Source organism: Aristolochia californica, unplaced genomic scaffold (assembly GCF_029961685.1).
Source record: "Aristolochia californica isolate CCGP_79_NKW_82.1479 unplaced genomic scaffold, dmAriCali1.0.hap1 SCAF_14, whole genome shotgun sequence".
Lineage (NCBI taxonomy): Eukaryota > Viridiplantae > Streptophyta > Magnoliopsida > Piperales > Aristolochiaceae > Aristolochia > Aristolochia californica.
The window spans coordinates 2,010,130-2,062,393 of NW_027181815.1; the positions used below are offsets into that span (position 1 = coordinate 2,010,130).

Genomic DNA, 52,264 nt, shown 5'->3' on the forward strand with positions numbered 1-52,264 from the left:
TATCATATTCAAATTTTATTTTTTATCATAATCAATAAATAGTATTTCTTTAAAATTGTGACTCATATATAAGAAAAATATCTCCCTTAATCAACCCATTTTTAGTTTATCCTTTGTAAACCAGAATAATTGATTCGAAGATTGAATTATCAAAATAAAAAAAAAGTATGCAATCATAAGATGTGATATCTATCATGTGATTTTAGCTTGAAATGCACAGTTTTGAAGGGAAATTCTAGAGTAAAGTTGTATTTGGTATCAACTCAAAAATAAATATATCATGTAGCGATAATGAAAGAAGTTTGGTCACAATAGTCGACTTGAGCATATGTACTAAAGGCCCATGTTGCCTCAGCATCTGTCCTTGTGAAAAACATTTGGCCACAAATTTTTGTAAAGAATTATTTATAATCGAAACAAAGGTTTAACTCAATCATTTTATTTATTCTTAGTGAATCTTATACAACTTATGAGTTAGACAAATTGTGACTCTAAAGAGGTTGCAACATTCGTGACAATGGGACCCAAAAAAGGAGATATTGTGCTATAAAAATGATATATGTCGTGTAACTTTACCTTGAAATGCACAATTTTAAAGGAAAAATTCTATTGTGAATTTGTATTTGCTTTCAACTCAAAAAGGATTCTATCTTGCAATGATAATGAAAGAAGTTAGGTCACAATAATGTTGACATGAGCATATGTACTATCGTCCAATGTTGCCTAAGCATCTATCTTTGTGAAACATATTTGGCCACAGATTATTATAAAGAATTATTCGTAATCGGAATAAAGGTTTAAGTCAATCTTTTTATTTATTCTTAGCGAATCTTATACAACTGGCGAGTAATACAAATCGTGATTGTTAAGAGATTGCAACATTGGCGACAATGGAACTCAAAAAAAGGAAGTCGGTGTTGATTACTACAACTAGGTTAGTTGATAAAGCATTACTAGCACTATTCTTTTTGTTTGTTCAAATTCTTTTGAAGCAATTAGGTCTTTTTTGCTCTAAACTTTTCTTCCTTCCCATCGAAAAAAATACTACCTAGGGCTAATTCAATTAACTTTTCATTTTCTCATTAGTTTTTCATTTTTTTAAATCATAATCCTTGCAGAGTACTCTTTTTATCAAAATATGTAGGTCAAATCTCTATTTTTTTATCAAAAGTCTCTCTTGATCAATGCTCTTGACGTTCATTCTTTAATAACACTAATAATCAAATTAATAATCAAATTCAAGCTTGAATTTGTTGTTTAAAATTTTAAGTCTTCAACTGATTTATTAATTGCTCATCTTTTTTATCATGAATTTTTGTTTACTCTTTTTTTCCCTTCTATATTTCTTAATCTCCTTCTAAAAGAAAAGGGACAAAAATGAAATGAAAAGAAGTAAATTGCCTTCCAACATTTTCTGAAGGAAATGATACCCTAGAATTGATGAACCATACTTGATCTTATGAGAAGAGAGGAAAAGAGAGAGAAAGGAGGTAGCAAGTATGAGTGGAATTTGCAATTTATGACCCTGAGCATGTCAAATTTCCCACAATCTGTGTTCAACCACACTGTGTCATTGCAACTGTGATTCCTCTCTACCCACGTACTGGCTTGATTATATCCTCTAAACGTAATAACTGAGTTCACAAAGATCAGGCAGCAATCCAAGAAGAACAAAAGCCAAGCTAGATAGAAAAGACCAGTATTCCAGTATTAATATGTCTGGTTATCCTTAACCAGAAAGAAAAATAAGCCTACTACAAGCAACAGAACCTCCATTTTAACCGTATATCATCAGCTCCAGCAACTTAAAAGAAAACTTGTAGCAGCAATCCGACGGTAACTTGCACAAGGATGATGACGGAGGGCGATAACGGAAGTCTGAGAGACGCACCATTGCCTTTGCTTTTCGGCCGGACGAGACCCGGTCCACCCCCTCGTGATCCTCCTCTTGCACCATCATGTCTTGCAGCTCTCACATTCTCTAACTCTCTCAGTTGTCTTTCACGTAAACCTGCAAATCTCTCATTAAAAAGTCGTATCATCCCGCCGTTTCAGCTCCTAATAAAATCACCAAAGAAAAACGACGTAAAATGGTTATGTAAAGGTGGGTGATTACTAGGAAACAAAGATCTCACCTTGAAGGGGTTTGCTTGGTTGATCGATCAGTCGGACGTCACAGGCCGCTTCTCGTTTTGGTGCAAGTATACCCACGTAGGCCGAAACCTGAAGCAGCTGAAGGCTTGAAATCAGGAGAAACAATATCAGCGGAATCTTCTCCATTTGAGTGGTGGGTTAGGGTTTGGGACGAAGGAATACCAAGGAGAGGGAGATGAGGTGACTGAGAACAAATTAAGCTGAGAAAAGATCTGAGACCTCACGTTACATTTATAGCCAGGAAAAAAGGAACTGACGCTAGTGGAGGGGAGCCTCAAAAATTTTAATATTTACACAAAGTGAAGACCAAATGCAATTGCCATTACTGCTTCTCCATATCCAGAACATATTCATTGCTTCCTGTAAGAGGGACCGCGAATATGACATGAAATGGGTCCCTATTACGCGCAAGCCCTAATATCTGATGAAGATGCTTTGCCACAGAATTCGTCTGACTGGTTTTGCAGTTCAGTTACTGCAACTTCAGCTAAAAATATGCCAGCCAACCTGGAATCCGATTGTTAACTGGCTCACAGAGAGCATCACAGTGGTTCTTTCCAAAAGAGAGACGAAGCTGAACTACAGAGGGAAAGGTATATTTTGACAGAGTGAAATATGCTCGATTTTTGAGAGTCGGCAAAGAAAGAAAAAGATCATCATGGTTTTTGAAAGAGAAAGATAAAGTGAAAGCGGAGGCTGACCAGCCCTTTTATCCAGAATTTAGCAAAAGAAGAAGAAGGGGGGCTTTGAAGGTGGGCTGGCCGATTGACACCTGAACTCGTGTTCTTGTTGAGCCAAAGCAGAATATTCTTATATTTGCATAAAGGCAATTCCCAACTGGAGACGCTGTGCTTTTCAAACTGGTTTCGCTTTTCAAGTATCGCATACAGACCATATTTTCAGCCCATTTCTTTAGTTCATTCGTGCAATTACTTTCTCTGCTAGCTTTTGAAACTTTTAAGAAATTTGAAGGCCTCCCAGCTGTTGGAAAATACTAATTAATTGTTGTGCGCAGAATGGATGATCCTATGCGTGCATCTCTTTATCAGAAAATTTCTGCGGCGCGGGGATTTGACCAATACCATCTCCCTGTTGCAGTAGCACTTCCGTGATAGTTTCTGTAGCCCGTTGGTAACGAGATTCCTCACCCTTGCAATCTAACAGATGTAATAATGTTGGAAAATATAAGAGACTGAACTGAACAACGTTTTTGTATTGATTTTAAGAGTGGTATTTATATACAATTTACAACAGAACTCTCCTAAACTGAAGGGTCACAGAAAATGTGAAAAAAAAACCAAAGAAAAAACAATAGCATACCTCTTTTGAAGACAACACCTTCAGGCTTCGATAGTGTTTACCTTCAGCTTTTTGTCAACTCATCGCAGATCTCAACTTTTTATGTCCCAACAGAGAAGGCATTGTTGAATCGTTGCAGTGAGTATGAGGCGCTGAGGTAGCAGATTTATTTTGTTCTTTCAGTTGAATCCTTTCTCTTTCAGCTCGTCTGTTTCTGTTTTATCTCCATTTCTAATATTGCTCTTATTTGTCTTTGTAGTTGTGTCTTACTGTCTTGGATGCATCTGCTGGCTTTCTCCCCTTCCCCAACTTGTTCAAGGTACAAGCTACGATAATTCTTCTTTTTTTCCTTCTGCAACAACACCCATCCGTGTAAGAGTTCGTAAAAGCAAGCTGTCTGCAGATATAACAATTCTATAAGACGCTAACAGCAGAGTTGGTTGACCAACATATGAGATTCACTTGAAAGCCTGCGAATGAGATGTTGGATATAGAATTGAGTATCTGACCCTGAACTATCTGGTACTGAAATACAGGTAGGAGAAAAGATACTTCAAAATGTAAAAGTTGGCCAATTTAAGCAAACTAAAGAAACATATTTTAGAAAAAAAAAATTGTAATATTGAATGCTCAAAAGACTTACTAATCAGCATTTGAAGATGAAATTGGTTTAAATAACTCGAGATTTTGTAAGGTAGAGAGATATTGTAATAAAAACCATTGCATCAAATTTTCCAACTCAAATGAAAATCAAAGACATTCTCAATGTTTATGTTGTAAGAGTTATTACCATCACAGGAAACAATAAAATCAGTTAATATGAAGAACAATAAATGAGTGAAGAGGAAATGGATATAGATATATCTGTCATGAACCAAGGGATCTTTTTCCACCTATGAAAAGCACAATCAACCACTTAACTAATGGAAATGACATTTACTACTGGAATGTGAATGAAAAAAGAAAAAAAATATTTGTCCATAAGAAGGCAAGACTTGACTTCAGAGAAAATTGCTCTCTCTCTCTCTCATTTTCACCATTTAACTCTGAAAGTATAATGAATAATTATATGTTAAACAATGTCAGACCTGTTTCAGCCCAAAATTAAGTGAAGCATTAACTGCTCTACACATTTTGAGGACTCAGAAAATGAGAAATTTGGATGATTTTAACCTCTAGAATAAGGTAAACCACATTCAAATTCTATCATCTTAAGTATCTCTGAGGATCATTTTTTGCATGACAACATGACAAGGCAATGTATCGTTCCTACAAGTCACCAAGTTAACATTTAATTATACTATTAACAGTATTTGTCTGAAAGTAAATTTTCTTACATAGTTTCACAGGTTTCCAAAATATCGTGCTTTCTTTCATCTGTACAACTTTTTATTCTTTTGACATAACATAACGAGCAAAGAAAACCATGGGTACAAAACAGAAAAGCTGGAAACTCAAGATTATCAGTCTAGTATAAACTGGAGACAAATATAGTAGTTCTAAATTACAAGAAATTATCAAAATTAGAAAACAACAAAAGAGGCGAATTCAATGGCACATAACCAGTGCCACTCATCGCTGCATTCCGTTGACAAATTGACTGGAAATATTATTCTAATTTAATAAAATACTTTAATAGGCAAAAGGTTTTGAAGAACTGGCCCGCATAAGGCAGCAAAGCAATGATACGAGAGAGATTAAACGTTTACGAGAAAAGTTTTAGCCATAACGGAAATTTAGTCCAAATGATCTACCCGAAGAAAAGAGGAATTGCATCCAAATTCCAAACTACATGTTAGAATGTCCAAAAACGTGGACAATGAGAGAAGCTAGAATAGTGTTTATAATTTACACTGGGAGTTCCTCCTCTTCTCTGAGTATCCCGCTTCCCCGCTAACAAGCTCAGCCAAACCTTCTCTTCTCATCTGTCTTTAAGAAGAAATTTCCCTATACAATTATAAGAAAAGGAGTTGGGCAGATCTCATAAGGCATTTCACTGTCAGACCACCAGACAACTCAAAAAACAACTAAGCAGAAGACTAAAGATACACGTGACAATTGACAAACCAACATCCTAGGAATCATGCAGATCAATAGAGACTTGCGAAATTAATTTCAATCTTCTTGCAGATGCACTGGACAGAAGACAAATTATCATCCCAGGGATCATGTAGCACAACAGAAACTAGTGAAATTGTTTCAATTTCTTTCCTTGTATCCTTCTCTCCAATCGACAAGAACATTGCATAACCCCTCGAAATATACACTCATTAAATTTTACCAGTGTTTGCAGTTCCACTTGAAACAAATTGTAACATAACGTTGCTCACCTCAAGAAAGGGGGAAAAAGAGGGAACCATAGAGGAAACATAACAAATTTAAAAAAAAAAAAAAAAAAAAACTAATAATTGTACCCCTAGTTATAAGAACATGAAGGGACCAACTGACTGGCCAAACCCAGCTTACATGGGCTAAAAATTCACGTTGACTTTCCAGATAGCAGGTCCTCACACGCCTCCACTTCGTTCCTCTGTGATGCCATTATTTCTGGACCTGAAGGACTCGAATTCACACTTCCCATGGCGGCATTAAAAATGGCCCCCTGGAATTTGGGATCATCCACTTTCTTTAGAACCTCCTTCACTGCCTTGAAATTCAGTCCCCCAGCCAGAACCAAACCACCGATCACTTCACCAAAGTTGCTGGGTGCTTTAGGAATATCAATACCAACATCATCCAGGGTTGATGCATAAAGAAGGCATCCAGTTTCAATATCACGGGCAGAGACAACTTTTTTGACAAACAAGAACTCCAGGAGCTTCACTAGTGGTTCTACATGAGGAGGGCTCTTCTCAAGTGCAAGACCAACTGCTTCTTTCACAAACTCTGGATAATATTCTGGGGATTTGAGCTCCTCCACGCATTGCAAGGCTTCATTGAGAATACGAACACTGAAGTACTCCTCAAGAAGGGATATTGTTTTCCTCCATAACTCTGCAGTATTTGTTCTTGGAGCTGGAGAAGTTGACACAACAGCTGTAGGGGGACCATAAGATTTCACAGGGGCTGCATTCTGAGGGACACTATCAACCCCCGGAACCAAATTAGAACGGGGCGGTGGTGGGCCACTGCCTTGTAGCAATGCACTCGTTTTACCAGTTATCAGACCGCCGCTGCCCTGAGGTAACAGCTTCGAGTTAAAAGGACCAGGCTTGCTAACCAATGGAGCCTGGAAACGAGGCATTTGCCCCTCACTTTTGGGCATGGACCTGCTCGGAGGGACCTCCCAGTTGTCACTATCTATTCCCGGCATGCCAGGCATCTTTCTAGACCCAGGCATTCCAGGCATCATACCACCAGGACCTGGGCGATTCATGGGAAAGCCCCCGGGACCAATTCCTCCTAAAGCAGCAGCAGTGGCTCCACGTCCATTTCTAATACTTGCAGCTGCTCCAGGCCGCAGACCAAGATTCTTTTCAGCCTCAGAATGAATTTCATTGATAGTCTTTGCTTTTATCTGCATTGTTTAAACATGACATAAGTGACAAACCAAAGATACATATTTTTCAACTAAGGTTAAACTTTTATAGACAAATATTAGATTTTTAATCATACATCCTTCATTTGAAAAAGGGAAGGCAGGCAAGCAAATCAAAGTTAACAAGCTATATCCTTTAAAATAGGCCATTTAAACAATCAGATATAACTTTACCTCTTCACGACGTGGGACCCAATTGTTAGCACGCAGATCCAAAACATTTCGGACCATAAATTTTAATCTCGGTGCCAACTGACGGTTTGTTGTCAGATCCTTCAGACGATTGAAATAGACATCGTTCACACGCTTCGATTTAGGGCTCTCATCCAGTTGCTTCCCAATAGTATTGAAAAATTGACAAATCGCCTCCACATTTTCCTCATCTGGACAGATCTTAGGATCATGTCCCAACAGTTCCTGTTTTTACAACAGCAAACAATCTGGCGATATCAAAATATATAGAAACCATTTTTTTGCGCAAAAATAAAAGATTGCAAATGGCAAACGTGTATAAGCACAAAATCAATCCCTTAAACTACACCGAAAGCAGTAAAATAGATTTAGTAGGCATTGATTATATGCACCCTCATTTTACATTCAACTTTAGCAACTTGAAAACATAGATATGTAATATACCTTAACAATGTGATGTACAATTTTCTCTGGAACCATTTTCTGTTTTAACAGCTCCCCAATAAGTTTAATATTTCCCAGGGTCCGGAACTTCACTACTCTTTCTTTATCTCGCCGTTCTATCACCTGCTCCGGAGCCGTCATTTGTCTGATTTCAGCCCTTAGGTTGTCTGCACCTTCAAAGGCCTCCTGGCAGTTATTTAAGAGGATTCGCTTGAATGTAATTTCTTTTCCACCTGCTTCTTCAGAAGGAAATGGGGGGAGTTTCTCGTTCAAATCAGAACAAAGGAGGGCATACATAGGACAAAATGTGGGTTCTAGAACTGCTTTATCAAATATCAAATTGATAACACCCTGCATTGAAGTGAATCACATGATTAGATTAAGAAAGGAAATAAGAGAACCATCAAATGCACTTTGTTTGTCTCACACAAAAGCTACCTTCAGAATATCAGGTGTTGTGATTCCAGCATCAATCAGTTGCCCCTTCAGAACATCAAATTTATCTGGTGTCAGCTTGTTCAGTATACTGCAAAAGGAATCAACAAGAAAATACGTCACTAAAGAAAATACACTCTTGGATCAACAAAAGGCTAGCAGATTGAGCACGGTGTAGTTAAGGAAGCATTCTATCCAACATTCCAGGAAACACAGAACAATAATATTTTCCCACATACTTACAGAAACCTAAGCTTTTTTTTTTTGGAGAAATCAAAGTTTATGACTCTACCCTTTCACTGTTTTCAGAACACGTTCTTTCTCAGAAAGATTGCCTCTTTGTACAGACCATGGCACATCAGCCTTGACAAGAGCAGGTGGAGGTCCTCCCTGGATCAAGAAATAATAAAACTGGTAAGTGCAAGACTGAAACTAGGTAAACCCAAAAAGATTATTATCAATATTTTATGTTAGATGCATCAAATAGAGAACCATATTTTAAGGAATGGGATCATATACATGCAATATATAATTTACAGATGGAAAAAGAGAGAGAAAGAAAGAAATGGAGAGATCAATGAGTCTCTTGGAATTCTCAACTGATGCCTTAAAACAAGACCAAAAATATTGTTTTCTCCATTCTGAAACATAAAGCTATAGTTATACGATCATTGAACACCATAAATTTTATGGTCAGCATAATCAAGGTTTGCATCAGTATCAGATGCATTAAAATTCACATGCATTAGCTGTATTCACCTATAAGAATAGTTCTATTGGTCTATAACAGACAATATACCCAATAATCATTTGAATCACAAGGTGTAGTACATACTCTCTAACGTGTCAAAACCACTCCTACAGTAAATTATAGTAACCAACAAAGCAAATATCTCAGGAGATATCAGGTTCCCACTTACATGACAAATAAATCCTGCATATCATTATCAACTATATGTAAGAGTGTAGTTACTCTAACGTGTCAAAACCACTCCTACAGTAAATTATAGTAACCAACAAAGCAAATATCTCAGGAGATATCAGGTTCCCACTTACATGACAAATAAGTCATGCATATCATTATCACCTATATGTAAGTGTAGTTACAAAATTTAAAAAAAAAAAAGAGATAATTACAAACTAACACAAAAACTCATAACAAAGTGCAACACTTCTAGATCCTAAGGGAGAAAACAAGCCAATAAACAAAGTATAAGAGGCAAAACATTTCAAAAAAAAGTAAAACCAATAAAAGGTAGGCATAGAAAAATGTCATTCAATTAAGGACTTGCTGAGCAACAAAGAAAAGGAAAAATAAAACAAAACAAAACGAAAGTAATGGATTTCCTGTTCTACACTCATTACCCCTTGAGAAGAAGCAATCTGGGCTCTGGAAGAGAACTGGGCGCTCAATTGCTCCTGCCGATTGTACAGATTAGTTTCTTGTTGCCTTGAATTTGGCCCAAATGGTTCAGATCGACCAGAATGTTCTCTACTGTCACGAAGTGTCTCCCAAGACCTCTCATCAGCAGAAGCAGCAGATTGTCCAGACCGACCACGCCAATCCCGGTTTTCTGGTTCTGCATAACGACCCTGGGATTGAACTTGCAGCTGGATTCAGAGGAGAAAGAGTCAAATACACCACATCCAGATAGAAGCACAGAAGGTTCTTAACACATAAATCAGAGAACTCTTAAGCAAAACACACATAATATAGAAATGAAATTAAGATTCCCAAAAATCCCTGAAGAACTGGAATTGAAATTAAAATGGATGCTAATCCATGCATTTTAAACAGGAAGCTTGCAAACTCTCAATTAGATAAACAGGGAACTTACATTTGAATCACTACGACCCCAGGTCTGATCATCACCAAAAAACTCAGCCTCAACTTCCTTTTTGATTTTCAGAATATCTTCGGGTACATCAACAACCTACAAAAGATCATGATAAGAGAAAATTAGGTAAACATGGAACCACAAGATGCACTATGTACATTTATATATAGTTAATCATACACTGCAAAAAAGAGAAATAGATAATATTCTTACACCATAATTTTTCTTAAACATTTTCACGAGAATAAAATTGAGACCATTAGAGGCAAAAAGAAGTGAAAAGAATGCAAGAAAACAAACAAAAATATGACAAAAAAAAAAAGCTTTCAACGACCAGAAATACAATACAATTCAAACTCCTGCCATTTTTCCATAAAAAAAATTTCTGGATGATTCTGCCACATTTTTTCTACATTATATATCCCAGTCACCTAGAATTATGGTATAGATCCTTGGAAATTACAGTAGGAAAAATATTATCAAGTTCTTGAAGCTACAATAAGTAGCACAGTCATCCCAAAACAGGAAACAATTAATATATAGAATCACAAAGTAGAAACGGTAGAAATAAAATCCATCACAATGGATAAAAAAATTACCTCACGCAGCTGCAAAAGCTGATCCTTTGTGTACCTTAAATGATCACTACCTTCAAAACGCGAGTCTCCAGACTGTAACAGCAAAAATAAAGAGATCAGAGAAGAAGTACAGACAGAGTAGTTACACAGCCAACCACCTCTAATCCCAGATGATGTGCGTGTTCAGCTACCAAATAACATACCGCCATATCAGCATTTTAAATGCATATGATTAATGCATAATAATTAGAAACTGCTTTGAAAATTAATTTACATGCATTTGATTTGTCTTTGATTCTCAGTAAAAGCGCTTCAGAGGTTGCTAACATACATAGCCCACAAACTTTGAAGATCAAATCAATTTGTCAAAACTTTAAATAAAATATGAAAACTGGTTCTTGGCAGAATAGCTTTAAAACCAGGGAAGAGGATTGTGACAGATCAATGCTACTGAAAAAATCTTACCTTCCACAACATAATATCTCCCAAAATGATGATTTTAGAAAGTTGCATACACAAACAAGTAAAGACAGGGTAAATAAAGTTCCAACAGATCTCCTAAATAGATACTAAAAGAGTACGGATTCACCAGGTAATTTCTTCTTCACATGATTATTCTATAAATCTTCACAAATAAAAACATCATATGCAAAAAGACGAAGCTACTCCAAGACAGCACTTCTTTACCTTCCAACATAAATTTGCCTCAAGTAATATATCTGTTCAAAAAATTATTTTCAAACTACCAAGCCACATCATGACCATAAGAAGCCAGAGCGTTAAATATACATCAGAATCTTAAATCACCAAGAAGTTGGAAAACGTTCACTCAGGATTTCTTTGGTCACAAGCAATACTAAGGTTACCACCTAAAAGGTACATCTCAATAGGGAAAGTTGCAATTCCAAGACCATACCCATGCTCTGTTAGAGGCCAGATGAAAAAGAACCATACTCAGTTCCATGCATCCAAATTTTTCTGATTATTCAAAATTCAAAACATCCACATCAACTATGCTGAAACATAACTAGCGGACAATAAAGATTCCCTATCAGACCAGTTAGTTTTGGATCCTAGTAAAATAGAAACATGCACGTCTGCCCACCTCTGGTAAACAAAATGTAATGAAAACGTGTGCACCAAATTTCCCAGGAAATCCATATTTCATCCACAAGGATTCTATCAGACTCAGAATCCAGCACAAAGGCCCAGCCTCTCCACATTGATTTATAAAAATTTATTGAACTAGTACCCTAGATCCCAACAGACATGGGGGGCTCGACTTCCATAAATGTAGCACCAGAATCATGTAAGATAATTATCAAACCAAAATTAATTAAATCCAAGAATCCAACAACAGGAGAAGTAGAAAGAAGAGGATTTGAACGTCACACAAACAAGACGATTTGATTGTATAACGAAAAGATGTGACTTAACCAAAGTAGATAAGATTCCAGAAAGTAAAATCCAGACCAAACGGAACTTTATAAAAAGTATAAAAAATCCGGTCAGCAAGCCACAGAACTCAACTCCAAAATTAATTAAACGGGCCAAGAAGTATTCTTTACGCTTTAATCAATCTCATCCATGCCCTAGCTCAAGACACCCACACCAAATCAGCAAAAGAAAAAAACTTATTTAAGCAGATGTAATAAACCCTAATCAGACATCACACTGGAGCAAAAGAATTGTAGAATCACCCAAAACAAACAAAACAAGGACAAAAGGGACAAGAAAACACAAAAAAAAAAAAAAAAAAAAAAAATCCTAGATCCATCTTCGATTACTCGATAACTTAGGGTTTACATCCTGACCTTGAAAGTACTAGAGTGAGGCCCGCCATGAGGTCGCAGAACAGGGAGATCGGATGAGACTAAGGACGACCCACCACCGATGCCTGAACTTCCAAAAGCTGAGTCAAGGCGAGGGCCAAGGAATCGGATGCCTCGGTTGCCTCCACCACCAGGACGTAAGCTCAGAACCGTCTGATCTGCCTGCATACCTTTCTCCAGCTCGCAATCTGTGATGTCTCAGCCGTCCGACTAAAGAAATCGGCGATTACAACCGCACCGTCAAAGAAGAAAAGGATGGGAAGGTAAAGAGATAGATTCGATAAGAAAGACAGACACGGAGTAGAGAGAGATGAAGAATTTATATAGGTATAGAGGATGATGAAGACGACAACGGAGAGGAGGAGCCTAATGTGAAAGACTCTCTCTCACCCCTCTCTGGCCGCTGCAAAAGGGGGAAAAGGGAAAGAAGGGAGAGATTAAGGCCGGGGAAGAGTCCCTTTTATGTTCGTCTTGATAGTGCCCTTCGTTGGTTCTCTCTTGCCTGAATCTAATTTTATTTTCAGGTCCAAATATTATATCGTATAAAACTCTTTATTTTCGCTACTTTAGTATGCTTCTGTTTTAAAAGAGTTTTTCTTTTATTTCACGAAATTGTCCTTGTACTTTAACCCTAATACCTACTTTATAGACTTCTTTTATATCATTTACAATATATTTTTAATTACCAAAAATAACTAATAATATAATTTGTCCATTTTAATTATATGTTATTTTCTCTCTCTTCTATCTTGATTCTAATATTTTCTTATTCATAAATAATAAATGGATCCAAGTAAGAAGATCTTCTCGTGCAGTGTGCAGGGGGGTACGATCGTACTTTCCTACTCTCCTCTGCAATTGTCGTCTCGGAACGCAATAATGGAGGCTTTCGAGCTCGGTGGATGATACGACCACCCACCTCCAAACGCAATCCGCAGCGTCGGCGTAGTCGAATTTTCTCGGAATTTATTTAGAAAAAAAGAAAGAGTTTTAGAGTTGATAGATACTTCCCTGCCGAAAAGAAGAGCGAGGAAAGATTGCTAGACGTGACACGTGGATACTAGTGGGCCGTCAGGGGCTCCTATCGTCCCTGATTGGTTGGTCGGCAGGCAGGCAGGCAGGCACGGTGGAGCCGCTTCTATTTCCGGAGTCTTTTTCAGTCCTCACCCCTTTTTAGGGTTTCCAAATCCACAGAACAAAAAGTGAATTTCGGCGGGAAAGAACGGACGGATCTCATTAGGTGCTTTTCTGGATTTAAACAAAACGATTCGTGCGTTGATGCGGCTGGGCTCAACGTTTCCAGTTTCCACCGATTTATGATTTTTGCTGGAAGTAAAAAGTAAACGACAAGACGAAGGAGAAATTCATCTCATGCATCATCTACCCGTCACTTCGTTTGGACGGCCCCGCCCACTGTAAAATTGTTATATCACGCCTAGAAGCACAAAACAGTCGGCCTTGTTGAAATTCCGGTGGGCGAGAACGGTGATAGAACTCACGATGGAACTTATTTTGAAAAAAATCCATCTTTTACCGGTCCATTGTATATCGTACCTCTGAAAGCAATTGATACCGTACGGTAGTGATGCTCCACTGTCATTCCTTACGGACTTTTTACCAAATTATTTATTTTTAAAAACTTATTTCTATAAAATGGCTCCACTTTGAACTTATTCTTACGGACTTTTTTTCAAATTATTTATTTTTAAAAACTTATTTCTATAAAATAACTTCACTTTGAAATTATTTTGAAAAAAATCCAATTTTAACAATCTATTGTATATGTGTAAAGTCAAAGGTGACAAGTAAGTTTTAACTAATTATGTGTCACCACTTCATTGTCAGCAGAGGGTTAGTCAACAAAATGAAAATTTGAAGTTTATCTTCGTCTTCTAGTTCAAATTTATTTTATTCATCTACATGAACTTTATCTTTGCACTTGATGTTAGTATAAATGACTTCATGTGCATTAGAATACAGTTTCCAGTGTTAGTGCCCCAATATGAGAAAAATATAAAAACAAAAGAATCCCTAAACCCTTATAGTACACTTAATTAAAGCATAATCCTTAAACCCAAAATAAGGTAAAACATGCATTGTTACTATACGAATAAGTAATTTAATGTATAATTAAAATATATTAATATATTCATTAATTGAATTAAATATTATATTATCTAATGATTGCATTATATTGTACATTAATACAGTAATTAGGTGAGCTAATGAAATACGCACATGATTAATTATTTAATGATTGCTTTTTATTGTGCATTAATATAGTAATTATGTGAGCCAATGAAATAAGCACATGATTAATTGTAAGTAATAAATAAATAATGTTATAAATAAAGAAAAAAATGTAATAAGTTTAGTTATTAATTTATTAATAACATATGATATACTTTAACCTAAAAATGACTAATTTAAGAGGAAAAATTGATCTAATCATAACTTTAACACATTATATTTGAACATAATATTAATTAATAATAAATTTCCGTTTAAGTTGTATATTAAATTTGAAATCCTTGATTTTATTAAATAAAAATGGGTTAATTAAACCAAAAAAATTGATCAAATGCTTGATTTAACAATATCTTAATTACCACTATTAAATCACTAATATAATACAATAATTAAAAAATAAATATAATGAGTAAATAAAGAATTATTTTATTAATAACAGAAGATGGCTTTTTTATGTGGTATTAATTAATAATATATTTTCAAAAAATTAAAAATAATTAATTGATCAAATGCATATTGTAACTATATTTTATTTACCAGACATAAATATCTAGTTTAATATAGTAATAAATTTTAATAAAAATAATATATAAATAAATATACAACTTTATTAATAATGTAAGAATGATTATTCTAATAACCATTTCGTCACATTTGTATTAAAATCATCAAATTATAAGTTCAGTACATAAGAACAACACATGTTCAAAAATAATTAGACACAATCATCAGTTATCATTCCACATGCAAGTCACTATGTCATCTTGAAATTATGCGACTCTTGTGGATTATAATGCACGTTGCCTCCAAAAGTTTGTTAATTCGGTATCTTCTTCCATAAGACTATCGCTATCATCGTTGTTTGTATCATCCGTTGCATCTAATTGGACCCCATCACCTACTCCAACGAACTCGTTATCTGAATTATCATCTTAAAAACACCATAAACAGGACTAAACACTATAAACTCTAAACCCAAATCGAGAACCTTAAAAAAAGCCTAATGAACCCTAAACCCTAAACCCCTGTACCCCATACCCCATAACCCTAAACCCTAATTCCAGAACTTAAACAAAAACCCCTAGACCTTAAAAACCCTAAACCCACCTTGTACCCCAGACCCCATAACCCTAAACCCTAATTCCAGAACTTAAACAAAAACCCCTAGACCTTAAAAACCCTAAAAGTCCCAAACCCTAAACCCTATCACCCAATAAACCTAAGCTGAAAAAACAATTTAAAAAAACACCTAAAAAAAAACTTAAACCCTAATTCCAGAACCTAAATCTTTGACCCTAAACACTTAACCCTTATATACAGAGCACCAAACCCTAAAAATACTAAACCCTAACCCTAATCAAGAATTTAGACCCTAAACCGTAACCCTAAATCCCACAATTAAGCACAAATAACCCCAAATTAGACACTTAAACTAAAATTAAATCAAATACAACACTAATTTAATCAGATAAAAAATTAAGGCTTGGTCATATCTTCTGAAATTTGGGGAAAACCAAAGTCGAAGGGTGACATTGAAGCCTAATGGGGAAATCAATGCCAAATCGAAGTGGAAATTAAGAAATCGAAGCCCAACTGTCAAAATCAAAACCGAAATAGGGGAAATCGAACGAAATCGGAAGGTATTTTGGGGGAAAAGAGAATGGCAAAAGGGAGCAGGGAGTGAGAGGCTGAAAGGGAGAAGAAAGAGAGAAGAGAGAGAGAGAGAAGAGAGGGAGGCTGAGAGGGATAAGAGAGTGGAAGAAGCAAGTGGGAGGTTTAGAGGGAGAGCGAGTACGAGATGGAGAGAAGGACGCCAAAAGGACGTTCGCAACGAGAGATGGAGGCCGTAGAGAGACTAAGACCGGAGAGAGACGGTGGAGAAGAGAGAGGGAGCAGAGAGCTCGAGGGCCGTAGGGAAACGAGTGAAGGGGTGCAGGAGATAGGGCAAAAAAAACAAAATGAAGAGAGCGAGAGAGGGGGGGCGAGAGAGGGTTTGAACCTTGGTGATCGCTTCATCCGGATGAAGGGCAAATATGGGTGAAAACCACATTCCGTCGCTTATGCTGAGGAGATGATTTTTGAAATCATCTATGTCATCTAGATGAGTTGAATTCTGGTACTCAGGAGATTAACTGAGTAATATAATCGAAGTTCATCTCCTGTATCAAGTTGACAAACCCTAGAGACATATCGAAACCCATGTCACCATTCGTCAGCAACCAAATAAGATGCCACATCAGTAAATGACAAAAAAATTGAATAAAATTTTTTTATTTTAAAAATCAAATTTATGAATACACTTTTTATTACCTCATATTTAAAATAATAATTATAAAAATATAATAAATAATTAAAAAATTAGCTCTTACCTATTTAACACCATTTAATACTTATTAATAAAAAATATATGGAAATTCTATATTACAATTCAAAGATAATATTTATCGTCACACTTTAAATTACTTTAAATTTAAAAAAATAAAAAATAAAATAAGTATACTACTTAATTAAAAATCTTACAAAAATATTATCTATTTAAAATATTTATAAATAGAAAAAAATTTACTCTTACCATTTATTATCGATTTAAAATATTTATAAATTAAAAAAAATCTTACTCTTACCCATTTATTATAGATTTAAAATATTTTTAAAATAAAAAAATTATACAAAACAGTTATTTTAGAGTTTTAAAATACATTTTTTTTGTACACATGTTATCACCTTATTTATAAAACGATAAATTATTAAAAATAAATTAATTATTTAAAAATATTAAAACACCTTTTATTATTGATTTAAAATATTTATTAACTGAAAATATATGAAAATTTTATTTTAGAGTTTAAAAAAGAAATGTATTGGTACACTTTTCATTACCTTATATTTAAAATAATAAGTTATTAAAAAATCTTACTCTTACCTATTTAACACCTTTTTATTATCTATTTAAAATATTTTTTAATTACAAAATTTTGAAAATTTTAGTTTTGAGTTTAGAAATCAAATTTATCAGAACATTTTTTTCAAATTTATCGATAGACTTTTTATTACCTTATTTTTAAAATAATTTAAATAAATTAAATATACTAATTAATAAAAAATCTTGCTCTTACTTATTTAACACATTTTATTTTAAATTTAAAAAAAAAATAATTAAAAATTTTTACGTTAGACTTTTTAAATCAAATTTGTCGATACACATTTTGTTACTTTATATTTACAATAATAGAATATAAAATTAGTATATTAATTAATTAAAAATCTTACTCTTACCTATTTAATATTTTTTATTATCAATTTAAAATATTTAATAATTGAATAAATGTTTTATTAATTAAAAAATATTTTTGAATTTAAAAATCAAATTTATCAGTACACATTTTATTAGCTTATATTTAAAATAATAAGCAAGCATGGATGTAAAAGGAAGTCATATATTAATAAATTATTTTACATCAAAATGTCAAAGAATATAAAAATTCATGTTTTGTGCCTTTTCCTTCCGACAAGGACTTTGTAGTCAATAACTATACTTACTGGTTTGGTATCTAGTTTCTATATCATGACCTGAATTGGTGTTCTCTCGCTGCTTAGTCTAAAATCCTCATGAATTACTAAACGACCATCAGAATTTATCTCTAGATCATTATCCACATCCAATTTTCGCTTGAGTTGATGACCTAAGGGTTGCTCTTGTCTTTTGTCGGTCTAGGAGGTCAAGTGAGTCATTTTCTAATTGATCGAAAATGTCCTCTGCCAAACTCTTATCTACTGGACAAGTTCTACAAACGAATCTGGATGACCCATCTGAGCTTTTGATTGATTATTTCTAGATGGTGAGATCAAATTTTGAACCTATGTGTAAGGAGGAAAAACAAACTTTAATGCATTTAACTAAGTACTTCATATGTTGAAATGAAACAAAAAATACAGAGGAAACGATATTGGCAAGAGACATAAATAAATGATCAAACTTGTTTGTTGTAGAGATCAAATGCAATGATATAAAAATAAAATCGCGAAGTGGAAGTGCTATCTGAGTTTGACAAATCAAATAAATCCTCAAAACTCCGTACATATAATCATCGGCCATGGCTAGAGCTTTCCTGAAGACCCTGGTACGAATCGTACCTCGTCAGTGATGGGGGTTGGGTTTCGTTGGCTCATGGAGGCTCCTGTAGGTGACTAAGCCTAGTTTGAACTAGACACAACCCACCCTCCATTACCAAACCTACTCTTAATCAAACTCTCTACCCATCCATAGGGACACATGGAAACTCAACAAAACATAGATAAAAAAAATACCATGTGGTGCATATTTATAACACCCGAATCTCCTCACCACACGGCAAAATCATTTTATAGCAGTTCAAAATTATTTAACAACATTTAAAATTTAATCAAACTAATTCTATAGCAAATGACTAGTCCTAACAATGCAAAAACACACCTAAGTCAAAATTCACCGAACATCCCTGGTATAGCCCCATATGACTTCACAGTCACTACAAACTGTACCTCGTCAATGATGGGGGTCGGGTTTCATTGGCTAATGGACACCCTTGTTGGCAATTCAACTTAGTTTTAATTGGACACAACTCACCCTCCATTACCCAACCTACTCCTAATCAGACTCTCCACCCATCCCTAGGGACACATAGAAACTCAATAAAACATAGAAAAAAATACCATGTGATAGTTATTTATAATACCCGAATCTCCTCACCACATGGCAAAATCATTCCATAACACTTCAAAATTATTCAACAATATTCTACAATATTTAAAAATTAATCGAACTAATTCTATAGCAGATGACTAATCCTAGCAATGCAAAAACACACGTAAGTCCAAATTCACCGAACACCTCTGGTAGATCCTCATATGACTTCGCAGTCACTACGAACCGTATCTCGTCAGTGATGGGGGTCAGGTTTCGTTGGCTAATGGACGCTTCTGCAGGCGACTCAACCTAGTTTGAACTGGACTCAACTTACTCTCCATTACCCAACGTACTCTTAATCACACTTTGTACTCATCCTAGTAACTGGAGCAAACATAAGAAAACATAAAAAAACAAAAAAAAACTATGTGGTGGATATTTATAACACCCAAATCTCCTACATTTCAAATTTATATAACAACAACTAGGAACTAAAAATCCTACAAATTTTATCTCAATAAAGTAAACTGCAACTTCACAAATTAGAAAATTAAACTAAATTAAACTAAAATTAAACCAACAATTTCATAAAATACAACATTCAATGGCATTGGAATCCATAAACTAAAATACAGAAAATTAATAAATACGGAGAGGGAAATTCAATCAAGTTTCAATTAAACCTTACAATAATTTTAATTTATCTGTAATTGACAGAAATTTCATTAACATAAAATCAGAAATTAAACAATAAATCACAAAAAAATTAATACAATAATTAAACACCTAAATTCAAATCAATATTATAATTAAACACAATAATTAGATTCAATTAACAAAAGCCCTAAAAAATCACCCTAAAATTCAAATTCGGGTTTGGAGGGTGAGTAGGACTTAGTTTTGAGAGAAGGAGTGGTGAGAGAGTGAAATAATAGGGTATTATGAGAAGGGGCATTGAGAAGAAATTATGGGGATCGATTTTGAGAGGAAGGGGGGGGGCGAGGAGATGAAATGATAGGTTTCGATTTTTAGAAAGGGGCGGCGAGAGGATGAGAGGGGAACGGAGAAGAAGAGTGAGAGATGTGGCTGAGAGGAAGAGAGGGCGATTGAGAGGGGGGCTGCGCGGTGGCAATAGGGGATGGTGACGTGGCAGAATATATTCCCACGGTACTGATGACGTGGAACACATAATCAGTCAAAATTTACATTTACAATTGATCGGTTGAATATTTTTCAAAATAAATTCTCGCCATTTATCAAAATAAAGTTTTTTAAAATAGGTAATTTGGTAAAAAAAAACCCTTCTTTATCGGCCTTCGATGAAGGGGACCAGGGAAATCGTGAATCTGGTTTGAAGAACACGGACTGGTTGGAGTAGATTGATTTATGGCAGAAAAATAGAACTGAGACAAAGATTTGTATTTGATACTCGAATACTTCTTATATTCAGATTTTTATTAACTGAACTTCACATTTCTAATTAGTCATACATCGATTGTATCTCTATTCTTTTTCACTCCTGAACCCTCTCTGCGTAGAACAGAAGAAAGAAGAAAGAAGTACCAGAAAACAGAACAATATCACTCAGGAACCGAGGAAAGCAGCGATTAGGGGTCTCATTCTAACAAGGAGTGAGGCTTTTGATGGTTTAATCAACCTCTTCAATCTTGGGCCCTGCTCCGGAGCCACCATCACTCGCACCATGCCCGGCTCCGCCACCCATTCCGCCCATGCCTGCATCCGCACCGCCACCCTGATACATCTTTGCTATTATTGGATTGCAGATCGCTTCCAATTCCTTTAATTTATCTTCAAATTCTTCAACCTCCGCCAGTTGGTTACGATCTAGCCACTCAATCGCCCCATCAATGGCCTTCTCAATCTTCTCCTTATCCGCAGCAGCCAATTTCCCTGCAAATTTATCGTCCCTCACCGTATTCCTCATGTTATAGGCGTAGTTCTCAAGGGAATTTCTCGCCTCCACTTTCTTTTTCACTTCTTCGTCCTCCGCCTTGTACCGCTCCGCTTCCTGGACCATCTTCTCGATTTCATCCCTGCTCAATCTTCCTTTATCGTTGGTGATTGTAATCTTGTTCTTAACCCCTGCGGTCTTGTCCTCGGCGGACACATTCAAGATCCCGTTCGCGTCGATGTCGAAGCAAACGTTGATTTGGGGAGCCCCACGAGGCGCCGGAGGAATGCCCGTCAGCTCGAACTTGCCCAACAAATTGTTGTCTTTGGTACGAGCTCGCTCACCCTCGTACACCTGGATCAGTACGCCGGGTTGATTATCCGAATAAGTCGAGAAGATCTGTTCCTTCTTAGTTGGAATTGTCGTGTTACGGGGAATCAAGACCGTCATCACTCCACCGGCAGTCTCAATACCCAGACTAAGCGGAGTCACATCCAGAAGCAGCAGGTCTTGGACCTTCTCGTTGCCTTCGCCGCTCAGAATTGCGGCCTGTACAGCGGCACCATAAGCCACGGCTTCATCTGGATTGATACTCTTGCAGAGCTCCTTCCCGTTGAAGAAGTCCTGTAATAGTTGCTGAACTTTCGGGATTCGAGTGGAACCCCCAACCAGCACGATCTCATGCACCTGCCCCTTGTCGATCTTCGAGTCTCTCAGGCATTTCTCCACAGGCTCCATGCATTTCCGGAACAGGTCCATGTTCAACTCCTCGAACCGGGCCCTTGTGATTGTCGCATAGAAATCAATTCCCTCGTAGAGTGAATCGATTTCGATGGTCGTTTGGGCGGTGGAAGAAAGAGTCCTCTTTGCCCTCTCGCAGGCGGTTCTCAGGCGGCGCAGGGCTCGGGCATTGCTGCTAATGTCTTTCTTGTGCTTCCTCTTGAACTCCTGAACGAAGTGGCTGACGAGCCTGTTGTCGAAATCTTCGCCGCCCAAATGCGTATCACCGGCGGTGGCTTTCACTTCGAAAATCCCCTCCTCGATTGTCAGAAGCGAAACATCGAATGTCCCGCCCCCAAGATCAAAGATGAGGATGTTCCGCTCGCCGCTCCGGGAACCCTTCTTGTCGAGACCGTAAGCAATTGCCGCCGCGGTGGGTTCGTTGATGATGCGCAAGACATTGAGGCCGGCAATTGCCCCTGCATCTTTCGTGGCTTGCCTTTGAGAATCATTGAAGTAGGCTGGCACAGTAACCACCGCGTTCTTCACCGTCGAACCGAGGTAAGCCTCTGCAATCTCTTTCATCTTGATCAAGACCATGGAGGAGATCTCCTCCGCAGCGAACTGCTTCTCCTCGCCCTTGTACTGGACGACAATCATGGGCTTATCTCCAGGACCCGCCACAACCTTGAAAGGCCAGTGCTTCATATCCGCTTGGACGGTGGGGTCGGAGAACCGTCGGCCGATCAGACGCTTGGCGTCAAAGACTGTATTCGTCGGGTTCATGGCGACTTGGTTCTTGGCCGCATCGCCAATGAGACGCTCGGTGTCTGTGAAGGCAACGTAGGAGGGCGTAGTGCGGTTACCTTGATCATTGGCTATGATCTCGACTCTGTCATTCTGCCACACGCCCACGCAGCTGTAGGTGGTGCCGAGGTCGATGCCCACGGCCTTCCCTTCGGTTTTCGCTGCCATCGATGACTACGCAATATGGCTGACCGTAAAAAGAGAATGGAACTTTTCTTGATTTTCAGTTGGCGAATTAAAAACTCGCTTGCGATTTGCTGTGGCAATTTGATGAGGAAAGGGGCGGAGATACGGTTTGAATTTATAGTCGAGAGATAAAGGAGATGAAACAGAGAGAAGGGTGAAGAAACTGCGGGAATGTTCGGGACTCGACTGGATATTTGAAAAAGAGAGGAGGAGACTCTGTTTCGCGGGTAGAGGCTTCAAGGAGCTTCTAGCAGCTTGACTTTGGCAAATTACGACGACTAGGGATCACCATAAGTGGACCCGACCAGAAATTTCCTCAACTCGACTCGCTTATTTGATCTTATTTGAACTCTGTAATTGATTCCATGCCACTCAATAGTCATCTACGAAATCGAAACTAAAATTTAAAGAGACATTGCTATTTGATTCTGCTTCGTTTCTGGGCTCTTTTTTTTCATGAATTTTCAAGAGAGATCGAACTCGACCTGAGAAAGGAAGAGTCCAACTCGGTCGCCGGTGGTGGTGGAGAAGAGGAAAGACGGAACAGAAGGGGAAAGAGGAGTTTTTTGGCGCCTGGTGGACGGATTTAGCTGACGTTGCAAGTTGAACGATCCATTGTGGATTTCGTTTGAGAAATAAGTTTTGAAATTGGATATTTTGGTAAATAAAATTTTAGAATCCGGTAGTTTGGTAAATATCCCTTTAATTAATGATTTTTTTAAAAAAAGTATAGAGTTTAGAGAGAGGAAAAGAAAGACAAATTAGAGATAATTTTTTATAGACAATAAATATTACTGAAATCTCCTCGCGCTGGCAAATGAGCTGACGTAAACTCTTCCTTAAATATGACACGTGGCATATTATCAGATACTTTCCTAATTGACACTCCTTCTCCTGCTGGTTTTCTCGTTAACAGGAGGACCCTCGAGGGCATTCATTGCCGATAAATTTTCTGGAATCCTCCAGCTCCCTCTATGCCCCCGCTCTTTTTCTTTCCATCCCATTCCCGAGTCTTCCCCTGTTTTCTCTCTCATATTATAAATTGCCTTTTTCCTCCCATCACCATTAGCTCAGAAAAAAGTGAAATTTCAGTGTTCTTGCAAATTCTGTACGGTGTTATCTTGTTTGTGCAGCAGAGAAGGAGTTAATCGTAGTAATTCAGCGGTGAATTAATCGTCGTCGATCATGGCAGCAAAAATAGAAGGGAAGGTCGTGGGTATCGACCTCGGCACCACCTATAGCTGTGTTGGAGTTTGGCTGAACGACCGTGTGGAGATTATACCCAATGACCAAGGTAACCGGACTACCCCTTCGTACGTTGCTTTCACCGATACGGAGCGGCTGATCGGTGACGCGGCCAAGAACCAGGTCGCCATGAACCCCACCAACACCGTCTTTGATGCCAAGCGCCTCATCGGCCGGCGGTTCTCCGACCCCTCTGTCCAGTCCGATATGAAGCACTGGCCCTTCAAGGTGGTTGCTGGTCCGGGTGACAAGCCCATGATCATCGTGCAGTACAAGGGCGAGGAGAAGAGGTTCTCACCCGAGGAGATTTCCTCTATGGTCTTGACCAAGATGAAGGAGACTGCGGAGGCTTTCTTGGGGACGGTGGTGAAGAACGCCGTGATTACCGTTCCGGCCTACTTTAATGACTCGCAGAGGCAGGCAACCAAGGACGCCGGAGCAATTGCCGGACTCAACGTGATGAGGATGATCAACGAGCCTACTGCAGCCGCCATAGCGTACGGGCTCGACAAGAAGGGTTCTCGCACCGGCGAGCGAAATATTCTCATATTTGATCTTGGTGGTGGGACGTTCGATGTGTCTCTCCTCACAATCGAGGAGGGTATCTTCGAGGTGAAAGCCACCGCCGGAGACACGCACTTGGGTGGGGAAGATTTCGACAACAGGCTAGTCAATCATTTCGTGCAGGAGTTTAAGCGGAAGCACAAGAAAGATATCAGCGGCAACGCGAGGGCACTTCGCCGGTTGAGAACGGCCTGTGAAAGAGCGAAGAGGACTCTGTCTTCCACTACTCAGACGACGATCGAGATCGATTCGCTCTATGAAGGAATAGATTTCTATGCTACAATCACCAGGGCCAGGTTCGAGGAGCTGAACATGGACCTATTCAGGCGGTGCATGGAGCCGGTGGAGAAGTGTCTCAGAGACGCGAAAATCGATAAGGGGCAGGTCCATGAGATCGTTCTTGTTGGGGGCTCCATTCGAATTCCCAAAGTTCAGCAACTTCTGCAGGACTTCTTCAACGGGAAGGAGCTCTGCAAGAGTATCAACCCCGACGAGGCCGTGGCTTACGGAGCAGCAGTGCAGGCCGCAATTCTCAGCGGCGAAGGGGACGAGAAGGTCCAGGACTTGCTACTTCTGGATGTCACTCCTCTCAGTCTCGGTCTGGAAACCGCCGGGGGCGTTATGACGGTTTTGATTCCGCGGAACACAACCATTCCGACCAAGAAAGAGCAGATATTCTCGACTTACTCTGACAATCAGCCCGGAGTTTTAATCCAGGTGTACGAGGGTGAGCGTGCTCGGACCAAAGACAACAACCTGCTGGGCAAGTTCGAGCTTACGGGTATCCCGCCGGCTCCTCGTGGAGTGCCCCAGATCAACGTCTGCTTCGATATTGATGCCAACGGCATCCTGAACGTGTCGGCGGAGGATAAGACGGCTGGAGTGAAGAACAAGATAACGATCACCAACGACAAGGGCAGATTGACCAAAGAAGAAATCGAGAAGATGGTGAAGGACGCTGAGAACTACAAGGCAGAGGACGAAGAAGTGAAGAGGAAAGTGGAGGCGAAGAATTCTCTTGAGAATTATGCCTATAACATGAGGAATACAGTGAGAGACGAGAAATTCGCCGGGAAACTGGGGCCGGCGGACAAGGAAAGGATTGAGAAGGCCGTGGACGACGCAATCCAGTGGCTGGACCAGAACCAGTTGGCAGAGGTGGAGGAATTGGAGGACAAGTTGAAGGAATTGGAGGGTATCTGCAATCCGATAATAGCGAAGATGTACCAGGGAGGCGGCGCAGATGCCGGCATGGGTGGTGAAGATATGCCAGGTGGATACAGTGCTAACCAGGGTGGTTCCGGCGCGGGGCCAAAGATAGAAGAAGTTGATTAAAAGGAGTTGAAGAAGGGATGTGTACGAGCACTCTATTCCTACTGTTAAAGAGTTTCAGAAGAATTTTCGAGTCTGTAAGAGCAGAGGAAGGGTGGTTAGTCTTCTAGGAAGCATTCTAGGAAAAAACGTGAGTGAGTGATTAATTAGATAAACTGTTAAAAATTGATTGTGCAGTATCGATTGAGGTCATGTCCCTTTTTATGTAATTGATGAACTGTAAGAGCTTTTGTTACTCTTATCCTTGCAATAGTCTCATTATCATCTAACACTGGCTCCATTGCTTCGTCAAGCTCAACTAGATCTTCGAACATAGTGGGATGTGCATAGGAGATCATCAGAAGGATTCTCACTTGGTAGATCCTCATAAAAATTGACATCAAGTCATCTATAAGATTTGGGTTTTGTAATGCTATTCACAGAAGGATCCTCCAGGTTAATGTCCAATTGAAAATCATGGGCTTCTTCATCAACCTCAGGCAGTAAAGTTTCAGCAATGACCAAAAAAAAAAAAGGGGGCTAGTCAGATAATGAGAACTGAGAATTAAAAAGACTTTGATGATTTTTCTTTGACTTTGATCTGCAACAAGTAGATGCAATTTTTAATCTTAAAGTGGACACTAGTACAAACTTACCAAATCCTCTGTTTATCTAGAATGTTGACTTAAACAAAAATATTGAAAATAAAAAAAACACAGCAGGCATCTTTACACAAAATTCTATAAGAAGCAAATTTTGAGAATGTCCCACTTTTTCTTCACACGCTCAAATATCCCAATGACCCCTTTAACTATGGCCATTGAGCTTCAGGCTCAACCCACAAGCACTCTTACTATAGAAAATATGCAAACTCAAACGCCCTCAGGCTGAAATATCTATATATATAGATAACACAGATTCTTAACCAAAATCTTGAACAATTGAAGATTTGCATAATACAGCCAAATCCAGACCATGATACCTGTTGGCAGTCAACAGCCCAAGGGGAATTCTTCTTGACTGAATTTGTCAAATGGTGAACAGGGAACAACCCAGGACTTTCAGCTCTATTGATTAAGCAGGAGTTGAATGTGCAAACTGCAGCCCGGAGCACAAAACCTGCTGCTGGCAAGGTCAGAACCAAGCCAAACACATCCGACTCTTTATCCTTTCAGATTTGGAAAAATGCATTGGTTTGAAACCTTTCGTCATATAACCTCCAATGCCCATACCTCTCCATATTGAACAGAGGTCTTGGAATATAGAAATTGGGCTTCACAAGCGTAGCCAATTTCTTCAACTTGGTAGATGCCTGTTCCATGGCCCTGCCAGTCAAATTAGCACACCCAAAAAGGTCAAAGTATTCAAGATTTACGCATCCTTCAGCAATCAAAGTGAGCCCATTGGCAGACATTTTAGAAAACCTAAGTTCGAGATGCTCAAGGTTCTTCATGGACAATGCAATCATTGAAGCTTCTCTGTCTCCATCTTGAGGGAGAGCATTCAGGTATTCACTTGGAACAATACCCAGATGTTGAGATGGGTCCAACCAGTTCATGTGATTTCTTTTCAAGACTTTGAGATTCGGGCATTTCTGCCCAATCAGCTCCAAAGACTTGTAAGAAATTTCATAGCAGTAACTGATGTCTAGCTCTCTGAGCAAGGAGCATGAGAATGCAATCTTTGAGAGAGACACATCAGTTACATTCGGACAGCTTCTGATTGAAAGGACTTGGACGTTAGGGCACCTGCCAAACAATGCTTCATCAGCTCAATTGGTTGTGAGAGGAAGAAGTTAGTCAACATAGACAAAGGTCATTTCTTCCAATCAGCATTTAATAATCAAGTGACGTTTAATATTACAGTAATTTTCTTCGCTGAGAAGTGATTCAATCCAAAAAAATCACATTCTGATTCGATTTGTAATCCAAACAATGAACTTAGTGATGCAACAAAAAGAATTTTGACTTGGCTTACAAGATGTGAGCCACGAGTCAGAACACCAAGTCAAAGTACATCAAAATCAACCTGGATATTGTAGCGACTTCACTATTGACGGTGGAAACCAGAACAGATAAATGAGAGAACACGAACCAGTGGAAGAATGAATTCCTCTGACCATGTTTTATATTGGTTAATCTTCACGATATTATATGGAAAACAAACCCACCCACGTTACATAATATGAAGACTTATAAATGAAAAAGGAACTTCTGGAACCCTCACAAACACCATCAGAATTTATTATTATTTCTTTGGGAACGCCCATAAACACTGTCAAATTTTGTTTCCAATTTCAACTTGTACACGCGGTACTTTTAGCCTCTATCAGGTTTAACCGGATCTAATTATCGTCTTCTCCTTTCAAGGAAATAGTTCAAACTGAAGCAACGTGAAACAGAAAAAAAGTAGTTCCATGCCACATCCAAAATTTTCCAATTGATGTTTATAAAGACGAACAACAAGGAAAAGAACCGAATATCCCGAAATCATCAACGGGGATAAGCCAACAGCCCAAATCACATACCTGTCGGCAACAACAGAAAGTGCATGATCAGAGCAGTGCCTTACAAGAAGCTCCAGCAGAAGCCCATCACTCCATTCGGCCACCGATCGAACCATCCGGTCAATTCTCTTCTCAAACTCCGGCTCCCACCACGCGGAGCGATCAGGCTTTACTCTTTCAAAAACCGTCTCCAAATCGAATTTGCAGAAGAGAGATCTGTCTTGGGTAGCTTCCAACCACGACTTGCAGACGAACATGGTGCTTTTCCACCGGTCCTCGTTAGGAAGCCGAGAAAAGACGTTCACAAGGCAGACGTCGGTGAGATCGGCCCAGTTACGCATCGAACTCTCACATCCCGATTCGGGGTTTTCCCGGTTTTCTTTCTCCATCGCAATCGTGTATCCTTCGGAGCGGAGTGAAGGTCGAAAATAAAACAATGGCAGGAGGAGGAGAGGACGCAGAAGAAGCAACGGCTAAAGGTAGGTGCTGCGGTTGCCCAACCCTTATGCTCTCGTGGCAGACCACGGACGGCCAATAAAACAAAAGGCTCTTCATCCAGAAGACAGTCATGATCTGTGCCATTCGTTTTTTTATCTATCTTCTTGAGAATCTTCGCCTCTTTATTGATTTTTTTTACTGAAAAGAGCTTCTGTCATTACAATTTGCTTGTCTCTTCTCCTCCCTAGTCTCCTTTCTCACAACTAGACAAAAAATTTCACATTTCCTTTAGACTACATGTCACCTCAAATTGATCGGATTTTAGATTTTTCTCCAGGAGTCATAGACAGGTTATGAGATTAGAGTAAATCAAAAACTTACCCCCATATTAGATCTCTCACACTTGAAAAATTGCAAATCTCCAATTCGATGCAAAGACACTTCACTTCATTTATCATTGTTTATTTAGGTATAATTGCATAAATATAAATTATTAACCTGAGAAAATGTTCATCCCATGTCTTCTTACTAAAAAAATGAGTTTCTTAAGGAATAAATAAAATAAAAAATCATAGAAAATGTCTTAAGTTTGTCCTTCCCCACTCAGTCTCTCTCACTCCCACCTTATCATTTGTTACTTGTAAAAAAATTAGTACAAGCATAAATATTATAATTAGTTTTTCTGGTTATTTTCATGATGACACAAAAATGTGAAAAAACCGATCTTCAAGAATCTGTTTTCTAAGAGAAAATTTTTCCATGTTGGAAACCGTAGAAAAGAAAAGAAAATGAAAGAAACGGGAGCACCTACCTGTTGCTTCAAACAGTTGTCACGAGAGACTTTTAACAGGTAACAAGCCTAATCACCCAACTCAGTTCAAAGTTCAAAGGACTTGATAACAACTCTGTAAGGAATCACCCAACAAGAAAACTCCTGGGAGCAGGAGAGATCATACACTTTCATTCTGATTAACAGCTAAAATTGTTTATTCATCAAGAACCAAACCTGTTACTTCAAACAATTGTCACGAGAGACTTTAACAGCTAACAAGCCTAATCTCCTGCAATTCGATAAGGCAATGTCACTTTTAAACAATTTTGCCTGAGACCAGTAAACAGAAGAAAGAAAGAATGGGGTGCATGAGCTAAACTACTAAGAGAAAACCATTTTTATTTCTAAAAAAAAAAAAAAACTCGTGTTGTTCCTAACATTTCTCAGCAGAAGATTCTGAAAGTCGTAGCACAAGGCCTGAGCTTCCTCTGAACAAACATGTACACACATAACATAAGATTCAGTAAGAACAAAATGATGTGGTGGAGCAGCAAATGGAATCTCAAGATTGGTTTTCCTATGAAAATGCTATCAAGGGTGAAGACATCCAGCATCACTTGAAACGGCTAAGTTGCTCTCACAATTAGCATTAAAAGTTCTATAGAAACTTTCCTCGTCAATTTTCAACCTTCAGATGGTCAATTTCAATGCTCATTGCATTCTCCGAAGTCAACAGAAATTTCAAGGTTCCAATGAACAGATAAGAAGTAATGGCCATTTTGAAAAAGCCTTGATTTAGAGAAAGGAAAACATCTCTATCCCCATGTTATCTTCTCTGTTTCATTCTGCTGTAGCTTATTTTTTCACCTCGCTGCAGTGTTCCACTTAGGCACAACAAAACTATAACTAATGAAAAATATTATCTATAAGCTTCATCTGTGTATATATAGAATTAAAAAGAGACCATATCCAATCCATATTAGCAAAATCTCAGTTCATAATTGCCCAGTTTATAGATGACTGGGTATACGGAAATGAATTCACTTAAAATTTTCATAAGAAAGTCACATAAACACAGAGAAAAGAAAAGAAAGAAAAACACATTATGCACTTTCCAACATAGACAGAGAACCAAACTGAAGCAAAAAAATGACCCTTACTAGAGCGAGACCAGAACATTGTCAAAGTAGTTCAGTTCTGATATAATCTGAGTACCCAACCCAAAGTAATCCCTCCCTACTCTAGAATAAGAGACCGATACACTCTGTGACTTATACAGCTGCAAGAATCAGTAATCTTATTCTTAAAAACTACATTGCTACCTCCTTTGTTGTTGAAACTACAAGCTGTACAGTTAGATTCACACTACATGTTTGCAGCAATGGTGTCATCAAGTATCAGCAGATGCTTGAATTATGAAGCATTGAGGTCCTTTACAGGGTTTGGAAGCAAACTAGACAGTATAGGCTCACTTGAGTGAGAACAACAACATCCTCTGTATTCCAATAAAAAAAAGGAACCAACTGTGAACGACTTAGAGTAATTCCTGAATGTTAGAAGTCTACAACTTTCATTACCTAATATATTTGACTATTAACCTGCTAATTCTGAGTTAGCTCCCAAAATTCACACAAATTGATGGCACTGAATACATTGATAATTATAAACACATGATTGGGTAAGACGGAAAGCGATGAAGAGATCAAACTAAAACAAGAACGTAAAGCAAGAGGCATTCCAAATAAGCGCATCAATGAGCTGCATAACGAAGTTCCAGCTTCATGTTTTAACATGCGAATTTATCCACCCAAAGAGATTTCTATCGTAACCTCCGAGCTCCTTTTCAGAACCCCAATCTCTCTTTTCGGAGTAAAATTGAGCTTGTCACCTCATTCACCTAAATGAAGTAACAATCCGCCATCAAAATACAGAAGTATCAACTCTAAGTTCATTCCATTATGAACTCAGTCAAAAATTTATGGAAAATGTAAGAGATCTGTAAGGAATCCCGGAACCTGACTTTGATCCAGAACCAGCGGGCACATTACTTATTAACGATGGAACCAAATGACTTAAATGCACAGGTAGTCAAACTCCCAAGAAAACCATCTCCTTCTAACAACTGCGTTCAACACAAGAAAACGAGAACCATATGTCTTCAATCAAAGATTCAAAAGAGAGGGAATTGTTCTAAGCAAATGATTTATATTTAATAAATCCTAGTATTCCCCGATAATATCCATCTAGTTATAAATCGGGTGATAATATCCACGGTCTCGATCCCGTTCCCGATCCACGACAACAATTGCATAAATGGCATAGATGATTCCCGGGACATAACCCAGTATCGTCAAAAGCAAACAAATGCAGAACTCGATCTGCAAAATATATAAAACCAAAATTTCAATACGTAGATCGCAAAGAAAACGGTAAGAGAGAGAGAGAGAGTAGAAGAAGCGTACACTACAGCAGCCATGCCTGAGAAAAACACCTAAAGGCGGAAGCAAGATAGCGATGAGGACTTCAAGAACGATGGCGGATCTATCAGAACACATTTGCTATTCTGCTCTATCAGATGAATTTCAATGTTCAGTTTCTCTCTGGGAACTCCAGCAGCTTTGCTACTCTGGTGGCAATTGCAAACCTGCAAGACAGTCGCCGGTTGTCTCTCCGAATTCTGAAGGGTTGCCGTTGGGTCAACGGAAGTTGCCAGATATTTTTTTCCAGTTCTGGGCCGGATCTTATAGTAGGCCCACCGAATGGATCTGCAAGTTTCAACTTCTTAGCTCCAGGGTTAGTCCACGATGAAGTGGAAATGAAGTAGAAAATTGAATTGAAGTGAGATGAATTGCTTCCACTTCAAGTCATATTTGGGTGTTAGTCCAGGCCAGTTGAAATGGCTGGAAAACAGATTCTAGTGTTAGTGCTCGAAAAACAGATTCTAGTGTCATTTTCTAAATAAAGGAGAGAATGAATACATAATTAACCAATTAATGATTAAAATTTATTATAAATTAATATACTAATTACGTGGGACTATAATAAATTATATAAAATTAATAAAAATTAAAAAATAACAGCAGGAAATATAATAAATAAACATAATGGTTTAATTAATTATAGAAATTGGATAATTAACCAATTAATGATTACAATTCATTATAAATTAATATACTAATTACGTGTGACTAGAATAAATTATATAAAATTAATAAAAATTAAAAAATAACATAAGGAAATATAATAAATAAATATAATGGTTTAATTAATTATAGAAATTATATAATTAACCAATTAATGATTAAAATTCATTATAAATTAATATACTAATTACGTGTGACTAGAATAAATTATATAAGATTAATAAAAATTAAAAAATAATATAAGGGAATATAATAAATAAACCTAATGGTTTAATTAATTATAAAAATTGGATAATTAACCAATTAATTATTAAAATTCATTATAAATTAATATACTAATTACGTGTGACTAGAATAAATTATATAAAATTAATAAAAATTAAAAAATAACATAAGGGAATATAATAAATATACATAATGGTTTAATTAATTATAGCATTTGGATAATTAACCAATTAATGATTAAAATTCATTATAAATTAATATACTAATTACGTGTGACTAAAATAAATTATATAAAATTAATAAAAATTTAAAAATAATATAAGGGAATATAATAAATAAATTTAATTATTTAATTAATTATAGATATTGCATAATTAAACCACTTAATGATTACAGTTTATTATAACTTAATATACTAATTACGTGTGACTAGAATAAATTATTTAAATTACATAAAACAATTAAAAATAACATAAATGAATATAATTAATAAATAAATTATTTTTTAATAACATAATATATAGTATAAAAATACTTAATAAATTAAAATACTTAATAAATAAAAATAAAACACGTGACAAAAAAGTATAAAATGACAAAAACTTTCCTTGCATCCTCAGTATAATGACATTTGCCATATGGATTGATAAGACTATTTGTGACATAAACATCAGACTCCAACCCCAATTTGATAGCATATGAGTGGATCTCTTTGCTCGCATCAATTAACTGCAAGCTAGCAATTGATTTCAGAATAATGGACAATGTTGTCTGGTTACAGTTAAACTCTTCTTTTTGCATCTCACAGAAAAGTGATATGGCTTCTTCATCATTCAAATTTTGTATGTAGGCTGAGATTATAGAATTCCAAGAAATTAAATCCCGCTTTAGGCATCAAATTGAAAACCCTTCTTGCATCCTCCATAAGACCACATTTTGAGTACATATCAACAAGTCCCACACAGACAAATACATCAGTATCAAAACCCACTTTGATCAAATGTAAATTAATTTGCCTGCCCAAATCGATCATTCCCATGCTTGCACAAGCTTTAAGAATACTAGATAGAGTGAATTTGTTTGAAGTTGTGCCTAACACTTTCATCTCTTGCAACAATTCCAGTGTTAGATCATGGAAACCATGAAGAGCACAACCTGCAATAAGAGTGTTCCATGAAACAATATCAGGTAGCAAAATTTTCTCAAAAACCATCATAGCAGCTTCAATATCTCCTAATTTAGCATAAATATCAACAAGTGCATTGGCTGAAAAGGAATCAGCATCATATCCAAGTCGTATCAAAGATCCATTAGACATATGCAACCTTTCCATACAACATTTACTAGTTCGCTCAATTGGCTATGCAAAGAAAAGCCTTAACTAGTTCACTGAACTAGCTATTCACAAAAGAGAAGACCTTTTACAAGGTCGCACTGATACACTTTAGCTATTAGGTACAACAACTGTCTTCAAGCCAATTTATAAAAGACTTATTGCTTAGTTCGGTTTATGATTCTACAATAAATTCAAAAACAAGATACTGATTTTTATGCTATATCTTCTAAAGGAACCATACTGACTCATGTAAGTCAGCACTGATAAAACTTCTGGATCTATTCTCACATAATAATCTCCGCTCTGAAGTCTTCCAAACCTCCTTTCAGTGAAACACTGAATGTCACTCTACTTTACCTCAAGTTTATTTTAAAATCGTGAGAATTTCATAGAAACAGCTCCAAGAAAACAAAATGCAAAGAAGTCAGCCTTTATCCGATGGGGAAGTTTCTCCCTCAACGATATGTTGGAGACCGCCTAGCGTTTACTTTTACCTAAATTCAACCACACAAATACAACACAGAGAAGTTTCTCCCTCTGGAACAGGAGTTTGAACTTGCACACACTCAGCCAATGCAGGTACATCAGAATTGACATCCAGAAACTTAGCCAACAACAGCAGCAAATGGAAATCAGAAATTCTTTTTACAAATGGAAGACTTTTTGCACGGTCTAAGTGGGTCTTCAGTGCCCTCATGGTGACTGGATTTATTCGGTTCTCAATTGGAAAAGAGGGCCCTGCATCCAACATCAACATTGTGGGTGAAACATATTATGATAATGGACCTAAAGATAAGTAAGAGTGGAACCAGAAATGACAGATCAGCTACCACTAGATTAAATATCCATCGTGGCATCCAGATTCCAGAAACCTGCCTCGTATAAAACTAGCCAACAGAATAATAAGCTTCCAAAGTTGTCTAACGTTTTAAAATTAGCCACAATCAAGATAAATTACGCACAAAAATTAAAATTAACTCAAACACAAAACTAAATTAGTTGAAAAAAAAATTAGGGTTTCGGATTACCTTCTAAAATTTGGGGGAAATCACCGCCGAATGGGGAAATGTAAGCCCAATGGAAGAAATCGACGCCTAACTGTCGAAAATCGAAGAAGATTGAAGGAAATCAAAGGATATCGAAACCGGAATAGGTTAAATCAAAGGAAATTGGGGGAGGAGGAAAGAGAAGAGCGAGAACGAGAAGGAAGAGGGAGGCCAAGAGTGAAAATAGATGGAGGCCTAGAGGGAAAAGAGAGAGGGAGACGAGAGAGGGAGAGGGAAGAGAAAGGCCGAGAGAGAAAGAGACGAGAGAGGGAGATGGGGCGAAAACGAGAGATAACAAGAGAGAGGGAGCAGATACAGCAGAGGGAGCAGAGAACGAAGATGAGCGCCGAGCGAGAGGAGCAGAGCGAGCAAACAAGAGCCGAGCGAGAGGAGCACAGCGAAAAAGAGAGAAGATGTCGGGTGAAAATTTTCGTCCAGAGATGAAGGCTGAGCGAGAGGAGAGGAGAAAGGAAATGAGCTGATTTTTTTGTTTCGGGGGGGGGGGGGGGGGGGGGGGGGGGGGTGGAAGAAGCGACGCCGTCGCTCGCGGTAAGTGGATGACTTAAAAAAAAGGGCGGAAACAGAATTCCGTCGTTTTTGCCTGAGGAGATGAAATGGTGTTATCTCACTTCAAGTCAAGTCATTTTGGACTAACGCCATAAGTGGGATGAACTAGGTAATGCAGGGGGAATTCATTCCACTTCATTCTGGACTAACCCCACCTTAAGTAGACTCGGGGTGAGTTATCAACTATTTGTAAGAAAAATAGCACTCATTTCCTCTTTTCACCTAAATATTATAAAAAATATAATAAATAATACAATGGAGTTTCTGAAAATATTTTAAGGCAATAAAAGTAAAAATAAAATATAGTAGGTAAAAACCCCGCCCATTCTCTAACGCTGCTCACGGGGGTCATCCCATCGACCACGTTCCTCTTCTTGATAAGCGTTCGACTAATCGAAACTCTAATAACTTGTTAGAGTTAGGTTTAAAGAAACTTAATCCTTAACAACTTGTTCACTTTCTAACGTTAAAATGAAAACATGAATTAAATAAGTAAAATATAAAAATAAAATATAACATAATTATTTACACAATTAGTGTAAAAATAAATAAATTAATTAAAAGGAAAAATGTAATGTGATAGGCTTTAAAAAACAAAGGTGAAATGGAAAAATTACTAAATAATAAAGTTTTTAAATACTATAAAATGGAAAAATTAACATAGGATTTAAAATAAAATTAGGAAAAGCCAAGAAAAAATATAACAGGCTTTAATGAAAATTATAAAATAAAAAATAATTTATGAAAAAAAAGGCAAATCAAATTTAATTTTTAATTAGATAAGAGTTAATTCCAAAAAGAAAGTAGAAATTAAATCAAAAGAATTTTAAAATGAAAAAATATAAAAAATAAAACCGATAATGTTAAAATGAGAAACACAAAAACAGAAAATGAAATTTAAAATTAATAAAGGTGAAAAGTGGAAAGGTGAAGTTGAAGCTTTAATGGCTTTAATGAAAGTCAGAAAAACAAAAACAAACAAGGTTTAAATATCATTAAGGAGGGAAGAGAAAAGGGGAAGTTGGCATTAATAGCTTTAAGTTGGCACATCTACGTTCGAATTACAATGTAAAGTAATTACTTTACTGGGGATGGGGAGAGCGAGAGTGAACGTAGAGTCGCTGTTTGTGTTATTGTGCATAATGTAATATAAAATATTTATTTATGGTAGTATAAAGTGTATATAAATTATTTATTAAATAAATATTTTGATATATTTAACTTTTAGAAAATTAAATTAATATCAGTTAATACATTTCACTTATGTTGTGTACTAATAGGCCCTATAAGTAATTTAATGTGTAGTATTATAATATATTAATATATTAATTAATTAAAAAATTATATTATATTACTTAATGATTATAATTAATTAATACAATAATTACGTGCGATTAGAATAAGTTATTAATAATAAATAAATAAAAATAAAAAATAACATAAGTGAATATAATAAATAAATTAATTATTTTTAATAACATAAGATATTTTTAATATTAAAAACCACTAATTTAAAATAATAATAAAAAAATATAATAAATAAATATATATTTATCAATAACATAATGTATTTTTATGTATTATTAATTAATAATATATTATCACAAAATTTAAAACCATGGGTTTAATTAATTATAGCAATGGATGATTAAACCAAAACAATTTATCAAATATTTATTTTAATAATATTTTAATTATGACTATTAAATCACTAATTTAATATAGTAATTATAAAATAAATATATATAAATAAATATAAATAATTATTTTATAAATATATATATATATATATATATATATATATATATATATATATATATATATTTTACAACAATGGTTTGATTTTTCTTAACTTGGGAAAAATTAAACCATTATCTTCCTCAACGGCGGGAGACTACGACAACGAGCCAGCGGGCAACAGTGACGAAGGCAGCACTCCAATGGTATGCCAAGAGAGAGAAGAGAGAGAGAGACCGAGAAACTCTACGACAAAAGCTAGACCTCCTATGCTATGTGACGGAGGTCGAGATGGAAATGAGATAATTTGTTTTTTCTCTAAAACCCTCGTTCAGACATCAACTTTTTTGAATTTACTTACCATCACTTATGCCATGTGACTAAAACGGGAGAAAATCGCATTTTTTGCTACATTTAGCCAGCGCACTACAGGGCCTCAGTGAAAAGCAAACACAACGGAGAAGACAAAATTACAAATAGAATTCGATATGTTTCCATGGGAAATCTAAAAACAAAAGCACAATGTTACGACTCTCTCCCATTAAAGAGCGTAGGCGTCAGCCAGCGACACTTTCCCGACAGGACACGTGGAGTCAATGCACGGCGCTATCCAACAAACCCGGGGCCTTCAGTAATCAAACCGTGTCAATTTTTTTAAATCTGTTTGGCCGTACGTGACGTGCATGACTCCCCCATTCTCCCATTTTATTATCCGATATTCATACCGCTCTCTATGCTGGTTCGAGATCGAATCTTGATACTGATTTGGCTCGGGATCAGGAGATCTCAATGAGTTCATATTCCCCATTGGGGGAGTATTTACACTAAGAGAATTATTTATCAAGGCCACCATGTCTACAAACTATCACGTGGTCCTCAATGCATGGAAATATCTCCAAACAATTGGGCAAATATTAGATATTGTTCAAACTTTTTTTAATTATAATTTTAAATTCATGAACATTAATGTGAATAATTAATATAATATATAATTAAATAAATTTAAATTTTATTCCTTTTAATTTTGATGATTAAATTAAAAATTAACTGCACATAAACTTACATGGACTTATATATATATATATATACACCAAGTTACGACCTAATTTTGTTATAATAGCAGCATAAGGTGAAATTGTATTAATCTGACTCGGTCATGACTTTTATAGTAGCCTCTAACCCGGAGACGACTCGGCCTATTCGATTCCCTGTCTCACGCTCCCGAGTTTCAACCATAAAGCTTGTCCTTTATCGATCATGAAACACCGCTTCGCATCAACGCCACGATCAAATGATCTCTCCTGCCTCGACGTGTACGGTTCTGATCATCTTCCGTACGTCTATTGTGATGGATAAAAAACAACAGAAGAAAGAATTTTCCCTCCTTATTTCTTGAGTCTTCCTGCCAATTTCTCGTTTATCACTTCGTTTAAGGAGAAAAAAGAAAAAAAATGGAAGCAACTCAGTAGGCACGGCTAACGTGATTACAAATGTCCAAATGAAAAAGTTAAACGAGAGAATAATATCAGCGGAAGTCATCCCAAAGTCCATCTCTCCGGCCGACATGAAAGTTTTCTCTTTGCTTCATTCCGATCCTTTTGAATTTCGAATCTTCTAGCGGCTTCACATTCTACTGCTTCTTCTCATCAGGTCTTCTGCGGACAGGGAAGGCCCCACGTAACTCTCTTATCCTCGACAGTTTCGTGTGAGATTATCGAAAACCCTAGCCGGCTAATTGCTTTCGTTCTCCAATTTGTTTTTTTCTTAGTTTTTTTTTTTTTTTAACTTGATATCGATGTTGATGATTTAGTTTACCGTTTCGTGTTGTCTTATTGAATTATGTTGGTGTTCTGTCAGTTGATTTCTTAAAATTAGCGATTTTTTTGTTCTTCGATCGTGTTAGATCGGCACTCGGAGTGAGGTTTTCGTGGTAGGAATTGAGTGGATTGGATCTGAGATAGGAGTGGTAATTCTCTTCCAACTCCTTTTGTTTTTCGCTCTTTAGTGGCGTTTGTTGATTGCTGAAGCAGCCTTGGTGATCCATGACCGAGTAGAGTCGTTGTGGATTGCCTCGAATGAATTGGATGGTGGCGTCGTTTGGTTTGAAAACAGTACGTTTTTTTTTTTTTTTATTAGATGAAAAATCCATTCTTGAATTGTGCGAGTTGCACATGACTATTATTGCGTTTATGCATTGCCATTTTGTTTACTAATAGTAGGGATCCGGAAAATTGTGCCTTATGGTTTCTGCATTTTATGGAAAATGATATACTGAAGAAGGCGCTCAAGCCATTTGTTGAATTTTTGAATTTGTTTTGATCCACGAGCTTTGATATAGCCCATGCAAATAGGGGTCTATGTGGATTGTTGAAATTTTGCATTGATGAATTTTTTATGATCCATGAGCTTTGATATAGTCTATGCAAGTTGGGGCCTCAATGGATTAGGCTGTGTTTTACAGGTGAACTGTAGGTTCTACCTGAAAGATTTCACCACGAGCGGGTGAATTTTATTTCTTGCTTTGAGATGGATCATTTTAGCATGATATACCACAATCAGTTGACGAGTTGGTATCCATCAAGCCATCTCGGTAAAGTGTGCGTGTGCTGGCAGTTCTCTGTATGGATGTGATCCCCATATGGTTGAATGGCAAGAACGCTGCTTTGTTCATACTCCAAGGAACGATGCCTTCAATTCTATATACCTTTAATGAAAGAAGTTAACAGTTAAAATGAGCATATTCTAACTGACTATTTCTGTTCAGACTAGTTCACGTGGCTCTAGAAGTCTGTTCAGCATTTAGATGAATGGGAGCATTTTACCTGCATGTGTGGAGATCTCTTTTTTGTGCCTTAAAGGTATATTGATGATTTTGCCTGCCTAATTTGCTTGCAGTGTGTGAGCCTTACCAGCCAGATACATTTGAAGTGTTTAATTTATGTCAGGACCACTTTTTTGAAATTTTTATTTGTGCCTCATGTTGTTTCTTAATTGATCTTATAAAGAATGTGACGAGTGAAGACATATGATGGTCGGTCAGCATTTTTCTCTCTGTTTGTTGTTATAACACATGATTAATGTATTTGCAAATCTGTTGTAATAAATTTCATCTCTTAGTGCCTAACATGGTTTTTGGTATCCAGGGAAGTTAATCGTGCCCGTTGCTTTTGGAAGTTTTTGGTGATTGTTGCCTCCTCTATCTCATTGTTTGGTGAAGGTGTGTGAATGTCTGACTATGTTACGATCACTTATTATTCTTGGTATAGAAATGTTTCATTTCATTTGAGACATCTTGATTTAATAGGTTGATCTTTGCTAAAATGGGGATATATCTCAGTTCCCCAAAAACTGAAAAGTTTTCAGAAGATGGGGGAAATGCAAGATTGAGGTATGGTTTGTCGTCCATGCAAGGATGGCGTGCAAGTATGGAAGACGCTGTAAGTACTCTGTGCAATCACTGTATTTTCAATTTAAATTGAACTACTCTTGTTATTGAGATGAAAAAAAATATATGGTTTCAGGCGGGAGTTTTGAAATATTATAATGTTCATTGTTTTAATTCAATTGAAAAGGTATAAACTAGTAAAAGTGATCAAGGAGTAAGTGCAAGTATAGTAAGTGTAAGGATGTCTATGGTGTTTGAACTCTTTGTCGAGTTAGACTTTTAGTGTCTTTCTTTTACATTTATCAATGCCTACTTGGCATATCGTACGTGCTTTCTGTGGCATGCATTTTTTTATTATAACATGAAAAGATTCCAATGACTAAAATTTCAGTTTTAAATGTACTTATTTGTACACTACGGGAATGATTTTTAAACAGTTAAAGAAAAGGATATTTCAAAATATTCTCTATCTTTGTGGTATTGACTTCCTCTGCTGCTTTTCTTCTTTTCTGAAAAATTATGTAGTCAATGTCCTTATGTATGTACCATTTGACTTTTCCACAGCATACAGCTTTGCCTGATCTTGACAGTTCTACATCATTCTTTGGTGTTTTTGATGGCCACGGAGGTATGAATTAGATTTGTTATTTAATTAATATTTGTTTCTTTAGTTTTTAGTTAGCATCAATATGAATTTTGTTTGGTCCAATGATGGACCTGGGAATGTGAATGAGAATCAGGAATTGAGTGCTTGTAGAGGTAGTTGGACCTTAATTTGGGTCTGATAAACACTAATAAGAGGTATCCCCTGATGACCTGAGAGAAAAGCTCCCTGGAGATTACCTGTCATGGACTGGTAGGATGTTCCATCCTTTTGTGGTCTTATCACATTTTTATCTTTACACTTTTACTAGGTTTGGTATCAATGTCTCTGTATCTGTAAATTTAACTGGCTGTTATAATACTTGTTCTGGTTTAGTTTTGCCTCCAATCTCCAGTTACCTTTTCCTATTTTTGAAGATTTTTATATTGCATTGTCGCAATGATTGAATGGCATTCACTATATTGGGTAGAAGATTGGAAGGGGATCATAGTGTGTTATTGGTCATTGTTCACAAAAGATGCATGAAATTGATGGGCGCTAGCCATCTTGTCATAGTCTTCAAGGTCCTAGCTTATTATAGGACTTCTTCTTGAATGTTTATTTTAGGATATTGTACTTTCTGTACCCTGTATTTTCTGTTGAGGTTTGATTGCTGTACTGTTTCTTGAATCTTATTTTTGATGCTTTTTCTGTACATTGTGATGGGGTTGTGGATATGCCTATCATTTGGCTGCTCAATGGAATATGTTGACATTAAGGACATTCTAATATTTGGTGTGTGTCTTGGGCTTTCTCAGAGGAGTAATCTCAGTGCAGTAATGATACTTTTGATTTTGATTCTGAGGGTTGAGTGGTTTGCGCAATCGAATCACCTGTTGCTTGCAGTTTGGCTATGACGTGCTGTACCACTTGTTTTATTTTCATCTGTGTTAGTTGTTAGTCTACAAAGCTTTCTCCCGTGAACTTCTATGGACAGTGGCTGAGAAGTGGCCAAACCCGATAGTCTGCTGTTAAACCACTTGAAAGGTGTAGTTTAAATATTTACTCTCCTGTATGCTTCCTCAAAACAGATTGTGGATGGATCCAATCTTGTGTTTGTGTCATGTTTTGAATTATAGTCCCCTGTTTTTGGTCTTTTTCAATGTCCAAAAAGAGTTTTATTATTCTATGGCCTGTTACCCTTTCGTTTATTATATCTAGAGCCTAAGTGATTTGAGAACTCAATCTTGAGTTCTTGTATGTGTGATGCTGCATATTTTCATTTATTGGTTTTTTTAATATCTAAGAAGTGGCTTGTATTTTTAGCCACCGCCTTATTTCAGTCACCTGCAGATGCCCTTATACCCCTTGAAACCACAACCTTGTGGAACCCTTCCTGCAGTACTGAGAACTTTCAATGCACCGGTTGGCATGAATTTGTTGTGCATGATTAAATGTTATACTCATTTTGTTTAGGTTGAATTGAGTTTCTGCATTGTTTGTGATGTGTTAACTCTGCATAAATCGTCCGTTGTCTGTCCAGGTAAAGTTGTTGCAAAATTTTGTGCAAAGTACCTGCACACACAAGTCCTAAAAAATGAAGCATATTTGGCGGGAGACTTGGCTGCTTCTGTTCAGAAGGCTTTCTTCAGGTTGGTTTCCTCTTTCTTCTTTCACGTGCACGCACATACATGCGCACGTACAGACACACACACACACACGCGCACATACTTTGATATTTCTAAGGTACCGACTTGATTTAATTTTTACGATCTTTGGCTTGTGCCTGTTTTTATGAGTTCTTCATCTTGTCAACCAGACGATTATTTTTCTCTTTCAACATATAGTATTTTACCAATAGAAAATGGTGACATCTCATCTTGTCAACCAGACGATTATTTTTCTCTTTCAACATATAGTATTTTACCAATAGAAAATGGTGACATTGCTCTTCCTTACTCTTGTATATGATTTGAATATGTTTTACTGAGTGCATTTTTGCATCAACTTCTGCAGAATGGATGAGATGATGCGTGGCCAGAGAGGTTGGAGAGAGTTAGCTGTATTGGGAGATAAACTGAACAAGTTTACTGGGATGATTGAAGGGTTTATATGGTCTCCAAGGGGTGGTGAATCTAATAATGATCACGTTGATGACTGGGCTTTTGAGGAAGTAGGAAATCATATTTCCAAGTAGCTTTTCCATCATAATCCTCAATTACATGTAGTATGTTCGTAATTATACTTATTGATTATCATGGCTATAATTGTGAAATGGACTTATAAGCCTCATTGCTCTCTCTACAGAATCACTGTTTTATACAGTGATATCTATATGTGTACTTTTCTTCTAATTTTTCTGAGCCTACTGGAACCCTTAATTAAATAAAGAGACATTATACTATTGTCAGAAGAGCATATGAAATATAGTCCAAAATTTTTAAAATAATGGAAGTAAAATGCTATATTTTCTGCCTCTAAAAGTTTTGGCTGACTGTCTGGATGGTCATATTTGTTCCACTGAACTGGCAATTACTTTATATGGAAGTTCTTCAGAAATTTAGTATGCCACTGTGTTTGATGAGGAATGTTTCATAGAATAGCAATCTGAAACTAAGTCTTAACACAAGTATTTTTGGGAGCAAAGCACCTTTTTGGATCATTAGTATTTCTCTGTGCAATGTTTGAATCTCAACCACTTGCATGCGTGGCTACTGATCTTTGAGATTGTGAGCAATCTATCTTGTATCTGCTGACATAGACAAGATAGGAACTGGTGTTCTTTCTGTGGTTCCAGCTGTTCCTCTGCTACTTCTCTTAGCAAGTAAGACTTTATTCTTACATTATATTGAAGCATATTTTATTGGACAGGGTCCTCACTCTGATTTTGCTGGGCCAACATCTGGAAGTACTGCTTGTGTTGCCATCATTAGAAATAACCAACTTATTGTTGCAAATGCTGGCGATTCTCGTTGTGTAATTTCCAGGAAGGGACAGGTATGTTTTAATGTTCTAATATATTTAGTGTTTCTATCAGTACATAAAACCTCACCATTTACACAGAAAAACAAAATTAGGCAGTATTACATATATGCAAAAATTGAAAGCACGAAAGTGACTATTAGTTAGTGATCTTCCATTGAAGATAATAAATATCCATGATTTAGGAAGGTCCTACTTTCTTTGAAGAAGCTATGGTTTCATATGGACATTCTTTTACAGGCATACAACTTATCAAGGGATCACAAGCCCGAGCTTGAAGTTGAGAAAGAAAGAATTCTGAAAGCCGGTGGCTTCATCCATGCAGGACGTGTTAATGGCAGTTTAAACTTGGCAAGAGCAATAGGTAAGTTTAAGAGGTAAAAATCTTTTATTTCATAGTTCTGTGGCACATTTCTTGAATACTGCTTTCAATGATGGTTGTAGGAGACATGGAATTCAAGCAGAACAAGTTTTTGCCTGCTGAGAAGCAGATAGTGACTGCTACTCCTGACATAAATATTGTATGTTATGGCATCTTTTCTTTTACAGAATATCTCAAGTTCTTTTCATCCTTTTCTGTTTTTTTGAAAGTCAATCACTTTGTTTCAATTAGCTTCTGTAATTAATTTGAGTCCTAGCCATGAAATCAACTCTCTGTGTTGATTTTCCATTTCCCTGTATTTATCTACCTGTTTGTTTTGGATTCATCTCAATTCAGATTAGATGGTCTGGAGTGCACTATGTCAGTCTGGTCTCGGGGAAACTTTGTCTTTTCTTTCTACTGCTTGTTATTCTCTCTTCATCTATGTCATCTTTCCTTTTTTGTCCAACCATTGTCTCATCCTATTAAACGAGACCTTGACATTATCATTGGTTTGGGCTGGTCTGGTGCCTGATGCTTTTTTTATTTTTATCTTAGAGCTAATTCATTGAAATACCTATGGTTCAGAAGAGGGAGTTCTGGAAAAAATTTAAATTTATTCATCTTTTTATTCTTCTTATTACTACTGTTTGTTGAATGGTGTACTGTATTTAGTGTTATTATTATAACTGTCACTACTGCTGCTGCTGTTACTTCTACATCTTTTCTGAATCTCATTTTGTTTTGGTCACTCACTAGGTTGATCTATGTGATGATGATGAGTTTCTTGTTCTAGCATGTGATGGTATCTGGTAAGTCTTTTATTGCGGGTATTACCTTCTGAAAATTGTGATGATCACCAGTAGAAAAGAAAATTATTATGCCAAACTTTTCATTTTCACTCTGTATTTTGTGATTAAGATGCCAAATCTTAATGAGTAACCAATTAAATATTGAGTCAGTTCTCCAGATACTGTGCTTGTGATGCCCTGCAAATGTATATTTGATGTTAGGAAATATTTTCTGTGATCTCATGCAGCTAGTGTGCTTACATTGCAAGCAAATTAATTGGTAACATCTAGATCTAGTTTATTAACTGTCAAGCTGTGCCTTTACTCAAACTGATTTGATGGCATGTTGGTTATATATATCCTTCCTGGTGGCGAGGTGTGTGAAAATGGGTTTTCTTGGAATCAGGACAATTTGGTCAGGATGCCAATTTGTATCCTGATCTGATTTCTGCTAATAATGGACTAGCTGTCTTGGGGCTAAAAGGAAGACCTTTCTTTTTCTTTTTTCTGATTTTCTGCTCTAGAAATAGCAAATTTTAACCTTAAAAATCAAATTACAAATATGACCCCTTTGGGTGGAAAATTCCACAAAAACTAAGGTTATAAAAGGAAAGCTTAAGGCCTGGTCCTCTTGACCATCACACTGCTGCCTCTGTGTATAGATCTTCGCTCCTATCCTAGATCTCTCGATTTGATGAGATGAAAGAGCAACGACCCCTCTCCCCCACTGAATACACTCTTCACGCCTCCCTTCTCTGTAACTTCCAAGTTCTCTCCTATTGTGAGAGCATTCAGTGGCAGCAACGAGCTCATTTCCGATGGCTGGTTGAAGGAGACGGAAACACCAATCTTTTCCATGCTGTTGCCTCGGCCCAAAGGAGGACTAACTGAGTTACTTCATTATGCATCAACAATAAAGTAACCTTGGATAGAGCCTCCATTACTAACGCTATTATTAGTTTTTTTTCAGAATTATATACTGAAGAGCGCCCCATCTGGCCCACCATGCAGCGACTTTAATTATCCAAAATCTCTCCTTGTGTTGCCTCTCTCCTAAGCTCCGTTTTTCCATAAAAGTGAGATGCTGTCTTGGGAATGCTCATTGATCGTGCCCCCGCTTGGATGGATTTAATGGAATCTTACCACAAATGCTAGCCGACTCTCAAGGACGACATTGCCTTCATGGTCCTAAGCGTCTACCACAAGGGGATCACTTTTCGGGCTATGGGAGCATCCTTCATCGCCCTCACCCCAAGAATCAGCCATGAAATACTCTCGAGTTTTCAGGCCCATTAGCTTGGTCTCTAGCCCCTAGAAGATAATTGTTCAAATCCTTGCCTGACATCTCAAGGCTGCCCTCTCTACTATCATCCATCTTTGATAATGTGCTTTCATTAAGGTTGCTCCATCCTTGACTTTGTTGTGTCAGCTAATGGGCTTGTGGACCATTTCAAGTGCTCAAGAAAGCCTAAGATCATTATCAAGTTTGATCTCAAGAAGGCTTTACAAGAGTGAAATTCCCAAACTGCTCTTAATGAAACAACAATCAATATATCGTGGATCTGGCAGGGGCTCCACTCCTACACCCCAGGGAGGGGGCCTCCCCGCCCCCCTTCCAACCCCCACGCACGACGACCTTACCGCGAAGGTCAACCCGCGTACCAACTTAGCGTAAGGCGTTAATTAGGCTCTACAACTTAACTTCCCTCTCCCCCTCTCCCCCTTTCTCTTCAACCTTATTACCGAGTACTTATCTACCTTGGTCTAATCGGCCAAGGCTGCTGGTTAGCTCTCCCCATTCGACAAGCAACAGGTGGTTGACATCCCCATATTACAAGTCCCTGATGACACTCTCTGGTTTGGTGACGGTGATGACACTCTTGATCAAGTCGAAATATTCAAGGCCCTACTTTGGCTGTTTGGAATCACGTCCGGGCAGAAGATTAACTAGCACAAAACCACCATTATGGGATTCCACATCACCATAGAGGCTCTTTAGTCCAAGCTTGATTGCCTTGAATGTTCCACCGCCACTTTGCCCGCGACATACCTGGGCCTCCCTCTTTTTGACAACCGCCCTTGTCAAAATTTGTGGGTTCCTTTGCTCGAGAAGATGGAACATAGATTTGCAATATGGCGGGGAAGGTTCCTTTCCAAGGCAGACCACCTTACTTCTCAATTCTTGTCTTGCTGGGCTTCCCAACTGTTACCTCTCATTCCTCTATTGGCCGGTGTCCATCTACCATCACTTTGATTGCATCAAAAGACAATTTCTTTGGAGTGGACCATGATCCTGGCCCTGGAAGTTTAACACCTCGCACTCATCCACCATTTGGAGACCCGTTGTTGCTGCTAAACTCAACTTGGAGACGCAGTGGTGGACTCTCTCCCTTTTGGCACTCTATTTTCCTGTTGCTGCCTACTTTTGCGGAGGCAGTGAGATACTTTGTTGGAATGGCTGTCTCATCCGGCTTTGGATTGATTGGTGGAGAGGCCCTTGCCCTCTCAAAGACGCATATGCCTAGCTATCAGCCCTTACCTGCAACACTTCCATCTCAGTGGCTGATTCATGGGGTCCGACACTTGTTGGAACCTTCATCTCAGGCAAGGTCTCAATGATGCTGAAGCCCTCTTGGAGGACCTTGGCTCACTTTCTATCTGAAGCCAGCTCAAGGACAAGATCGTTTGGAGATGTGCCCATGGTGGAAAATTCTCTGTTGCTTCAGCCTACCTCTACCTTTTCGGTTGGGTGTTGGACTTTCGGCAGCATCACGACACTTGCTTGGTGCCTCTTAGCACCTCCCAAGATCAGATTCTTTATTTTGAGTGCTATGCATAACAAAATTTTGACGGTTGACAACCTTTGAAAACGTGGCAATAAGGGACCAACTATCCATTGCCCCCTATGAGACCTTGTGAGGAGAGTGTCTCTCACATCCTCCTCCACTGTCCTTTTGCTTGATGAGTTTGGACTCAACTGCTAATCTCATTGGTATCCAGCTTTGCCTCCCAAGTGATCTTACTTCCACTTGTCATCAACTTCTTGGGGTCCCCCTCCCATGTTTGGGGAAAGTCCTCCTTCCTACCTAAGTCACATCCCTTGGGGGCTCTGGAGGGAAGAAACAATCATTGCTTCAGTTTCAAGTTTGCCAATGCTGATGAGGTTGCAATGAGTATCATTGGGCAGATATCTTCTTGGATTCACACTTGAAAGGAGTTCATCGATCTTGACAACATCTCTATCCGCAATAACTTGCATCTTGTTACCCGGATTTCCGCCTCGTCACCCAAGCCACCTATTCATGAGTGGACTCCTCCACCATTGGGTTTTCTCAAGCTCAACTTCGACAGCAGTGCACTTGGTAATCCGGGTCCAACAGGCTTTGGAAGTGCCATCTGCAATTTGGATGGTACCACCCTCCTCACATATTCAGGACCCTTGGGATCTTAGACTCTACTACTGCAGAGTTCGTGGCCCTCCTTCAGGACCTCATTCTCTTTCAGGATGGTATGACAAGACCTCTCATTGTTGAATTGGACTCCAAAGTGGTGACCTCCGGTGCTCCTTCATTTTTCGAACCCCCTTGCCCCACTGGAATACTTTTTATGATGTCAAGGATATCTACTCTTTCTTCTATATAGACTCATGTTTTGCGGTCAGCCAATTCTTTGGTTGACACCCTTACTAAGAATAATGTTTCCCTCCAATCTCTCTTTGTAAAGGGATCCCATTCCTGATTGTTTGTTTTGCTCTCTTGTGCTTAATAAAGCTCATCAATTTCAAAAAAAAAAAAAAAAACAAAGAACAAAAAGTGCTATTTCAAAAAAAATAAAAAAATGTGATACACAATATGTAAACTATATTATATCATTTTATTGGTATGTTGTGGCTATAGTTACAAACAAACTTCAGAACCAGAAGCACAACAAGGGTACGCCACCTGAAAGGTAAGGTTGCAGAAAAAGTGTTGTAACTTAAGAGCATATATGAATTTATTTATAGAATATTGTACATTGATTACACTGTGGAGTTGGAAAAGACAGAACCCAAGGTCTCTTTTTTTTTTTTTTTAATGGCTGACAGACCCAAATTCAAGAATCAAACATTTGATTGTTCATGGAGAGGCATATGTGTTAGTAATGTCTGTCTATTCCGATTCTCTGACTTAACTGGATTTGCTTTATTTCATATGTTTACAAACTATTTCAGAAGGGATTAAGCCTTTGCCTTGATGGTCACACAGCGGTTTTCTAGTGTGCGGTCTTGGTTTGAGCCCTACTTGGGAAATTGGGTGTATTCAGTGATTTCTCACCAAAAAATAAAAATAAAAATAAAAATAAAAAACCATTGCAAAGTGATTTCTATATTCTGAAAACTTGGGGCATAAGTTTGTCGCCCAGCCACTCAAACTTGATTCTTCAGTTTATGAAAATTTAATTCTTGAATTAGCAAATTATATACAGTAGGACAAAATAACTCTAATGTCCTCTTGTGGATCTCTTATTTTGATTGGTGCAAAGGAAATTTTTTACTGCATTTTACCAAAAGTGACTTTGGTGCTAACTGCAACCCTTTACTGGGTTGTAGTACTTTTATGTCAATTCATAGCTTTAGAATTTATGAACTATTTCTGTCAACATCTAAACACTATTGTTTTCTTTGTATAAATTTTTTTATGTAGTATTTAGTGACTATTATCAGTTTCTAATTGTTGTTTGTGTTCTTGTCCATAGTTAAACTACATACCCCTTGCATTTTTCAGTTGTGGTTAGTTTTATATTCTTTATAATACTCTTGTCGTACAATGTATAATGCCCTGTAATCTAGGAGTTTTTCATAGTATGGCTGATGCTTTGATCAATTTTGTGTTTTCTGGTTGGTAATGATGGTCGTTTTTCACCCCATTACAGGGACTGCATGTCGAGCCAACAAGTAGTAGATTTTGTAAACGAGTACATCAATGTTGTAAGTAGGAAATTTCGGCTCTGAATGGACTTATTAGCACTTTGTATTGGCAGAGAAAACTGAAAGTGTCTTTAGATTGTTCAGTTCGAAGTGCTTTAATGATAATAACAAAGTTTATACAGGAATCAAATCTCTCTGTTGTCTGTGAGAGGGTGCTGGACAGATGTTTGGCCCCCTCAACTGCTGGTGGTGAAGGATGCGACAACATGACAATGATTTTGGTAAAGTTTAAGAAACCAATCTCGTCTGGTACTACTGAGGGTGAGCATTCATCATCTGGTTCAGCTGAAGAGAGTGCAGAAACTGAAACTAAGTAGGTAAGTTTGGTATATTGGGAACGAGCAAACATGGGCTTCATGTTTTATCATTTGGTGGCAGAAAGTGTAACCGATCGTCCACATTATAGACCAGAATCTGTGAAGTGTGACATGAATGGCCATAACTTCCTGAGAATGTTTTTCCTGTGCGTGTAGATTTGCCGTAGCTTGACTATTGCATTATTTCAATACAAGTGTACAGATACTTTCAAGATCTTTATCGTCGAGGCAGTAACCGTCCTAGTCTTTTCAGCTGCACCACTTGGACATAGTTGAAAGATTCCAATCTTGGAATCTGCTCCTCCTAAACTGATATTAACATTTTTTAATTTCGGCATTTTGGTTAAAAGTGTCCTAAATGTGTCCTGCTGTTTTTTAAGAATCGTTTTCGTTGGTACCTTACCAGATTAGAATGACCACTTCAGATTCCAGTTTTCGCTTTTTGTTTGCTAGAGGGGGCCATTTTAAGTAGAGATGAATGAGTTTTGTTCCTTTACTTATTGATGCGACATGACTTGTGAGATTGCTTTTTATGGAAATAAAGGATTGTTTTCCGAATCTGGCGTGATCCGTATCCCCTCCTTAATTTGATCAATGCTTTTTGCTTAATTTTTAAATTCTGAAGGAATAGGCGACCGATTACCTTCAAAGAGTAAGTTATAGAAATGATGCTAGAAGAAAAGAAAATGGTGAGTGGTGTATGGTTGACTGCATAGCTTGAATCCTCTCGTTCAACAACCAAAATGACGAAGGAGACGGCGACACTTCAGGTATCGTAGAGTTACGAATAAAATCAATCATGACGCACTGGATCGAGAAGCATGACGAGGTAATCTAAAGATTTGGTTTTAGAAATTATAAAATCTTTCTGCGCGAAATTGGTAAGTTTGACAAAGCGCGCTAGGAATGTGAAAACAGTTTCAAGAAGGAAGACAATCCTCAGAGAAGGCTGGACTGAAACTGCGACTGAGAAGAGAGAAACTGCAAATCAAGGTTTTGTGGATCTCCACATATCGACGCAAAGAGGCAGATAGCTTATTCCCATGAGAATAGTTTGTGCAAGGTCCAAGGTGTATGAAATTCGTTCCAAGCTATTTAGGGAGAAGTTTGGTAAGCAAGTGGAGGTAAATAATACTGA

At 37.4% G+C, this 52,264-nt stretch overlaps 7 protein-coding genes across 15 annotated transcripts; 2 read left to right on the forward strand and 5 right to left on the reverse strand.

Annotated features, from left to right (window-relative positions):
* Positions 1-5,695: 5,695 nt before the first annotated feature.
* LOC137949673 (eukaryotic translation initiation factor-like) lies at positions 5,696-12,778 on the reverse strand. The gene is made up of 9 exons (XM_068795802.1): positions 12,293-12,778; positions 10,500-10,571; positions 9,901-9,996; positions 9,428-9,673; positions 8,355-8,452; positions 8,066-8,153; positions 7,628-7,978; positions 7,166-7,408; positions 5,696-6,970 (listed from the first exon to the last, which is right to left on the reverse strand). Exons 1-9 carry the CDS (start codon positions 12,476-12,478, stop codon positions 5,933-5,935), a joined length of 2,418 nt encoding a protein of 805 aa, XP_068651903.1. The 5' UTR covers positions 12,479-12,778; the 3' UTR covers positions 5,696-5,932.
* Positions 12,779-20,786: 8,008 nt separating this feature from the next.
* On the reverse strand, positions 20,787-22,988 carry LOC137950620 (heat shock 70 kDa protein 4-like). The gene has a single exon (XM_068797188.1). It carries the CDS (start codon positions 22,831-22,833, stop codon positions 20,875-20,877), a length of 1,959 nt encoding a protein of 652 aa, XP_068653289.1. The 5' UTR covers positions 22,834-22,988; the 3' UTR covers positions 20,787-20,874.
* A 949-nt stretch (positions 22,989-23,937) lies between these two features.
* On the forward strand, positions 23,938-26,200 carry LOC137950274 (heat shock 70 kDa protein-like). The gene has a single exon (XM_068796664.1). The coding sequence runs from the start codon at positions 24,037-24,039 to the stop codon at positions 25,993-25,995; it is 1,959 nt and encodes a 652-aa protein (XP_068652765.1). The 5' UTR covers positions 23,938-24,036; the 3' UTR covers positions 25,996-26,200.
* Positions 26,201-26,616: 416 nt separating this feature from the next.
* On the reverse strand, positions 26,617-30,637 carry LOC137949794 (F-box protein SKIP1-like). The gene is made up of 3 exons (XM_068795981.1): positions 29,727-30,637; positions 28,499-29,178; positions 26,617-27,719 (listed from the first exon to the last, which is right to left on the reverse strand). The coding sequence occupies exons 2-3, from the start codon at positions 28,864-28,866 to the stop codon at positions 27,143-27,145; spliced, it is 945 nt and encodes a 314-aa protein (XP_068652082.1). The 5' UTR covers positions 28,867-29,178; positions 29,727-30,637; the 3' UTR covers positions 26,617-27,142.
* A 1,135-nt stretch (positions 30,638-31,772) lies between these two features.
* Positions 31,773-32,413, reverse strand: LOC137949796 (salt stress-induced hydrophobic peptide ESI3-like). The gene is made up of 2 exons (XM_068795982.1): positions 32,150-32,413; positions 31,773-32,065 (listed from the first exon to the last, which is right to left on the reverse strand). Exons 1-2 carry the CDS (start codon positions 32,240-32,242, stop codon positions 31,931-31,933), a joined length of 228 nt encoding a protein of 75 aa, XP_068652083.1. The 5' UTR covers positions 32,243-32,413; the 3' UTR covers positions 31,773-31,930.
* A 1,471-nt stretch (positions 32,414-33,884) lies between these two features.
* LOC137950199 (pentatricopeptide repeat-containing protein At2g03880, mitochondrial-like) lies at positions 33,885-34,373 on the reverse strand. The gene has a single exon (XM_068796584.1). It carries the CDS (start codon positions 34,371-34,373, stop codon positions 33,885-33,887), a length of 489 nt encoding a protein of 162 aa, XP_068652685.1.
* Positions 34,374-39,145: 4,772 nt separating this feature from the next.
* LOC137949504 (probable protein phosphatase 2C 11) lies at positions 39,146-51,475 on the forward strand. Of its 9 annotated transcripts, XM_068795562.1 has the most exons (14): positions 39,146-39,446; positions 39,645-39,707; positions 39,796-39,852; positions 40,885-40,958; positions 41,046-41,178; positions 41,691-41,754; positions 43,253-43,361; positions 43,726-43,882; positions 44,581-44,706; positions 44,932-45,055; positions 45,136-45,212; positions 45,812-45,864; positions 50,755-50,809; positions 50,932-51,475. In XM_068795562.1, exons 5-14 carry the CDS (start codon positions 41,062-41,064, stop codon positions 51,124-51,126), a joined length of 1,077 nt encoding a protein of 358 aa, XP_068651663.1. In that variant the 5' UTR covers positions 39,146-39,446; positions 39,645-39,707; positions 39,796-39,852; positions 40,885-40,958; positions 41,046-41,061; the 3' UTR covers positions 51,127-51,475. The 9 variants fall into 9 exon arrangements, with proteins under 9 accessions (XP_068651663.1, XP_068651665.1, XP_068651664.1 ...); XM_068795564.1 differs by lacking the exon at positions 39,796-39,852; XM_068795563.1 differs by lacking the exon at positions 39,645-39,707 and having other exon boundaries at positions 39,747-39,852.
* Positions 51,476-52,264: the final 789 nt, after the last annotated feature.

Bases quoted from the DNA above. Each gene is read 5' to 3' on its own strand.
- LOC137950199 (XM_068796584.1), bottom strand. From the start codon at position 34,373: ATGTCTAATGGATCTTTGATACGACTTGGATATGATGCTGATTCCTTT.
- LOC137949794 (XM_068795981.1), bottom strand. From the start codon at position 28,866: ATGGAGAAAGAAAACCGGGAAAACCCCGAATCGGGATGTGAGAGTTCG. The intron at 27,720-28,498 runs GTATGTGATTTG...ATTGTTTGGCAG, and splicing joins CTTTCTGTTGTTGCCGACAG to GTGCCCTAACGTCCAAGTCC.
- LOC137950620 (XM_068797188.1), bottom strand. From the start codon at position 22,833: ATGGCAGCGAAAACCGAAGGGAAGGCCGTGGGCATCGACCTCGGCACC.
- LOC137950274 (XM_068796664.1), top strand. From the start codon at position 24,037: ATGGCAGCAAAAATAGAAGGGAAGGTCGTGGGTATCGACCTCGGCACC.
- LOC137949796 (XM_068795982.1), bottom strand. From the start codon at position 32,242: ATGTGTTCTGATAGATCCGCCATCGTTCTTGAAGTCCTCATCGCTATC. The intron at 32,066-32,149 runs GTACGCTTCTTC...TATATTTTGCAG, and splicing joins TCAGGCATGGCTGCTGTAGT to ATCGAGTTCTGCATTTGTTT.
- LOC137949504 (XM_068795562.1), top strand. From the start codon at position 41,062: ATGGGGATATATCTCAGTTCCCCAAAAACTGAAAAGTTTTCAGAAGAT. The intron at 45,865-50,754 runs GTAAGTCTTTTA...ACCCCATTACAG, and splicing joins CTAGCATGTGATGGTATCTG to GGACTGCATGTCGAGCCAAC. The intron at 50,810-50,931 runs GTAAGTAGGAAA...AAGTTTATACAG, and splicing joins TAAACGAGTACATCAATGTT to GAATCAAATCTCTCTGTTGT.
- LOC137949673 (XM_068795802.1), bottom strand. From the start codon at position 12,478: ATGCAGGCAGATCAGACGGTTCTGAGCTTACGTCCTGGTGGTGGAGGC. The intron at 8,453-9,427 runs GTAATGAGTGTA...TTCTTGATCCAG, and splicing joins AGATTGCTTCTTCTCAAGGG to GGAGGACCTCCACCTGCTCT. The intron at 6,971-7,165 runs GTAAAGTTATAT...TAAACAATGCAG, and splicing joins GGGTCCCACGTCGTGAAGAG to ATAAAAGCAAAGACTATCAA.